Here is a 72,089-nt window from a genome sequence, read left to right as displayed (position 1 = left end):
ACAGATTCTCACACCAGTGCCCTGAGGCTTCTAGTTACGCCCCTGCTGCAGAATGAAATAACCTGGGCCGGACTGGGGAAGTAATGTGTCCCTGGTGCTTTGAAGCTGGCAGCTGCTAAATTATATATCTGAGAGCAGTGCAAAATGTGTGTGTATATTTTTATATATTGAATACTTTTTTCCTGCAGTCGCTTATTTTCTAGGCAATAAATACAAATCAACAGTGCAATGATCATGTGAAAATCACAAAAACAAAAATTTGCCACAAAATGATTGATAAAATGACTTAATGAAAGGTGCCAAGATTATCCCACATTAATACCCTGGAACTACTATTTGGGATTTAATCACAAAAGAGTGGGAGCATTAGCAGTTTCATCTCACTGACTTTACATTATGAAATCCCAACCCCAGAGAGCATCTGCTCCCAGGATAGTTTGGAAAGTCCTATTAAAGCACATTTAAATCAATGAGATGTCCTAAAAGGCACTTCACTAAATAAGCCATGCATTACATAGCACAAGTTCCACCCTTTTTTGCAAAAGAAATTTGCCAGTGTGACCCTTTATACAACATGAATACAGCTGTCCTGAAAACTCCCCCATCAACTACCTCTTTAGTGATTAAACAGAAAAATAAACCACTCCACTACAAATTTGTATATTGTGATACAAAACTTAGGAACTGAAATGTATCTGAAAATATATAAGCATAAAAACACACAGCAATGCAAATATTGATAAGATGGTTATCACTTACAATTTTGTAGGACAAATTTGGATAGCTACTGTAATTTATTTTGCATACATACAGACTGTCTGCGGTTAGAGCACATTTAAACACCAGATGGCAGTGTGAACTCAGAGACAGAGTTGATAGGATAGGAGGCTGCTGGAAATGGTAGGGTTCACTCATTTTCTGTCTCTATATCTTTACAGGGGGCTGCTATGTTAATTGCAGAACAAAGCCATGCAGTGGAAATGCAGTGCTTTTCTAGCGCATGTGCACATGTGCTTTCATGGGTTACTGGAGCTGCAGCCTCACATCAGATGTCGTTAAGCAGTGTTTCCCACTTAATCATAATTTGCCTGAGATGAGGCAAACCAAACAGTTTATTACTGCGAAGGTCAAGTTGCGCTGCAATGTTTTTGGGCCCATTGGATCTTGTACAACAGAGATGTGGAAATAATTGCTGTCACTGACCTGGATAGTCCGACCGCATACCTTCGCTGGCTTGTGCCCCCTTAGCCTGGGACAACACACTCTTTCCCCAGTTTCCCAGTCACTAGCCGAGGCTCAGTGTAGGGTATAATCAAAATGAAATTAAATAATTTATTTTTCACACACAGGCCTGGATATAGCCAGTGAAGCACACATTAACATAAAAACATGAGATATTGGGATACAAACCACCCCCTTAATCTGCCTTCCAGACAAAACAAGGTCAGTAAAGGGATTAACAATACAATAGGGGTCCCAACCACCACTATCTATTACTGGCCGAAATAAGCTCCAAGGTTTGGCCAGGGTAAATGTCTGTTGTGGTGAAACTGGGGGGGGGGGTACACCATGGGGTGGGGGTCTGATATTAAAGTAAAACAACGGCGGTCACTCCCTGGTTGCAGATCCTGGCTGTCTTCCAGAGACAATCCCCTCAGCAAGTCATGAGATGATATCCTGCTGGGGGTAGCCACAGAAGTCTTTACAAAGTCAGGGCCCATAGTCAGTAGGGAGGAGGCTGGCTGTCAGGCCTCTCCAGTGGCCCCAGAGGGTTCCGTCCCAATTGCAATGATACAGGCAAGATGGAATGATGGTTGCCTGTGTAGAAGGAATATAGAGTAATAGAGTCTGACTCAAATTGTCTAGTGTCAGCCTTGGAGTTTTTAGATTCAGGTCAATACATAATTGAATCTTGTGAGAAACAGTGAATTGTAGCCTTAATTTCCTGTTCTTAGCTGACAGGAGTGGCACCCGTTGTGGTCTTCTGTTGCTGTAGCCCATCTGCTTCAAGGTTCAACATGTTGTGCATTCAGAAATTGTATTTGAGTTACTGTTGCCTTTCTGTCATCTTAAACCAGTCTGCCCATTCTCCTCTGACTTCAACAAGGCATTTTCATCCACACATCTGCCACTAACTGGATATTTTCTCTTTTTCGGACCATTCTCTGTAAACCCTAGAGATGGTTGTGCATTAAAATCCCAGTAGATCAGCAGTTTCTGAAATACTCAGACCAACCCGTCTAGTACCAACAGCCATGCCATGTTCAAAGTCACTTAAATTCCCTTTCCTCCCCATTTTGATGCTCGGTTGGAACTTCAGAAGGTTGTCTTGACCATGTCTATGTGCCTAAATGCACTGAGTTGCTGCCATGTGATTAGCTATTTGTATTAACAAGCAATTGAACAGGTGTGCCTAATAAAGCTGGGAGGCATATGTGAATAACTGGGGGCAGGTTGGCAAATAAAAACAAAAATGCCTTTTTCTCAATCAGTTTTTATTAAATATGAACAGGGCCGGCCCTACAATGGGGCCGACTGGGGCAATTGCCCCAGGCGGCACTTCAGAAGGGGCGGCACTTTGCCGCCCCAAGCGGTTTTTTTTTGTTTTTTTTGAAGCGGAGGAGAGAGAGAGGGGCACCGAGTGATTTTCGCTTACCCGCTCGGGTCCCCTCTCTCTCTCCTCTGCGGCGAGTTTACCTGTTCGGTCTCGGTGCCGGCTTGTAATGCAGAGCGCCGGAAGTGACGCAAATTTCCGGCACTCAGCATTACAAGCCGGCACCGTGGCAGCACAGGGAGACTCGCCGCAGGACTGTTTAAGGGTAAGTACCGGGGGGTGTAGATAATGCCGCCGCCCCCCGGCGTTGGCGGGGGGCGGCATTTTAAACTTCGCCCCAGGCGGCGTTAAGTCTTCGGCCGGCCCTGAATATGAACAATAGTGTACATGTTTATTAATATTTACTAGAAAAACTTTTTTTTCTATTGGGTAGTCTTATATTCAGGCTTCCCCCCCCCCCTAAATTAATATTCACATTTTGGGGGATAGTCTTATAATCAGGGTTGTCTCATAATCAAGCAAATACAGTCTTGGAAAATATGGCAGATATATATGTACAAGTGGCCTATTTTTTAATGTAGAAACCACATAATCACGTAACATGTGGGCTGATGCCTTTAAATACCCAAGCCTATTTTCAGTTTTGGTTCTGTGAGGCGGCAGATACGGGCACCAGAAAACACAGGTGGAAACCCCAAAAGCAGGCAAATAGCAGTAACAAACAGCTGAGGATAGGAACATGTAGAGAAAACACCAATGATAGCCAAGGTCTGGTACACGGAGAGGACACGCCAAGGATAGCCGGGGGTCTGGTACACGGAGAGGACACGCCAAGGATAGCTGGGGTCTGGTACACGGAGAGGACACGTCAAGGATAGCCGGGTCTGGTACACGGAGAGGACCCGTCAAAGATAGCCAGGGTCTGGTACACGGAGAGGTCACGCCAAAGATAGCCAGGGTCTGTTACATGGATAGCAAGCAATACAAGGGTAATGGGTCTGAACGCCACAAGAACTGAGCACTGAATGTATCTCAGTGCTCAGTTTTTAAAATTCCACTAGTGGCCGCCACGCTCATAGATGTGACGGCACTCGCGCATGTTCCCCACCGACTGTGTCGGGGAACAAATAAGGTTAGTTGAGGGTGCCCAGAGGAGACCATGCAGGCAGTGGAGAAAGAAGGGACAGACGCGGCGCAGGACCTTCCTCCCGGAGTGGGTGACTGGCTGTGCCGAGAATCCCGCCATTGGTTCTGACAGGTTCGTCTATGTCCATAGTCTTTTTTGGTGGAACACTACAGGACAGGCTCTGCCACTCCGACACCCAAACACAAACACTCCAGGACACGCTCTGCCACACCGACACCCAAACACACCCACACCTCAAGTTTTTTTGCCCCTTTGTGTATCGCCCCCAGCCTGCCCCCCTTTTGGTATTGATTTATGTGATGCCGCCAGCCCGCACATGTATTTGTGCACTCCAGCGAGCCCCACATTGTATATTTATTCTACCATAAAGCTCCCCCTTTAGTATTGATCTATGTGATGCCCCTAGCCAGCACCCCCTTGTGAATGAATGCACACACACCCTTGCGTATTACCCCCAGCAGCCCCCCTGTGTCATCTTTGCCCCAAACAGCCTCCCTGTGCCACGCCCACCAACTTGCACATCTATGCCATCACACACATTTTCATTCACTCATTCATTCAGATACTCATTAATTCACTCAATCTCACATACTCATTCATACAGCCTCCCCCTGAGCGGCAGATGTCTCTGTGCCACTTGCAGACTTCCGCAGGGGCCCATAGCTCCCTCCTGTGTTGCTCGCACTCTGTGCGCACAACTTCTGCCCAGGGGAAGCAAATGCGTAGCAGGGTTGCGTGACGTATGTGACGTGACTCCACTGGATTCCTGCATTCCCTTGTCGGTACAAAAGACATTGTTTACTTACTGTGCACGGGTTAGTAATGGGTTCCCCCTTTTGCCTTGCGTTAAAGACGGCCACACATAGGCCCAGTCAGTCTGGCCCTGAGTGGGCCTATATTCAGGTAGGGGCCTGGGGCTGCAGCTCCATCAGCCCCTACGTTAATCCGGCCCTGCAAATAGGTCACTGGGTTTAAAAATATGATTCCTTTAGGCCCAAAACAGAAACAGCAATGAGAAGGCTTAAATAATTACTTCTAAGTCCTTCTTTTCCATTGTCACGGACAGAACAGTATCCCAATGCCATATGCTGCCTCTGGATTTTTATGTCCAAGTGCATTATTTTCTCTTTATCAACATTAAAATATAGCTGCCACACTCTCGAACAGTCTTCTAATTTACTTAAATCATTAGCTATTTGATTTGCTCCACCTGGAGGTCAACTCTGTTGCAGACCTTTGTATCATCTGCAAAAAGACTTAAGCTTTCTACGGGGGACAGTGTTGAATACAGTATTGAAATCTAGATAGGCTATATCAACAACTTTTACCCAGTCAAAAAAATAAAGATGGTACAGCAATGTCAGAGTTGAGCTCCAAGATAAAACATCATATACCAGTGCTCAGTATCAATAGACGACACACATCATGAAGGAGAACTATATTGATGTTTTCAACATATTGGAGGCCGATGTGACTTTTCCCACTAACACTCCCAGTTATTTATTATTATATCTATATTCCATGATTCACTCAGCAGAATTGAGTTCATTTGCATGATCAAAATTAAGAACTTAAGTCATCTCTATATGGGTTACTTATATGAACTTCCTAATAAAGAGATTATGTGATTACTTTATAGTTCAATTAAATACAACATTACAATATATGCTATATGGACAAAACCATTGGGGCACCTGACCATCACACCAAGAGGGACTTTGATGACATTGCATTCTAAACATATGGATATTAGTATGCACTTGGACCCGCTTTGGCAGTCTTCCACTCTTCTGGGAAGGCTTTTCACAAGATTTTGGAGTGTTTTTGGGGGGAAGTTTTGCACGTTCATCCAGTACGTTTGTAAGGTTAGGCACTGATGTTGGACCAGAAGGACTGGCTCACAATCTCCATTCCAGTTCATCTTAAAGGTGCTCAACAGGATTGATGTTAGGGCTCTGTGCAGGCAGTTCAAGTTCTTCCACACCAAACTTATCCAACCATGTCTTTATGGACCTTGCTTTATGCACTGGGGCACAGTCATGTTGGAATAGAAAAAGGACCTTCCCTAAACTGCTCCCACAAAGTTGGAAGCATAGCATTGTTCAAAATGTATTGATATGCATTAAGATTTCCCTTCACTGGAAGTAAGGGGCCCAACTCCTGAAAAAAAGCCCCATACCATTATCTCTCCTCCACCAAACAGTTGGCACAATGTAGTCAGGCAGGTATTCGTCAAACACACTCACTCATCAGACTGCCAAAGAAGCGTAATATGTCACTCCACAGAACACGTTTCCAATGCTTTAGACCCCAGTGGTGACGTGCTTTACATCACGTGATCCAACACCTGGCATTACACTTGGTGATGTGAAGCTTACATGCAGCTGCTCAGCCATGGAAACCCATTCCACGAAGCTCCCGCCACAACAGTTTTTTTGCTGATATCAATGCCCTGCGGAAGTCGGGAACGCTTTACCTTTGGAATCAGTAGAGTGCCAGCAACTTTTACACAGCATACGTCTGAGCACTTTATGCCTCGATGTGGTACCATGTACAGATGACCGTGCAATATCTAGCAGGGGTGAAATTTCACAAACTGACTTTGTAGAGTTGGCATCCTATCTCAGTACCATGTTTCAATTCCCTCAGCTCTTCAGAACGACCCATTTTTTTTGTTTCCCCACAAATGTTTGTAAATGCAGACTGCATGTGCTTGATTTTATACACCTGTGGCAATGGGTCTGATTGAAACCTTAGCCTGACACCCAGTGGCGTTGCTACAGGGGGGCAAGGGGGGGCAATTGCCCCCCCTAGGATATTCCTTGCCCCCCCCTGTTGCCCCCCCACCGAATTTGGAGCCACCCAGGACAGTCCCGCAATGGGACTTTAAACCCTTGACTGCTTGACCTCCATCACCACCTACCCTGGCGATCTGCCTCCCAAACTGAAGGGCATCACCGGGGTCACCCGATCCGGCAATGACGTCACCGCGCAACTTTATTAACAACTGACAATTGTCAGTTAAAGAGGTATGGGGGCATGCTGCTTAGATGCCTGTCTCAGGCATCTAAGCAGCTACAGACCCCCAACATATACCGTTGGAAAGGTAATTAGCTCACCTTTCTTTTTTTATCTGCCTTTAGAGACCCCCAAATCATTTTTTTTTACATTTTTATTTTTTTAACTTAGTATTTTTTATTCTTATTTATTATTGTTTTACAAGCTATATAGCTTGTAAAACAATAATAAATAAGAATAAAAAATACTAAGTTAAAAAAATAAAAATGTAAAAAAAAATGATTTGGGGGTCTCTAAAGGCAGATAAAAAAAGATCAAAATTGCCTAGAGACCCCCAAATTAAATTATTTAAACATAAAGTAGTTTAACTTTAAAAAAACAAAAAAAAAGTTTAAGTATTCTAGCTAAATGATCACTGTGGTAGCCAATGTTACCACAGCGATCATATAGCTATAAAAAGTCACATTCCCTTTTTAAAAATGGCCGATACTAATTTTTAATCCCACGATCTCTTTGATCATGGGGTTAAATTTAGCCAACGGTTGAGGGAAGCAAATTTTTGAAATCCTGATGAACTGCAAATATTATTAAAATCAGCCATTTAGCCTGTGTGGTACGTGAGTAACCATATCATCCCTGCAGTGCCTTGCATTTTTACTGCAAGACTTATTTTTGCTGTAAAAAGTGATTTTACCATCATTTACCATCATTTCTTTGGGATTGTAAGGGGAAAGAATGGTGTGTGCTTCTGTGAGTGAATGTATGGAAGGTATGGTGTGTGCTTCTGCGAGTGAATGGAGATATGAAAGGCGTGTGAATGATCAGTAATTAGGGTTGAAGCCTTGACGTGGCATTACTGCTCACGTAGGAAGTTAAATTATGGCACAAAAAGTACACATTTGCAAGAACTACATCCCTTGGCGCATCAAATGAGGGGCTGTATGTGTTACTAGTACAAACCTGGAGTGCGCAAGACACAAATGAACATGTCGCTATGGTTAGAAAAAACATATTTTCTAGCCTAAGCGACATATTCCATCATTATTTGTGCACTCAACTTTTGTCCTAGAAATACATGTAGCCCCTCATTTGAAGCTCCAAGGGGCGTAGTTTCTTGAAATGGATGAATTGTCTGAATGAGGGAGAGCATGAGTTAATATGTGGATGAATTGTCTGAATGAGGGAGAGCATGAGTTAATATGTGGATGAACTGTCTGAATGAGGGAGAGCATGAGTTAATATGTGGATGAATTGTCTGAATGAGGGAGAGCATGAGTTAATGTGTTTGTGTGTATCATAGATGTATAATTGTGGAAGGGCAAAGATGGCACTAGCAGGATGTTTGAGCCTTGGGGAACAGGATGGCACAGGCAGGGTGTATATGGGACAAAGATGGCAAATCTTATGTGTGTTATCTGGGTGCTGGCCAGGTTCTATGTGGGCAGTGTGGACGCCAGGGCTGGCTTTGGGGTGTGCAACCTGTGATCTATGCCTGTAATTTAGGGGGTTTTAAATATACTTTTAATGCTGTGTTTTTATGTGAATTCCAATTGATCTACACCTGCAAAGCTGGGTTTGTGTGTTATTCTGTAGATCCATATCTGGTATATCTGGTATGCTATGTTTCCATACATTATTTATGTATACCTGTCTTGTTCAGTTGATTAATACCTGCAATGCTGTTTCCATGTATTTATTTGATCTATACCTGCGATGCTACGTTTCATATATTATTATTGTATACCTGCAAATACAGGATTTGTATGTCTGATTCTGTGATTTGATATATACCTTCAGTGCTGAGATCACAAGTGAATTTCAATTGATCTATACATGCAAAGCTGGGTTTGTGTGTTAATGTGTTGATCTATACCTGCTATCGGCAGCAGGGTCTAATATTTATGTATATATTTATATATATAGTCAGCAGGGACTAATATTAATATATATATCGGCAACTGGGGCTAACATTAATATATATGGGCAGCAGGGGCTAATATATATATAGATGTTTTTTCAGTAGTATGATTAAATGGTGGTACTGGAAATTATTAATGCCCCCCCCAGTTTGACTGTGGTATCTTGTGTGCCCCCCCCCTATATATTGTTTCTAGAGTCGCCACTGCTGACACCTGAATTCAATCATTAAGAGGCATGTCCCAATAAATGTGTCCATATAGTGTATATCTACTTACTGTATTGCAATGTTTGATTGTTTTGTTCTGATCGTTCTGAGGGCACTCTGCTTTTTAATTGTAATTCTACATTATTTATCTATCGGGGGGTTAGTTAACCCACATTAAATTCCTTTGTAAGTTATTAATAAACATTATAAATATCCTCCATCCACCTCAGTCCTTAGCAAATGCCCCCAGGCTATTGATCATCCACACACAGCTTCCCTGCTACCCTACACCAACATGGCTGAAACAGCCCTACTCCTAACGCGGGAGCCTATGGCAGGAGGGGTCACGTGATGACGTCTCAAACCCCGTCTCGCCGCGTACCTCACCGTCACTGACGTAGTGGAGACTCTGTGCGCGTGCGCAGCAGGTGAAAGAAGGGATCCGGCCGGTCAGAAACCTTACCCGTCTCCGCGAGCCCCTTGACTGCCTGCATCGGGCAAGTAAGAGAGACGGCCGCGAGCAGCTTATTCTCACAATGACTTTGCCGGGCAATTATATGCGTGCTGTGCGGGGCCTGCGTGCTTACAGTGGGAAGTCCGGCAAGGCTATTAAATAACTCCCATTTATTTGTGAGCCTGTGCTTGGAATGCAGCTGTCTGCTCGGTCGTAGACTAATTTAAGGGCCCGAGCCACGGCTCGTCTCTTTAAATAGCTTAATTTACCTCACATCCTTCTTTTTAAGCTGCACTCTGCGCGCTCACCCCTGCTTAGAGGCCTAGTTTTGTGTATACTGTGATGCTGCTATTTTTAACTGTATTGGGGAGTGATTTGCAGTCACTGGAGCTCAGCTAGGCCTGTCATTTTGGCTATTTTGTTATCTAAACACGTTTCATTCCGGTAGTAAATGACGAAAATGATTGGCTATGCTGAGGAACTTAAGTTAAAATGCAAATGGTCGCTTTGCTTTACAATATGGTATGTGTGTATTTTAAGGTTGGATATGCCCATTACCAGGATACATTGTTTTATTAAACATGGCTTGTTTTTAATGGGAAGTTTGTTTGCCATAGCTACTCTGTTATAATGTTGTGTTGTCAGATTCTGTGTTTCTATGAAACATTACACTCCTATTACGTAAGACTGAGGTTGCAGTGTTGCTGTGTGAAATGAGATTTTTATGCTTCTAGGTATGTTTTTTTGTTCATCATTTAGATGATGAAATTTTATTTAAATGCTTAATTAGCTCCTTTTTTTTGTTCTTTACACAGGGATTTTGTTTTTTGACTTTGTATGCCGATCATAGCCAGGATTCCCCACCTTGCTGGCTGTAGTCACACACGAAGCTAGTGAAAGGTATGATCACGCACTCCTTTCAGTACAGAGCAAATCAGCAAATCCATTCAGCTCTATTCATTCATTATTTGCATTTTCATTGAGAAAAATGTATTCTGGAAACAGGTTTTTATTTCAAAGCACTTTTTTTTTTTCTTTTTCTGGAAAATGCCAGTTTTTGAGTTGCAGTGAGGTACATTTGCTTTGTTTCTCTTGTTAGCTAAATTAACTAAAAGCCCTGTCGTACCCAAGACACTTTGAGGTGTGTAACATAACTTTCATCTGGCTGAGAGAGAACCCATATAGCGGTGAGCTCTAATTAAGTGTTTACTTGCTTACATCAAATACTTAATATGGATAATGTTAAATTTCTTGTAAAATTCAGTAAAATGAAAGCCTGCAAGTTTCCTGTATTAGTTAAGAGTACATTTTCTTACTCTTTATTTCAGACAGTACCTGAGTGTGATTCTGCACCATTTTGCACACAGTTTTCTTTCCCATGCAGACGAATGAGGGAGAAACACTTAAAGAAGGCTGTCCCAAGGTCAGTGCAGTTGTGAGAACAGTTATGTTGGCAGGTGACGCTGCACAGGCTTGCCATTTTTGATTGGAATAGGTATTTGATTTGATAATCTTTCCTTTCCATGTAGCGAATGTAGTGATTGTCTCTGAAAGTGCCTCTGAAGAGCGATCCTTTAAGTGTACAGGTTTAGCATAGACATCAACCTCAAATGAAACAGCGATTCTGTATTAAAAAAAAAAGATTTTTGTGCCAAGTCTGAAATGTTTTGTTATCGCTATAGAAACCAATGGAATGGGTCTGCTAATTAGGCCATACTTTGAATGGTTTATTGAGAGAGGATCACTATTGAATGTTCTGGAATCCTTTTTGATACATAACTTCAAACAGAGTTAGATGAACAGCTTGTCTTACAGCATAATGAATAGAAAGAACAAATATATTCTGTAATTTTGCTCATGACTATGGTTATTGCTAGTATTACCGCTCCCATCTCCTGGCAAATTCCATCTGAGATGTAGTTGTGGCATCACAAAAAGACATTCAGCAATGTTTATGTAACGTGTGTGCAACCCGTTTCAACTACAGTTCAATCAACCCATCATACATTTGTGTTGTAATGTAATGTTGTAGCGGACTTTAAGCATTAAGCCAGTAGTTTAATTAGCAGACGTTTCTGTTGTGACATCCATTTCCATGCTTTGCTAGGTGCTGTTCCGCATAGAGGAAACATTAAACTCTGTAGCTCCTTAAGCAAACAAAAGCTTTTTAGTATTTCTCTTGAAGGCTTAATCACGTAAACATCCCTGAAGAAAATGTTATACCTCCAATTTTCTTTTGTGTCTGCAAAGGAAAATAACTTTAAAAAAAAAATGTAGTATGTGAGTATCTACTTTTGTGTATCATGTTTTTGTAAAACGTTACTTAATGAAATAGTTAATGTTGGGAAGGTTTTGGACATCCAACGTTAGTAGGAGCCTGCTTCAAATGCTGCATTTAGTTAGAGACTGGATTCAGGCCCTGGTTCTTAAGTGTAGGAGATGCTGCAGTGCACCGTTCCCTCAGTTGTACAATGTTCATGCTACAACCAACCAGAAGATGGCAAAGAAGCCTTTCTATTGAAATCAATTCCTTACATGTGGGCAGATCGCATTGTTGGACGATCAGTTTCCCCAGCGTTCCACTGCTCAATGGGCTGGTAACAAAAGTGATCTTTTTCCCTAGTGTGTTCCATCATATCTCAGCGCTCGACTGTAAGGGTAGTGGCTACGGAGGGGGGGTGCTGCTCCGGGCGTCTGTCCATATTCTGCGACAAGCTGTGGGGGAAGCAGCTATCATATGCATTAAAGGGCATATGGTAACTAGACTCTCCTTCTAAGGAACATACAGTGCATATAAAGGTGTGTACTAGAGGACTGCGGGCGGTCAGGCACTGTACCTGCGGGTCCCGCAAGGCTGCCTTCGAGCTGCTCCCTTACAGTGTCTCTTCTCTTGCTCCGCCCAGGAACACAGCGGAGTTCATGGGAAGTGACATCACTTCCCATGACTCTGCTGTGTTCATGGGCGGAGCAAGAGAAGAGACGCTGTGAGGGAGCAACTTGAAGGCAGCCTTGCAGGACTGCGCAGGAAATCTGCAGTTCAGGTAAGGAGGTGGGCAGGATTGACCACAAATGTGGCGGGAGAGGGCAGGATTGGGCACACGTGTTGCGGGAGCGGAACACCCACATTGCGGGAGCGGGTGGGATTGGACAAAAAATCAGCTGGAGCGGAATTAAAAAAAGCAGTCCCGCGCAGGGCTCTAGTGTGTACCTTTAATTTTCTGTATAATGCCATCAACCAGAAAGGCGGTGGCAAAACAGCAAATGGACCCTGCCCCAGAGCAAGTGATGTGATGGGGAGGGTTGCGATGGCTTATGGGCAAAGCAATAGTTAAGTTACAAAAGGACATGGCTTGAATGTTTACAGTTTAAAATCTGTAAAATGTTAAAAGGTCTGACGGTGAGCAAGATCTGTAAAAGTTGAGCACAGGTAAACAAAATATTTGTATCAGCATTTATTCTATGCATTGAGAGGAGATGTATGGAGCACGTTAAGCATGTCTGGGACACCATGAAGGGCATGTAGTATCTCTCAGTGGTGTATATATAAAATTGGGAATTTGCTAGAGAGTTAAACAACTGGACTTACTTCTGCCCTATGCATTACAGTGGGCTAACCAGGGAGCTTTCCATAAGCTAATGCTGCCTAATGAATAGGTAATGTGAAGACGCTTGATTGTTTGAAAGTCATGTAATAGATTAAACTGTGTATTATGCAGCCTGTCTCACTGTAAGCTTTCTTTTCAATAATTCTGTGCATATACCTAGTCATTTATTTATACAATGGTCCACCTAACCTAAAAAATGTCCTGTTTATCCATTGAGCAGCATTGTGAAATTTGCTGGCAGCGTAATGAATTATAATGCGGGGTCAACACACAAAAAAAACTTCACTAGATGCCCGTTCTTAATACCAGTGTGAATGAGGGAGTTAAAATGTTCATTTTTGTGAAAATCATTCTAAATCTCCAGCCTTTCACAGCTTATCACTGTTAGTATACTCTTTAAGGGGAGGTCTAATGAAATATGTCTTTAAATTGTATGCACAAGGCATTCTACAGTGTAAGAAATGTTTGGAACACCACTTTTATGTGACACTAGTATAGATGATAAAAGATAAGCTATAGTGGGAGTCCCCCTTTAATGTTTTCATTTATTTAGTGTGGAGATCTGAATTCATCACCAGTGGATGGTGGGTTGTATCTTGTTCAGAGAACACATGATTGTGTCTTTATATATTGTAATTAGTGGCTTTCCTGGGAGCATTGGTCATTTCCCATCCCTGGCAGATTGGAGAGCATTCAGGAATGTAATCTTGTTTGGCTGACATATTTCTCAGGAACTTAAACATGTTCCCAATAGGCTTAACCCTTTTACTGTCAGCTGTGCTCTGTGGGGCTATAGTGGTGAAGAAACTATCAATGAACTACTTATTTCAGGTTTACAATAACTGAAACAAAATGCTTGTCACCTAAAAAGACCTTCCCTGCCACAGAGCCATTTTAATTAATCCTCTAAGAGGCAGACCGGTGTGTGATGCGGCTAATGCTTCGCTCGGCCCTCTTACACTATTAACAATCCGTGTTAATATGTGATGTGCCTACAGGGAATGGATGGCCTGTGTATTACGGATCACTTGAGTCTGCATCTGCCTGTACAGTGCCGTTATGTACAAAATGTAATTCGCTTCTAGTTCAGTGTTACTTTGGACACAAGATGAATGAATGTGTGCAGACAATACTAAAAAAAAATAAAAAATAAAAAATCAGTTTTGTCACCTGGCTGGATTGTACATTTATTTCTAGTTCTTAGGTTCGGTAACCAGACTGTCTTAATACCAATACAGTCACAAGTGGGATTTGGCTTACTGAAATAAAACAAAACCTGCAATGTGTAGTTTTTGTTCTTACGTCAGCAGCAGCTTGTGATTTATTGCGGAGAGCCAGGTAGATACTCTGCTCCGAGTGAACAGAGTATGTTAACCTCTTCCGTTATTGCTGTCCAGCCATCAGTTTAATGCATACGATAGCAGTGTGGCCACTTTAAACGGACAGTCCTTCATATGCACTTTGATGCATGTGATAGGTGTGTGGCACCTTTCAATTTTCACGTTATACATTTTGCAAATGTCCTGAAGTACAGGGCTTGACAAATTTGTTGTGAATCTAAGCGCCAGCTAAAAAAGTTAGGAGCCAGGATTTTTTTTTAAACGGTTAGGAGTGATCTGATCATCATCAACCCACTTACTAAACTCACAGCATTTGACCTGAAAGCACCCTGGACTTTCAGGTCAGTGCTGTTTTTTTGGGGGATTTTTTTTATAATTTTTTTTGAGATATATATATAATTTTTTTAACGCTTTCAATGCTGATGTACCATTGGAGCACAGCATTGACTGATATTTAGTCCCCACAAGCTTGTGGGGACAAATGTTAACCCCTGCAATGCCACGAATGTGTTATACACAATTGTGGAATTGAAGGGGGTTAACGCTGCACTATCGCTCTCATGGAGCGATCAGGCAGCACGGGGGGTGTTGGGGCTGGTCTCCACACTTATGTGGAGACCAAAGAACCCTCTCTCCCTGTCCCTGAAGCTGCCTCTGGCAGCTGGGAAGCAATTGCTGGTCTATAGACCAGCCATTGCAGGGGGAGTCTCTCTGATGACTGCTGTAGGCTTCCATGCCTACAGGAATCATCAAAGGGCTTGTGGGGGGGCTCATTTTTGCTGTTGCTGGACTGCCTGGGCTTCCAGGCAGACCACCAGCAGCAGAGCCCCGTACAAAACGGGAATAAACCCCTAAAATGCCGCGATCGCGGCATTGAAGGGGTTAACGCTGCCCTGTCGCTCTCATGGAGCGATCAGGCAGCAGGGGGATGTTGTGTCAGGGCCCCACACTTGTGTGGGGACCCAATCAACACTTAACCCCCTTTCCTGAAGCTGCCTGTGGCAGCAGAAAATGCTATTGCAGGTTTTCCTGCAATCGCGTTTTCAGCTTACAGCATCACTCCGTGGGCGGGGTCTGAGTGGCTGTGCTGTCTGACCAGACACCCTAAACACCCCATCAACCACGACTGCCTCTAAATTAACCCTAAACACCCCGTCAACCACGACTGCCTCCAAATTAACCCTAAACACCCCGTCAACCACGACTGCCTCCAAATTAACCCTAAACACCCCATCAACCACAATTAACCCTAAACACCCCACTAACTATAACTGCCCCTAACTTTTAGCAGCCGAATATTAATTTTATACTCACCAGTTAGATGAGTTCTTGAGCCATTAGGATGGTATAGGAAATGGGGGGGCCCAATTGGCACTTTGGCCCCGCCCCTTTCTAGCTCCCTGTCCCTCCCTGCAGTCACTGCCGATAGGCACTGCCCCTTTCTCACTGTCCCTCCTTGCAGCTAATCGGCAGTGACTGCAGGGAGGGACTGGAAGTAGGAGCTGCTGCAACTAATCGATAATGAAATTCGTATGTTGCAGCCCTAAACAAAAGCGTATAACACTTGTAGGCACTGGTGAGCTGGAGGTGTGCTTGGCATCTGTAAGTAAAGGATCTAGGGTGTGGGAAGAGGGCGAATGAATCTAACGAATCTCGATGGATTCTCATGGACAAAATAGAATAAGCTGTCATATGTATTAAAATGCATCGGATGTCTGGAGTGTCCCTCTTAAATGTGATGCATCATATAAGACTACTTTGCATGCCTTGCACTTAATGGTGCTTCTGTATATTTACGCTTAATGAACTGTGTACGTTCGGTAATGTAGTCATTTTCTGAAGCATCTGTGAACGAGTTCTTGTTTTCCTCCATTTTATTAGTAAAGAACCAAGATAGTGTGGCACTCGCTTCTTGGATTGGCATCAAGGTACCTTTGCTTTTCTTTACTAGATCTAGTCAAGTTCGGTAGTTGAGGTTAGCAACTTTATTTTGCTGATTCGATGAACCTAAATCAGATTGCTGACTAACCAACTCGCTAGAAAATTCAGAAGGAAAACTGTTCAGAGTTAATCTTGGTGATGCCCTTAAAAATAACTGCCACTTAATTACCTTGAAAGCATGCACGATTCCATGTCCCTTTCTTTATTTCAGCATTCTAATCTAGGTCAGTGTAATAAAGTGCCAACAAGTTTGGCATAAAGTGCCAACAAGCTGCAACTTGCTTTTGTGATTTTATATTATTGTTACATGAGGAAATTGAGGTAAATCTGACCACTTTTTATGCAAAAATAAAATAAAAAAAGCACGCATCATTAAACGGAAAAGTGATTGCCGGCTACCTTACAGATAATTAAAGGACACCGCGTGTCTATGTCATTTTTATGCCGTTCTAATTCTGGGCGCAACACATTAACTATTCATAGTTTTTAGTTACTGTGTAGGAGGAACTTAAACTACTTAAAATAAAGAGAATGCTAAAAATGGGTGAGGCGATGATGTGTTTGAGAGCACAAAAGAAAAACTAGGGCAGTATCATGGGTCTTAATGGTGACCTGCTGTGTTTATAGGCTTACGTGCGGTTGACACTTCGTGGTTCGTTGGGGCAATTTGGTGGGTTGTGGCTAAGTTCTTTATTTTCGAGCAATCGACAGAAATGTTAGGCAGTAATTAATGCTAAAGAAAATAGTACTGAATAGTCCCCCAAAATATGTCTTGTTCAGGGACAGTTATGTTTTGGTGTTATTTATAACAAATAACCTCTCGTTTGTGTGGAAACCCCGTTTATTCAGTTATTCGCGATTTGAGGATTGGCGGAAGTAAATCTCTGAGATATGAGCTCGGCTAATGGGAAGTTCACAAATGTTTGCTGCCAGTGAGAGAAAACTGCTTTTAAGCAGCAGATGGTCAAAAATTCCTGAATTTCCCAGCTTGAAATGTTTTGCTACGTATCTAGCTTATATAGGTAAGCTCGTGTTACCACAGCATTTTATGAATCATGGGATCCAGAGCCACCGCGGTATTGTTCTGCGTGTATGTTATAGCTGATGTGATGATTTAATATACATAGCTGCTGGAATGTATGTTTGGGTTTTTGTTTTCTTCTGCTGGCCTGTATAGAATTTGTTTGTATTTGGGAAATTGAATGTTACACATAAATGATCACGTATGGCGGGTTGTACTGCATGGCTGCATGGTTAATAAATTGTAAAAAATTACAATATTACTGTATTGAAGCACCATGCTATGGCCAACACATTTTATAACGCATTGTTTTAGTTGACAGCGGTGTCCGGTTTCCGTTTTGCTGGGCGTTCTAAAGACTTCTCTGCCGAGAGTTTCACGTAACAATGCTTAGCAAAGGTGGCCGAATGTTTGTCAATGTGCAGATGTAAGCATAGAAAACATAGACTGCGATGGCAGAGATGAACCATTTGGCCCATCTAGGCTTCTCTTGTTTCCTGCTATAAAAAAAAAACTGAAAAAAAAACTATTTAGCTTGTCAAGAAATATGAAGCAAAGAGCTCACTGATTAAAGAAATGATGGCTTCGCTGCTGCAGAATGATCTGTATTCAATGTTTCAATCTTTAGATCCAAAATATTCAGTGTCTTGTACAATTCTGCAGACCATGTGAATTATCTTCTACCTAACATCAGCAAGCAGGGTCTGATATTGGAGTCATAATGGAGGGAATTTCACTATTATGGCCTTAATCCTACCACAGAAGTAAGGAAAGTGCCCGGTGCGTACAGTGCCGGGTCCGGCTGCACTCGGTTCATGGCACGAAGTATGTTTGAGTGGCCCACGTGCTTGAGTGTTCATCTGTGTGGCAAAAGAGATGAGTATGGTGGGAGTTATGTGGAAATCTTATGGGCACTCCAGGCACCATATCCACTTTAATGCATGTCAAAGATGTGACCCATTTACTGTTTTATGGTGCCCCCTTGCAAATGCATAGGTTGGGGAGGGGGGCTTGTCTGCAGAACCTGTCCCTTTAAATTGATTTCCTGAAGTGCACCTGAGCGGCTCAGCTGGGTAAACCATGGAGACTGTGTGTACACATTGAGTGCTTAGTGAATCACCGTATGATGATATGCCCTATTTAGAGATCCTTAAATACAGGTTGTTTATATAACACCCAGTTTATCATAAGGCTCGATAACCAATCGTGGTACTTGCTTTCTTCCAGAGATCTGTTTTCTTTAGTTACACATCTGGACTGCAACATTTAATACTGGATTCTAAAATGTAAACAAGCGATGTAACAGTTTTTGTGAAATATCGGAGTCTCCTCCTCCCGGGCCGTACGTAAAACACTTTACAGGAAGCCAATGCCTCGCTGCTTTCTCTGTTGCTAGTTAGCAGGATAGGTTATATCGGGATTAAATCCTGAGCCTGGCAGGCAAAGTAAATACGCTGTATACATGTGTTTATGTGATATACCATTTGCCATGTTTCCTCATTTAAGACTATGAATCATTTTAATCTGGAGTCTGAAATGTTTGGATATTTGCTTGGTCGGTTTTTACAAGCATTGTAGAGCTGCATCGACGCTGCTGTTTAGCAAGTTACGCTGGCCCTTTAAGGCTCCACCCCCTTCACCAGCTTTCCTGATTGACAGCTCCAGCCCTGATCACATGACCTGCCTCTATTTGAAGGTCACAAAAAAAGCAGCTTCCTTCAGAGAGGGAGAGAGAGCTAGGAGGAGGAGAGAGCAGAGAGAACGATCAATGCAAAATGGCTGCCAGTGTCTGGTTTATGCACATTTCCCTTTAAAGAAAAAAACATAGGAGCCGTGTGTTTGGAGTTCTTTTGCTGTTGTGTTTTGCATTTACGTCCTATTTTTATTTAGTGTATTTTCGTTAATGTTTTTTGTACTGGATTTACCTTGTATGCCTCAAATCGCTGGAATATAGCACAGTTGCACTTTATAAGGTCAGTACGGCTACACAACTCTGCGGCGTCTCGTGTTTCAATTAGCTTTTTTCCTGCGGTCTGCAATTCGTTTTTGTGTAGCGCAAAGGGGGATTTAGATTGTGTTATGATCCGCGCTTTTCTGTGTATGTATATGTGTGTATATGTATATATAGTGTGTGTGTGTGTGTGTATATATATATATATATATATATATATATATATATATATATATATATATATATATACTATAGCGTGTGTGTATATTCTCTGTTGTAGACAGTGTCATGTATACAGCAGATGCGGGGTTGAAAAGCACTTGTGTATTTGCTGCAGTGTAATGTTTTGACACATATGCGAGTCTAAATGAAATCGTGGAGGCATATTACCCATGTTTTATTTGTTTCCATGTACGCTTACCTAACGCACATTTTTGCATTTTATGCATTTTTGGGTCTTGCGATGCCAAGATTCTCTGCAGCTCCGTGTTCTATGTTGCATTATTAAATCAAGCTATTTTTCTATTTTCATCATTTTTCATAAATAAAAAAATCGAAGCCTCCGTTTTCTTGTCTCGGATGAAAGAAAATGACACTGTAATTCATTTAGATTTTTAAATTCTGAAATCTGCTCTGGTGAGTTTTGCGTAAATATCAACGGATTTGCATTTTCAAAACCACCGAGGCCTAACAGGAGGAGAGAGAGAGAGAGAGAGAGAGAGAAGGAAGGAAGGGGGGGGGAGGGGATGGTGGGGGTTGGGGTGTATAATTCTCTCTGAGCCGAATGCGTACAGCTACTGTATATACACGAAAACTGCTGGATCTGCAGTGTTTTGATCTGCATCTGGACTAGATATTCTCAAAAGCTAAAGGGTTCTGCAGGCTTCAAAAGAGGTGCTAATCGCTGAGAGCAGCGAGCCGTAGGATTAGACGCGTCTTCTACATACGCAGTTTACCTCCTTTCTATTTAACAGAAATATATTTGCGTGTCGTGGCCGGCCGTTTATAGACGCGTTTGCGGTTTGGAAAACCATTTGTTGGTAGGTTTGACAGAATGGTTTTTATGTGCGCCGGCAAACAGTAGGCCAATCGCCAATATCTTCTGAACCTTGAAAGAAAGGATTACCCGTTTAGTGCAATTTAAAAAGAAAATAGTGTAAGATGCTACGTTTTGGGTCCATCTGTGTTTGTTGCGAATGTTAGAGCAGCTGCCTCCTTTAATGGTATTTATCCTGTGGATTGCTGGAACGCCTACATGTTGAGGGGTTTTACCCTGCTGCGCTCCCATGAATGTTACTGCTTTCTGTCATAATGTATCTCCCAATATAATCTCTCTAGACGAACCCACGGAATCGGCGGGCAGTGATCTGATGCAACTGCTTCTGTTTTCCTACCTGTTAGTAGTGATCCATTCGCATGCGAGCAAAGATCCGCGCATACATTCCTTACTGCACGGTCAATTAAAGATTCAATGCGGGGGGTGGGACGGTCCTGGCTCTTCTCCGTTGTATAACTGTCTTGTTTGTGTTGTGCTTTCAGATGTCATAATTCATCTACATTTTAATAGCTTAGCTGCTTAGGAGTACTTTCATTGTTATTGCAATTGGAAATGCTAAATACCCAGTGCCAAGCAAATGCATAAATGTCCTTTTCCCCCTTTGTCCGTACCGTTTCCGTCATACCTTTTCTTATGCTATGCAAAGATACTTGCGTATGCACGTAGTAATTGTATTGTGGTACATACGATTCTACAGGAAAAAGCAAGCAGCTAATTTGGCTGCTTTGCCTTTTGCACTCAACACAATGATAGTTATCAATGGAGTATTATTATTATTTGTTTTATATAGCGCCATCAAATTCTGTAGCGCTGTACAATGGGTGGACAGGACATAACAAGTAGCATGTAACATAACAGATTGACTAACAGAGACAACCGGTGAGGAGGGCCCTGCTCAAACGAGGGCGTAAGCTGTGGAATCCATCCGCTTTCAAGATTTACCAGTACTTTCTCCATATGTCCTTTCACCCTTTTGGCTTATTCAGTGTGTGTTTCATTTCTTTTTGTACCCGTTGGGACGCATAATTTATATTGACTTCTCAACTAATTTCAGCCATTTTTGCTTAAACAGTTTAAATTAAGCTTCCACTTTGTGACTGTGCGCTCAACATTTCCCTCTGTTATTCCTGCTTGTAAAAAGGTTTAGTTTCTGATCCTCTAGATTGATACATTAGGTGAAGAGGGCCCTGCTCACAAGCTTACACTTTGTCTTAGTCTGTCAGTTCTACTTATGTCGTACCCTTCAAACGTCTTGTATAAAACTGACTATTTAGAAAGAATGCAGCGAAATGGACGGACTGGAATTATCCACAAAGGGTTAGTCGGTCATTTAAAGAGAATAAATCCTATGGGAAAGCGCGTTGCATTTGTTTTTTGCATCAATACGGTGCTGTGTACAGGAATGGAGCGCTGGCAAAAAGTTGGCTTTATTTCATTTTAAGATTCCTTTTATGTGCACCCCTAGAAGCTGCCACTGTAGGTAATTGTGATCTTTTAGGTGACTTTCCCTACTCGCCCCTCGGTGAGCTCATACTATATGGCAATGCTAATGAAGTCCATTCCCCCATAGACTTTTATTAGCAAGTGCAGGTGTCTGGCCACTTAACACTGTGAAATACTTTTGTTTGTCTAGTGGGGCAGAAACAACAGAAGTAGAACAAATGTCTAATACTGATGCCTGAAATCATATTACGTAAAACCTAGAATGGTAAAAATAAAAAGATACAATTCATAACAAATGCTAGTGCAAGGTCCCTTTTAAGTTGATATGTAGCACTCTACATGCAGATAATGTATCTTACCATCACTTAAGTGTTGTCCTTTTAGAGATCTACTTTAATGCTGTTAAGTTTAAATGCTATCTCATGTTTTTAGCTCAATTTATATATTAATGGCCATGATTCCACCATTTTAGTCAATAGATTCTGGAACACTGGACCTGTCTGTAAGGGCTAGTAATATCCTACTGTTGCCGGCCTCGGGGGTATTATCTGGGCCAAGTACTCTTTTGCCCTGGTTACTGTTGGTTTGGAATGCTGTGTGATGCTGTGGTAGGTAGGGCAATGTGCCCTCAAACCAAAGAGGCCTATGCAGGGCTATGGCTAGGGGTGTTATGTCATTGCGTAGCCTGTAAACAAGCAGTGACGCGGCTGGTCTTCTACTCCCTGCTGTTCCATTTGTGGGATTCCCTCATGTTTGTTATGTTAATGTTCCTTCTTGTTTGAAAGTGTTCTCTGAGCCTGAGTGCTCCATTGGCGTTTGTGTATCATTTGGACAATGCCTTGCTCTCCCCAACTCCACTTTGCTGTTCTAAATGTATTTTATTCTGAGAATGATTTGGTCATTTATAAATACTTGGAATTACGTTTTTAATTGTGCTTTTAGTCATAATTGTGGAAAATTCAGTAGATTTTATGGAACAAGTCCATCTGTGATGGGTAGGAAAATGCAGTTGCAGCACCCAACCCTGTGGGTGGGCTGTCAGCATTTCACCTCCTAAGCAGTCACCTGTTGCATTGGCTAGTAACATTTGTATGAATATATGTTCAAAATAGTTATCCGTAGTTAAGTGGAATTAATATTAAGCAAGTATGTGAATAGGACCAAAAAGGGGGTCCAGGCGCTTTCTTGGAATGTTTTGATTGCCTCTTATGGACTATATATATATATATATATTAACATATTGTGTATTTTTGCTAATTATCCTGTTTGTTTGATGGACCTTGTCTTTGGAGTTAACCATTTCTTGTTTAGGCATCTTTTTTTTTTGTTTGTTGTTTTTTTTTCTTAGTGTTTTTACAAAGCTTAAATAAGGAATTTGTAAACTTAGTAGTAATATTTGCTATATTAACAGGCAGCGCTGAACCGTGTTCTAATCCATGGTAGGCCATGGCCTTTCCCAGTAACTTAATTCAAAGATGCTAAATTTTACTTTACAATTGGGTCCTTTGTTAACCAAGGACCCAATTGTGAAGATGGTTGCTATTGGTTTTGGCTTTGCCTTGCAGAACTGGTTCTATGCACTGTTGCATATTTTTCCGTTGGTTTTGGTGAGATCGTTTTATAGGTTTTAGGACTATATAGAGGGAGTTTCACCAAAGGCATTACTAGGCTTGGTAAACAATCTGTCCTGATTTGGGCCAGTCACCCAATATAAACCCAACTAATGTTGGTTCTTGCCACCAGACCCATCTCTGGGTAACAGCTGTTGATCCAAATCAGTCTAGAGATGGTTTCATAGCAATTTAAAAATAAGTAAATAAATAAAACACCTTTTGGGCACTGCTGAAGCACTATCAAAGCCATAACGACCAAAGAAGATTGGTCTTCCAAAGAGAAGGTTAGGGACTATAGTAAATCTACTTACGAGGTCATCAGGCCATCATATATTTATTAATGACCTTGTAGAGGGATTGTATAGTAAAGTATCAGTCTTTGCAGACGATACTAAGCTCTGTAACGTGGTTAACACAATAGAGGACAGCGCACGATTACAAATGGATCTGCATAGGTTGGAGGCTTGGGCTGGGATGTGGCAGATGAGGTTCAACACAGATAAATGTAAGGTTATGCACATGGGGAAGAAAAATCCAGGCTGGGAATATGTATTAAATGGGAAAACACTGGGGACGACTGACATGGAAAAGGACTTAGGAGTTTTAGTTAACAGTAAATTTACCTGTAGCGACCAGTGTCAGGCAGCTGCTGCTAAGGCAAATAAAATCATGGGGTGCATCAAAAGGGGCATAGATGCCCACGACAAGGAAATAATTCTACCACTGTACAAGTCACTAGTCAGACCACACATGGAATACTGTGTACAGTACTGGGCACCAGTGTACAAGAAAGATATAGTGGAGCTGGAGAGGGTTCAAAGACGGGCAACCAGAGTAATAAGGGGAATGGGAGGACTACAGTACCCAGAAAGATTATCAGAATTAGGGTTATTTAGTTTGGGAAAAAAGATGGCTTAGGGGGGATTTAATAACTATGTATAAATATATAAGGGGACAGTACAGAGATCACTCCCAGGACCTATTTATACCCAGGACTGTATCTATAACAAGGGGACATCCTCTACGGTTGGAGGAAAGAAGGTTTCTGCACCAGCACAGACGGGGGTTCTTTACAGTAAGAGCGGTGAGATTATGGAACTCTCTGCCAGAGGAAGTGGTGATGGTAAACTCAATAAAAGAGTTCAAAAGGAGCCTGGACGTGTTTCTTGAAAGCAATAATATTACAAGTTATGGATATTAGATTAATAGGGACAGAACGTTGATCCAGGGATTTATTCTGATTGCCATATTTGGAGTCGGGAAGGAATATTCCCCCTGGTATGGGGCAATTGGCATCTGCTTCATAAGGGTTTTTTTGCCTTCCTCTGAATCAACACAGTAGGGACACAATATGTATATAGGTTGAACTTGATGGACTTTGGTCTTTTTTCAACCTTATGAACTATGTTACTATGCCAAAAAGCAAGGTGTACAATTTCCATGCATCTCACTTAGGATCCTAGAAATGAGCGCTGGCTCTGCACACTGCATACTCGTGTAAAGCCGTCCCATTGACTTAATTGGAAGAACTCTACTGCCACTTATTGATGGCTTGCACAACCAATCAGTGGCAAGACATTTGGGATCATGGAGGATGAAAATAGGTTTTGTACCATGGCTGTAAACTTTTTTTTTTTCTATAGTAGGGATGTCAGGACTGGCCTTTGAATTTGTTTAAAACCTGCAAGACGCGAACATGACTCCGTTCTGCATCCTTCTTTGGGTGTAGAGTCCCACACCCTTGTGTTTAAGCATTTTAGGAGCAGACTAGACAGGCCAGCCGGGGGGTCATATACCAATATTACCTTATCACATCTTACATTGTCGGCTTTCCTATGTAAACTTTTTTAGTCAATCATAATGGCTTTAATTGGATTGTGGAAGTAAAAATGAAAATGCGAAGTTGCCTCCTGGCATTTGGCGCAGTGGGCAAGATTATTTTTTGTATAATAGAATTACTTAGACTATTCTAATATAAATTCACATTCAAGTACGTGGTGTTACAATAGTATTATGTACTTTACTACACCTGCCTACGGCATCAAAGAAGCTTCTTGTCAGGTTAGCGGAGGCTCTCTTGTAAAGCATCTTCTCGATACAATTAAACTAGAATTTGTTGTGTGTGCAATCAAATTATGAGTTCTATACAATTGAAAGTTTGGTTCTGTCGCATAAGCCTCCTTGCTATGTGATAGCTGTTCAGAAGCTCTGTTTAGTGGCATACTTTCTTGTCGTTTGTGGTAAAGTATGTCTTACATTTCATCCAATAGATTCATAACTCGGTTAGCCATGAGATAAGAGGGGGGAAAAAAACAACACAATAGTCTTTACTATCTTCCTGTTATCACTATGCATTATCCAGGGCCAGCTCTTTTATTCTTCCAGGAGATGCACTTATTTGGTTGAAGGTGTAAACTGGACTTGTATAATCCATGGTGAAATCGGCAAGATGTTCATAAATGTGATTATTCAGCGCTAGAACTTCTTGCCAAGAAACCCACCAAACTTGACTTCATAATGGATCATTAGGTTAGTCAGACGAACGTTTTAATATGGTCTGGATCTGTGTTTACTGAGTGAACTTGTTTGTGTAGTAAAACAAATGGAGAATTTGGTTTTTTTTAATCTAAAGGCCCGGAAGCATGTTTCTCCTTATGAAATTACATACATTTTGATATATTCTATCACAAAACAGTCCTCATGGAGGAGATTCACTATCCCACCGCCAAGGCTAAGAACGTCCTACTATATTATTCTATATGGACATATAAGATCCATTTCCAAGAACAGTTCCTCAACTGGGAACGCTGGAGAACGTCTAGTAATAAAATGCTGTCATTTCAGGCCTTTCTCAGCCAACTGGGCATCTTAATTCCTTAGCTATAAACTCTGTTCTCATCTGGATTTGCCATGACTATGCCCTACTCCAAATCCAACAATCTCGCATTCATTTTTCAAGGCTCACTGCCTTCACTCCTAACACAGACTTTTACAAAACTTTCTGATAAGTAGCCCATTTCACATTACCAGTAGGGAAGGAAGAAGGCTGTGCTAGATTTCATATCTGCGAATGCCATCGTAGGAGAGCGTATCATCAATCAGTGTGGTTTACCACAAGAGCTTGTGTTGCACCGCACTTAAACTAAGGTTTTGGATTTTAGGAATGCTGATTTTTCTGAAACGGAAACTAAATGTAGGTGAATGTGGCGATCTGGACAAATGAAGCGGGGGCCAGGAGAAATTCTTATTTAAGAGGTGTTCTTTTTAAAAGCAGCAAAACATTGCATTAACCTTGTTAGTAAGACTAAAAGGGAAACCACTGTGGAAAGTATATATATATTTTATTATAATGGAGAAGGTAGCATTTAAGATCTATAATCAGAATGAGGAAGATCAGGGTGAATATAAAGATAAGCTTCAAAGTGCTTTATTAAACGCATAGGAAGAGGAACATTGACAGGTTAACAAAATAGGGTTGTTGTTTTTTTTGAGAAGTGAAATAAAAAAAAAAGTAAAGAATTATTAAAGTAAAAGTGGTGGGAGTTATATAAATGAGGATAAACAACTAGATGACTGCCAAAGTACCTCTGTAGTGTTGACATAGAAAGCTTACAGACAAATCATGGGATATACCCAAAGTTACTAAAAGCTTATTCAGCCAGTTGCTATGGACAGGAGTAGTTCCAGAAGATAAGTTGTCAATTTATAGTAGCACTATATAAAATATTATAGTAGACTTTATAAAATATTATGTGCAGTTCTGCAGACCCCGTCTCCAGAAGGATATTGGCATACTGGCCAGAGTCCAGAGAAGGGCTACTAAAATGGTGAATGATTTGCAGGATAGCAATGACCAGGAAAGACAGGTATAGCTTGTAGAGCACGTGATAAATGTTTTGTTTCCTAGGACTAAAAATTATCTAAAACCAAAAGGTCAGTGTTTTCAGGTGTCATAAATTTTTACTTTTTTACAGAGAGGATGATAAATGGACCAGCCGCCCATCAGAGGTGGTAGAGGCTAATACAGCGAATGAATTTAAACATGCATGGGATACACAGAGTTTCTATGGATGATTTTGTGTTAAAATGAATTTATTAAAAAAAGGGCTAATTTAGCAGGGATGATTGTCAGCACAATTCTGATGGAAACGCTTTATCTAAATTATATCAAAGGCAGGGGAAAAAAATGCAAAGTGGGGCTGCAAATGGAGGCAGGTTGTATTCCAGCTTTAACTATGTAACTGCTTTCTGATCTTGAGGCTTCTTCAAGATATCAACTATTTCGTAAATCAATTTATTGTTGTAATCTTAAAGGCACACTCCAGCCATCATATGCATTTGAAGTGAAGTATCATTTAAAAAAAATTTTGCATGCAAAAGCAGAGGCATTCATTTATGCATTTGCTGTCTTTCTCTGCCGCCCTGCTATTTGCATTTAAGAAGATTTTGAATTCAAGAATTTGAATGCATACTCAATGCCTGTAAGTTCCTGTAAGTGTGCTGTCAACGGGAGTACTTCCCTGCACGTCGCGAGAAGCTCTGAAACCAGATAATAGAGGAGACGTTACACTGCATTTCTGAAGCTGCAGTTTTCCTGTTTGTATGTTGTGCTTTGTTGTGTGTTGGACTGATTAGAACCCAGGGCCGGCTCCATCCATTGTAGTTGGCCTATGCCTTGGTTTTATTTGGATGTGAGCAAATTTGTAAAGGAGCAGACACTGAAGGGAGTTAAACCAGACCTGTGGTCACCATGTGTGATTCACTAGCTCATTAGAACCAAGGACACTGATAAGAGCATCTCAGGCTCTTTGCTCCCACTGCCACAACTGTATGGACCACTGTGGCATCAATAGACATACGGACATTGCATGGATGGTCATTCAGGGAGCCCTCTCCCTAAGGACATTTACTAGAGGTCTTTATCAAGCCATCCCTATGCTTTGCCAGGGATCGCTTGGTGTTGAGGAGGGAGCAGGTCACAGTCCATGATTGCCACAGGCTCTTCCACAGCCTGCTGAAGGATTATCTTATGGACTGACTGGGGGAGATGGCCTTCATAATCTTATTTGTGCGTGTTTATATCAGAAGCTTGTGTTAATAATAAATACACAGATTGGTGTGTGCATGGAATGGCATATGACATCATATTACGGTGGTCTGCTTCAGTACATGGGTTTGGCCGCGTTTGAGCTGTGATTGAGCTCTGTGTCCTTCATTAATTTCACACCTCAAAGGGCTGGGCTCTCTGGCCCCCACTGAAGAGATATATGTGATGTGTGCCACCTGTTCACTACATACCGTTGGGATCTAAAAGGGATGAAGAAGGCAAGTTACTCCACACAAAAGGTATATAGTTGAAAAATATGGCGTATCACGTGGGAAATAGAGAAATAACAAACCTGACCGCTAACCAACTTTTGAAAACCATGGTTCTTGATGTTTGATTAGCAGTGTTCTAACCAGACGTTTGTAAAGACATTGTAAGAATTGATAAGCACCTGAATAGAACTTGACATAACTTTTATTCTTAAATCAACCTGGGGCTTGGCTACCAAGAGCACCCAATGCCTTATGTTTTACTTCTAATTCTTTACATTTATATGCAGTTTTGAGACATAACATTTTTAAAAGAGCTCACATTTTTGTACTTGAGTAATCAATACCTTGTGTTTTGCTGGATTTCGAATTCTGCAATAGTATTCGGTCCAGATGTGTTGCCCAGTTCAATGTCCAAACAATGCTTTGTCATTCTACCTGGCACTAATAAACTTGAAGTTGTTGGTCATTTTAACTTTTTAACGTTTTTTGGGGGGATTTCCAGCTGTCGCGTTCTTTAAACGTTTGTGAACGTGCGTGCGCGGACGCTTTCATAGGTCTCTGTTCATGGGGTGACCTCGGGTGATGGTGAGCAGAGTGAGCGGGATGTGCTTTTTTCCTGCACGATCTGCTTCACGCAGACATTGAAGAGACTAGTCTGTTAGAAATCTACTCTGCACAGGCTGCCCTGCAGACAACTAGATAACATAAAATGTCTTCCAAAATCCTGCAAGTCTCTATACTGGGACACTTTTCTCAACCTATTTCTGCCGAGGTGCTTAAGAAGATTATAACAAGCTGCGTTTGCAGAAATAGTTCTCCAGGATTATGCTGGAAAGGCATCTGAAGCGGCGTATTTGTAGGAAGCCGTTGTAGGATTTCAGTCTCATACGTGGCAAGTTTGCTGTGGAGGCTGCTAAATGTTTATGGAAATGTATGCGTGAACGTCCACTGGATAATCTTATATTTTGTTTTAAATATATTAAAGACCGGAATAGATTTGGTTATTTGTCTTTGAACAAGTAGTAGAGATTGATTCTCAGAACGTGATGCTGGCCCTGTCCCTTATAAATGGCATTGTCAAGGTTTAACCCCTTAAGGACAATGGGCGGTCCCTAAACCCATTGAAAACAATGCATTTTGAGCCCGTACATGTACAGGCTTTGTCAGTAAGGGGTTAAGCAAAAATAAAAATGAGTTTCAAAGTAGTCTGTGTTGTGATACATCGTTCTGGATAGCACTCATGGTTAGAGAGAAAGTGAAGACCGGCTCCTATAAGCGATATAGATCCTGGGTTTTTAGAGGGAACCTGCTAAAATGTACAAATCCGTTTTACAATACTCACAAATACCATTTTTTTTCTACAAATGAATGGTATTTGTTAAAGGGGAACTATCGCTGTATCATTTTGTAGCACAAAGTGGTCTCCTCACCGTAGCACTCGGTGGAACGGCCCAGTCAGCAGATGCGTGCTGTTGGTTACTCTAGTGATAAGACCGCTTTTCAGACTTTGCCCCAGAATTGCCAGATTTTACTAAATTATGACGTAAAGTCATGATTTATAAAGACACGGAGGCGAGCATTATGCTTAACTCTTTTCTTTATTCCCTCAGCAGCAAAGAATATTTTTAGAACAAAAAAATAACAAGGAAAAAAGACCAATCAACATATGCATTAGGTATCCAATAAGGGCTCATCACGGATACCCCTCCTCCTATATAAGTGCTTAGAACCATCTAACTTCCTCTTTTCTTTGAACTGGAACCGAAGACATCACAACCAGGAAAACAGCCCAGACAGACAACAGCTGGTAACTGAAAAAACACATGGAATAGACGACATCCAACGATAGACCTCCAGGACGACACTTCAAGCTGAAAGAAAAAAGAAAATGAAGTAACGCAAATCAGAATGATTGATAAACCAACGATCACTCCACGAGAATAGAATAACGTATACATAACAGTACGTAATAACGCATACATATAGAATGGACGAATTCGCCATGAAAAAGAAAAACACATATGTAATACAATAAAAGAAACGCAAATATATACAGATGCGCCACGAAGAAAAACGACAAGGAACACATGGGTGGGCATACAAGTCCTTTATTGAAGTAGAAAAAACAGAAAGAAAAAAGGGAAAAAACGCGGGTGGGAATAATGCTCGCCTCCGTGTCTTTATAAATCATGACTTTACGTCATAATTTAGTAAAATCTGGCAATTTATAAAGACACGGAGGCTCCCATTATGCTAGTTCAAAGCTGCGCAATCACAGCAGAAGAAAAATGTGTCACAGGCTTAAAATAAAATTCCCGGAACGTCGATTCTCTCGACCAATCCGCCGCTTTTAGGAGATCCTCCAACCTACAACCCTGAGATGCGGCTTTGGAAGCCATAGCACCCCTAGTCGAATGAGGGCCGAAAATGGAAACATCAACGCCAGCAGAGGCCATCAGCCACTTGACCCATCGTGCCAAGGTGGGAGTAGTCACAGGTAAGTGAGGATGACGGAGAGACAAAAACAGTTCAGGATGGGACGGATTCCTGAAAAAAGACGTTCTATCCTCATACATCTTGAGACAAGCCACAGGACAAAGTTGTGGCTGGAGAGGAAAAACGGGATAGAACACAGAGGTAATAGACGTCTTAGTACGTCTAGAAATGTCGAAACGTACACCCTCAGGTGTAAAAGACCTCGCAGAAATATCCAGGGCTCGAACATCAGAAACCCGTTTACATGAAATTAAACAAAATAACATGACCAACTTAGCCGACAACTGTTTCAGCGACAAGGAAGCATTATCAGGCCAGAGAGCCAAGAAACGAAGAACTACAGAGACATCCCACAGGCCAGAGTAGCGGGGCCTGGGAGGACGAGTCAATCGCACGCCCTTCAATAATCGACAGACAACGACCTGTTTACCAATCGGTACGCCGCTAACACCAGCATGACCAGCGGAAATAGCTGATCGGTACACGTTGATGGTGCGATACGCCAAACCAGCGTCATACAACTCCGTCAGAAAACGTAACACAACCGTTACAGAAGCAGAAACGGGATCCACACCCCGTTCCAGGCACCAACGTTGCCATGCGTTCCAGGCATGATCATAGGCCCTCCGTGTTCCCGGAGCCCAAGCTCCCGCCAAGAGATGCAAAGTCGATCCCGAAACTCCCGGGACAAACCAGGGTCCCCCGAAACCCTCCAGGCCAGTAGAGGCAACTGGTCCTGAAGAAGTGGATGAGGGGACCCCTCCAGATCCACCACCAAATCCAAGCTGGACGGAAGGAGCCGTGGAAAATCCACCAACATCTCCAAAAGCGTAGGGAACCACGGCTGCGTGTTCCATAGCGGAGCAACGAGTACCAAAAGAGTGTTGCACCGGCGAAGATGGAGTAACGTGCGAGCTACAAGGCAAAACGGAGGAAAAGCATAACTCCTTCGAAATGACCAATCCTGGAGAAAAGCGTCGGACGCCAACGCTTCCGGATCTGGACGCCAACTGAAAAAGGCTGGAAGGTGGGTGTTGAGGCGAGAGGCAAACAGATCTACTTCCAGAGGCCCCCAAACATCCGCAATCTTGACGAACACGCTGTGAAGGAGACGCCAATCGCCTGGATCCCTGAGATATCTCGAATTCCAATCGGCGACAGAATTGGTTAACCCGGGAATATGCTCCGCCTGGACCGCTATATTGTGAGCCAGGCAGAACTGCCAAAACTCCGTCGCCAGATGTGAGAGATCCTGAGATCTCGTGCCACCCAGGTGATTTATGTACCTCACCGCCGACACGTTGTCCAGTCGCAGGAGTACGGAGCAATTGGAGGAATTTCGCAAAAAACTTCTGAGGGCGAAAGAACTTGCCAATAGCTCCAGACAATTTATGTGGAGCTTCTTCTCCGTCTGCGACCACTTGCCTCCCGTGGATGAATCTCCGCATCGCGCACCCCAACCCGTGAGGCAGGCATCGGACTCTATGACTAGATCCGGGGCAGTACCGAAAATCGCCCTGCCATTCCAGGCGTTGATATGGTGAAGCCACCAGGAGAGCTCCTCCTCCGCTTCGCAGTCGATCGGGATCTCCTGATCGTATGAGAGACCTTGGCGCAGAGACCGATTCTTCAAACGCTGCAACGCCCGATAATGTAGAGGTCCGGGAAAAATGGCCTGAATGGAGGCCGACAACATCCCTATGACTCGTGCCAGATGTCGAACGGTGATCACCGGACGATTCAACACTCTCCTGATCTCCTTCTTGATCGACTTCACCTTGGAGCTCGGAAGATGCATAGACCCGTGGATGGAATTGATCACAAACCCTAGGAATTCCATGGACTGAGAAGGGACGAGATCCGATTTCGTCCAATTGATCAGGAATCCCAGGTTTTGCAGAAGAGACGTAGTCCACGACAGGTGAAGCTGGAGAGAGGCTATGTCTTGAGACATAATGAGCAAATCGTCTAAGTAGATAATAAGACGTACACCTTTCTCGCGCAACTTGCCCACCACTGGTTTCAGGAGCTTCGTGAAGCACCACGGGGCGGATGAGAGGCCGAACGGCAGGCAAGTGAATTTCCACGTCTGAGAGGTCCAACGAAACTGAAGGAAATCCTGATGTTCTTGCGCTATCGGCACCGTCAGGTAGGCATCCTGTAGATCTAGCTTGACCATCCAGTCCCCTATCTGCAACAGGTCCCGCAGACAATGGATGCCTTCCATCTTGAAGTGATGGTAAGTAACGAAGGCATTCAGGGGACGAAGATTGATGACCGGTCGGACGCCGCCGCCTTTCTTGGCTACTAAGAAAAGGTTGCTCAAGAAACCTGGAGTGTTGGAAGGAATGGGGGTTATAGCACCCTTGTCGTACAACACCTGAACCTCTGCGGAGACCAAAGCCATGTCCGCATCTGAAAACCGAATCCCTCCGGGAAGTCGAGACTGAACCGGAGTAGACAGAAAATCTATTTTGTAACCCGAGACGGTTTGTAGGACCCAATGGTCCGAGGTTAGTGACCTCCAAGCATCGAAATGAAACAGCAGTCGTCCCCCCACCTGACCATCTGGAAGGAAGCGTGTTAGAAACGTACTTACCATAAGGTCGTCTGCCCTGGTAGGATCCCCTAGCTCCCCTGTTCTGCCATGGACGAGAACGTTGTGGGAAGAATGGCGTTGGCGCAGGCTTACGCTCCTGGAACTGGGACCTGGACAAACCGGAGCCTCGAGATCCGATGACTGGACCCCTAGAGTAGCGGCCTGGCAGACGGCCCCTGTGTCTACCGGCCTCTCCAAAAACCTTACCGCGGAAAACCTTACGCATATTGGACTGGGCCTTGTCCAGCGCGGTAAAAGTATGAACATAATTGCCCAAATCTTTGACGAACGAGTCGCCAAATAAAAGACCTTTTGCCTGCGGGCCAGGCTCAGACACCGCCATATTGACCAGCTTGGGCTCAATCTTTAGTAGAATGGCCTTGCGTCTTTCAGAGGCCAGAGCCGTATTAGCGTTGCCGACCAGACATATAATACGTTGTACCCAACCACGCAAAGTCATAAGGTCCACCTGGGAATCTGTGGAAATAGCATTCTCAATAGATTCAAAAAGTTTCGTGGCTGGGCCCAAAATGTCTAAAATTTTATCTTGACAGTTCCTAAGAGAGAACTCAAGCCCCTTCTTAGACTTCCAACCAGTTTTTCCCAAGAATTGGGCGATCTTCGGATCCACGTCCGGAGTAGTACACACGTCATCAGGCAAAGAGGGCCTAGGGCATTCCGCCCTCAAATTATTCCTGGCCGCCTTAGTCAGCGGTTTGCGGACTCGCGAGGCCACGTATTGAGCCACATGAGGCATGGGAGACCATTCAGCCGATCTGGGATTAGACAACTCGTCAGGGTCAAAGAGAGGTTCACCACGGGGGTCCAGAAGGGTATCCCCAGAAACCTGGGCAAAAGAGAGATCGGGTCGGTCGGCATTGTCAGGTGTCTTATAATCGTAATCAGAGAACCCACTCTGGTCGGTATCCACCGACACGTCAGAAACCTCCTCAGATGCCGACTCAGAGTCGGATGAATCAGATAAGGTCTTAGCCTTTTTCCATCTGCGCACCGATTTTGCCCGATGCTGGGCTCTTTTCCGTGGTGTAACCACAGCCTCTGAGACAGGACGTACCGTGTCCGACATACGGGTTTTGGAGGTCACATGTTTACCATGCCCAGATTTAGATGAAGCCTTACAGGAGGCCCCTGAGGGTCCCTGTTGAGGCAAATCACCAGCAGGAGCCAGGGCAGACAACTGGGAAGCCTTAATGGCAGAAGAAATCGACTGGGAGATGTTAGAAGACATCATCCCCATAACTGAATGCAGGGCCTGGGTCACAGATTTAGTCATGGTAGCATCCAGTAAGGAATGGAACTCTTCAGAGTTCATAATATCACCCTGTGGGTCATCCACTTCTCCACCAACAGCCCCTTTAGCTAGAGGAGGCTGACCAGAAGGACCAGGGAGGGGAGGTGGAAGGGAATCTCTGTCAGAAAACATAGTATATGCCCACAGAGTGACAGACACGGCAAACACACAGTAAAAAACCGATAGGAATCGGCACAGTACACCAAAAAGATGGCCGCCGGAACGAACTGGCGCCAAAACAAAGCAAACTCGGGACGGACAAAAGGTATAATGTCCGCCGAGGTATACCGGAGGAAAGGAGAGGCAGACACCTCAGAGAAACGTGGAAACGAGCCGAAACGAGCACCGCCAAGCCGGGACGAAACGGAACAAGTCCGGGGTGCACGTTGCAAGCAGGAACACAGGAAAAATGGCCGCCGCGTGTGAAAACGCGCATGCGCGCGGCCAGAGAAAGTACCAGTGACGCGGCAAATAAAATAAACGGTAAGAAACAGAAACAACGCCGCGGCAGAGCAAACGAAGAGAGAGAAAACGGGGAGGAAGGCACAACCGCCTTCCAGCTAAATGGTAGGACAAAGATATATATGCAAATATAGCTATAGGCAAACACACATCAATAGAATATAGTATACTTATCTCCTGAGGGAGCAGCAAAGAAAAGAGGAAGTTAGATGGTTCTAAGCACTTATATAGGAGGAGGGGTATCCGTGATGAGCCCTTATTGGATACCTAATGCATATGTTGATTGGTCTTTTTTCCTTGTTATTTTTTTGTTCTAAAAATATTCTTTGCTGCTGAGGGAATAAAGAAAAGAGTTAAGCATAATGGGAGCCTCCGTGTCTTTATAAATCCCTTTTACACAGAACTCCCTATGATTTTCCCGGCCCCCTAATCCATGGCAAATTATGTAAACAAACATGTCTGTTGCAAAACGCATTAACAAAAGTGCATATCCCCAGCAGTATCCGCAAGGTGCTCTGGAGATGGACTTTGTAGATTTGTGGCAGTCCTAAATAAAGGACAATCCCTAATGGATGACCAAGTGAATGCAGCGGGTTGGCTGTGTCCAGCATTTAGCCAGCAGTTTCTCAATGATAGGTCTGTTTGTTTTTTTAATTATGTAGTGGTTATCTAGACCAGAAATACCATTTTGATTATGCAGAATTAGTGCAAAGCATCTTAATAGCAGAATCACCCATTCTTCTGGAAGCCACTCTGGGGACTTCAGGCCAAGTTATATTTTATTGTGAAATATAGACCAAATTGAGTAGTGTATAAGAAATAAGTGGTATTTTTTGTCTTGTCTCTGATTTCTGTTCTAAAGTTGTTTGCATTTTTCTTCATCAGAGAGAAGGAGCAAGAAAGGGAAGAACAGTTAATGGAAGACAAGAAAAGGAAGAAAGAGGATAAAAAGAAGAAAGAAGCTGCCCAGAAGGTGTGTGTTTATTATAAATATGTTAGACTTCTCTTTTCCCCAATCTTAGTCTTTCTAAGATTGTGTCCTCCTGTGTTTAAGCTGCTTTACATCTAACCTGTTTGCTTCGTTCTAAAATCTTTGCCACGGCAATATGGTTTAACAGATAGTTTAAAAAAAAAAAAAAAACCCTATATATTAAACCACTCTCAAACCTATAACTAATATAGTAGGAGATGTCTCTATCCTGTTTAGTATCTCTAGTTGAATCTGAAAGGATATTACTTAAAAACATACAGGCAAATAAATTGTAATGCCGATGTGCAAGAAAGTTGTTCCACACCAGCAAAGAGACAAAAGAATAAACACCCGGAGGCAGAACATTTTGTAGCCAAATTGTAACTTAAGCAAATGTGTACAAAACTTACCTCTAATGGTGTAATTACATTGGATTTTTGTGTGATTGCAAAGGTATGTATTTTGTTTTTTGCATTGGTGTTTTTATTTTTTTTATTTCTTTTTTTTATATATTCCAATCCGGATGCCTTCTTTCCGCAAAAAAGTTTTGTTTTTTTTTGTGTTTTTTTTTTAGGTTAACATTTTTTTTTCCTGCGCAAGTTGCATATTATTTAGGATCAGCCATAAACAGACCCCATTTCCTAAGCTGTGCTAAGTATCTTCTGCTCCATATGGCCCTTGCATTTCAGACTGCCATAAGCTTCCTTTAGGCTCTGTATCGGTTAGTAAATCCAGCCCAAGGTCGTGTTGACCCTGTGAGTTCTAAACATACTGTCAAACTGCATTTTATAATTGAAGGAGTTAACCTGTGCATGTTATAAATGATTCTCAGAAGTCTTTTATATTGAATTTTGTGTAAAAGTACTGGCTTTTCTTTCCTGTTCTCTTTTGTAAGATTGCTTCCTCTCTCCTACCATTCTCCTCATTGGGACAAGCAATTACAGGCCTCTGTGAAAGCACTTTGGCTTCAAGGCCAACAAATTCATTGATACACAAGCCCCGTCTTTCAGGCATTTCCCTGGCAACAATTAATGGTGAATTCACATCCGCTTTGGTCTTGAGCTGTGAGCTGTTCCCCTAAGTGATTGTTACCTCTTCTTCTTCACATCCCGTCCCTTCTCAGCCTGCCATGTTAACCATGTCCTGCATCCAGTCTGCTATAAACCGCCATGGCTATAACTGTTATAAGAGCTGACGTACAAATTGCTCCTCTGCGTAGGCTGTCCGGTTTGCTATTACCCCTTTATATTGAGTTTTCTTCACAAGCCATAGGATTAAAGAGACATGCTGTCAGTCACCTGTTTTGAGTAGCTATGCAAACTTTCTTTCTTTAGTGCCCTTTCATTGTATTGAGGTTTTTAGTGTTTCAGAGAAAACAGGAACAAAAAAAGGCAATTACACTTTAGTAATCTCTACCAATCTGCCGATTCCTCTTTCCTCTTGTTTTATTTTCCGCAATAATTCCACATCTGAACTGTTTGTTGAAACTGCAGTCTAGAATCGGTGTGAAAGATTGACCTCTGTCATGTCAAGAAAAAACTTTTGTGTACAGTTTCCTTCCTTTAGGACACTTAGGGGTACATGCAGTATTACACATTACGTATGCATCAATGTTTCACGGATGTTCAGTTCTAATTTTATTGTGCATGTTAAAGATGGCTATATATTATACCTGAGCAATTAATTGTTTGTACTGAGACTGTCAAACAAAAAAGATAATGGTATACTGCTCGAAGGGAAAACGTTGAGTGTCTGAATATGTGTTGGGAGTTTGCCAGTACACTTGCCAGTACACAGACCAGCAATGCATTTTTCTTGTGCCAGGTCATCCGTGCAGCTCGGATATATTTTTTAGCACACTGAGTTAAACCACAACTAATTCCAGCACTGCATACAATGTCTCAGAAATCAACAAAAAATAATTACGTTCCCGAGCAGTCTGTGTTTCCGATAGGATCGAGATCACAGGGGCAGTCAGGACCCCCAGCAAAACTCCCAACCCCCACCTTAAATCACCATGTCAAAAAGATTGTGCCTGCACTGGAGATCTATTGAACCTGTGACACTAGAAATGCCCACCCAGCAATCTGCCATTACAACAGTGATGAGGACCTTTCCCTGACTCCACACGAACAGCTAACGTTCTACCACTTACTCAGCAGGGGCCCGGTTCACCTTTTTAAGCAACATATTTGTCTATATGCAGATTGACAACTTACAAAAACGTGTTAAGCATGTCGTATACCACTTCTACTTGGAGTAAAAAAAACAATACCTGTTTAGAAGGTAGTGGAGGTTTCTAGATCGGCCTACATTGTCTGTCCCTTTTACTTTACATATAGTATTAGTAATACATATACATATAGTAATAACTTAATTTAAATTAACGTTTAGGTCAAATAGGTAAGTATAGTGCAGACGGCTTTTAATCAAATCATTCTGTTTAATACTGTGCATAATTTTGTAACACGTCTGGATCTCTTTTGGGATATTCCAGAACAAAGTATTTGCTGCATTGTGTTACAGATGGCATTATGACTTTTTGTTTTTCCTTTCACAGGTCACAGAACAAAAAACCAAAGGTAAGATTGAACTGTATGCAGGCAGAACGTATAATCGCAGCTCAACACGTACACATTGTGTTTTTCTTTGAGCAAAAGAGTGACATTTCAGAGATGAAATACATATTACTCAATAGATGTTCACAGGATAAACTATGGTTTTACCCCTTGAAATACTGCCATAAATATACATTAAACAATAGAATATGTAGAGACGTATGCACTTTAATGCATATAATAGCTGTGTTTTGTCCATTTTGCAAATAAATGTGGGGGATTCTGCAGAATTCCCTGTATGCCCGTACCCATCCCCCACCCCCCAGGCTAGTTGATGTGTTCGATCACACCTCCCTACATCTGATGCTCTCTCTTGCCGTCGGCACTGGCTTGGCAACCGCTGTGTTGCCAGGGGGTCTGACCTCTGCACATACTTCCCTACCACTGATTCGCTGCTCCAATGTCCAATCATGGAAGAGGGTGGCTTTTTTTTTTTTTTTTTATTTATTTTTTTTTGAAGAATGCATATTAAAGTACTCAAAGTAGTTTAATATGATTTATTCTTTAGAGGAGATTTGGGGACTTTAGACTGTTCCCTCATCAGCTTCACTTAATATGTCCCCTCATGCTCGCTGCCAACCTTGACTCTGACATTTTGTTCATCCCTCATATTAAGTCTGTCTCAAAAAACTGCAGTCTCCATCCTAAAAACATTGTCCGCATTCGTCACTTCCTAACCCAAGATGCCACCGAGGTTCTTGTCCATGACCTCATTATCTCCTGCCCTGGCTATTGTAACTCTCTTTGCTCCTCTTACCCGTCTCGCCTTTCTACAATCCACCATGAATGCTGCTGCAAGATTTATCGTCTTCTCCCATCTCCTTATTGGCGACTCTCCCCTCTGTCACTCTATTTACTGGCTGCCCGTGCACTTTAGAATTAATATCAAAATCCTAAATCTTGCTTTTAAAGCCCTTCATAGTGCTTTCCCCTGCTTACATCTCATCTCTAAATACATTCCTGCTGTCCTCTCCTCTGATTTCTAGCTCTCATGCACACTTGCAAGATTTCTGCAGGGTTGTCCCTATCCTCCTGAATGCCGTCCCCTTGCCCATCTGTCTTTCCCCCTGCCTTCGGTCCTTTGGAAAATCCCACTTCTTTAAGGATGCTTACAACATTACACTTTAACACCCCCCCATATTCCTTTAGCTCTTCTTTGCTAGTCTCTCTCCTGCAGTACTTATACTAGTATAGTTGCTCCTTCCTCAACACCCTAACTCCCTTTAAGCTCCTGTTTTTTTCTGTGTGGCATTTTTATGTTATATACCACTTATGTCCTGTCAACCAATTATACAGTGCTGTGGAATATGATTGCACTAATATAAAATCATTCTGAAGTCTTGAGCGATCGACCGAGACTTCTTTTTTGAATGTATGCCTAACAGATTGCTAGATGTATAGTTGGATCAACTCACTGGTGCACTAAAATAAAAACTGATCCCTGCTGTCATGCAGAGGTTTAGACATATCAGCCAGCCTTTTCTCTCTCTCTGCCTTTCTCCGCCTTTCTCCTCCTCAACGGTAAACATAGGCAGATATAGTGAAGTTCACAAAAAAGTTCAGCAAAAAGCTACAGGTGTCAAAACTCATAGGACCAATTATTGTCATTCATCAAAGTATACATATGAATCTTGGGCCATCCGATATGTACCACTTTTCCCCTAAGCCAAATGGTTCCAGTCATCCCAACCACAGATCCCAGACAATATGGAGAGATCTAGAGGTTTCGTGGACCTAGGCTGTCACTCTGTCCATTTCTATCACTTCTGAATTTCTCCACTTAACCATAGAGTCAGATGGGATATATTGTGTTCCGTTTTTGTCCTATTGCTCTTCTGGTAGCAAGAGCTAGTTTTGGGTTTTTAGTGAGGGAGGTCGGTCTTGACAGTAAGTATAACAATGGGTCTAAGGGGGATCTAAGTCTGTCTAAGGCTTACCCAGAGTCTAACGTAGCACTGAGATCACTCTCTTACTTAGACATATAAGGAAGGTGCTAGTTACCTGCTTTAATTCAGGTTACTGTAAATGCAAACTTTCTAAGAGGGTAAGGGAGACAAACCCCCCCCCCCCATTTTGACCGTTTTGACCTTTTAATTTCAAAAAACAAATAGTCCAAGGTGGTTAAGTGGTCATCTACGTCACTGAATTGTATTGGTAATTGTCCTCGGAACATATTTTTCTTTAGCTCTCTGATACCTTTTTTTACATTTTTCTCTAAAGTGCCCGAAGTGACGAAACCAAGTTCAAGCCAAGCGACGGCCGCCAGCCTTCCTGGCAGCTCCCCCTCGCCACCAGTCAATGGTGGCAACAATGCCAAAAGGGTGGCAGTGCCGAACGGACAACCGCCCAGCACCGCCCGCTACATGCCTCGGGAGGTGCCACCGAGATTCCGCTGCCAGCAGGACCACAAAGTGTTACTGAAGCGTGGACAGCCCCCTCCGGCATCCTGTATGCTGCTGGGGGGAGGAGCAGGGACTCCCCCCTCGTCCTCTGCACCAGGGACCGGCCCAGGCAACGCACAGCCAGGGGTGGGAACGCTGCTGCCAGGGGAGAGTGGGCCTGCAACAGGTGAGGAGAGAAAAACATCCATCCACTTGGATTATGCCCTTGATAGAAAAGCTGTCTCTGCTTTTGCGTATTAAAGGCTCTTCTGCAGTGTTTCAGCGTAACATCCAGTGGGTATATCCTTATATGCATGTGTATGTAAAGACATGGCCAGAGCAATGACTGAATAATATATAGCTTACAAGGAATTTTTTGTCATTATGATTTAATTTTCCCTGTAATAAAAAAGTTTCCCTTCTCGGTCCTCAAACGTCTTGGCTATTGCTACTAATTTTCCTGTTGCAAAGTAAAAACACACTATTTATTGATCACTTAAATGAAACTGGTCAGTTAAAAGTTGTATGTTGAGGGCCTTTCAGGGGAAACCATGTTTAAACTTTCTCTCCACTGCCTTTGAAAGTGCAGAGTAAGCTTTCGGTTTAAAAAAGATGTTTTCAGTTGATATACCCCCAACTGTGGACTGAGGAACGTGGAAGCCACAATTCAGCTCCAGCAGCTTTAGATATATAATTACCACTAATCTAGAGATGTATTTGGAGATATAAATGATGCATAAAAACAAAAGCTTGCACAGTTGAAACAGGCACACAGCTCAAAGTTTTATATCTACAGTTTTGTATGATTCTGATGGTCATAGACTAAAACATACTTTAGTCACATTGTTAGAGGACATAATTGCTTACCAACAACATTTTAATTCACTAACTTAAGGTTATTAAATTGCTATTTTATCAAGTTACTATCTTGGCATAAAAACTTGTTTTAGGGATATTTGGGGTTATGTATTAAAAAAAAGAAAAGTGCGATAAATTGTGCTATTAGGTATATTATCTGTTGCTATGGTGACTGTGCCTCTTTATACATAATCCTAATAATGTGTTATCCTCTGTGGCCTTCTTTTACACCTGGAGCAAAGTAGGATATATTATGTTTTAATAGTTACAGATTTTTGGAAGCTTGTTCCTTTACTTGGGCAGTCTTAGATTTTGTGTGGTGGAACCCTCGATTTCAAAACTGATATAGAGCAACATCATTTCTATCTCATGAGTCCCAAATGATTGTTCTACGGTGTAAAGCCTACCACAGAACAGAATTGCACAATTTGCCAGAAAGGGAGAAAGCTTCTTTACAATTTCATCAAACAGTTTATCTCTGAAGCTGACCAGACATAGCACTAAATCCTCTGTTAAATAACAATTTTAACCTTGATGTCCTTTTGAAAGTTTAACCAGATTTAACTTGACATCCTATAGGATAGAATGCATTTTCAAAAGGAAATCATCTTTTTTTAAAAAGAAATTAAACACTATATCCTTGAAAACGTATTTTACACTTAGAGTGCCTTTGTGTGTTTTTAAATGTAGCTGATAAATGGTAAAAAAAAAAAAAAATCTTCTCAAGCTACCCTTCTGTTAAAATGTTTGCGTGAGGTCATGTTGTTGGAAGCCCTAAACCAATGAAGAAGTTGGACATAGCAGTGCACCCTGCTCTGCTTGTGGCAAAGCCGCACTACAACACAATGGCTCCTTTCTGTTGCTAGCAGGCAGTGTACATGTTGTTCTGGAGTAGCTTTTCAGACTGTAAGAATCTCTTTCACGTCTTGAGGCCTCTTGAAGGGGCCGTCTCTTGTAATGTCCAAGGCTCCCATCCAGACATCTGTACGCTCTTATGTAGGTCTACAAATTTGGCTTTAATTCTGCAGGGTAAAAAAACACGGGAAATACTTGGTGATGATCACTTACTTTGCCGATCACGTTCTGCTCAAAGATAGGTTTGAAGTCAAGGTTTTGTCTGTGTCCTCGATATCTGTCTATAGCTATTTACTTAGTATTTTTACTACTATTAACCAAATCCATGTTTTCTTTGTATCAAGTGTAGTATGTTTTTGTGCAATCAAATTATATTTTTAATCCATGAAAAAGGCTGTATTGGGGGGGACTAACTTTGTTTTTTGGGGGTTTTTATTTAGTCCTGTTGGCTTTTTTTGTGTGACGACTTTCACATAATAGACCCGTAACGTCTTGAGGCAGCCAGGAGGTGGTAAGAATGAGTAGCATGGCTGGATGGGGCTGACTGTCTCTTTAAAACTTTTTTCTAAGGTCATATAGTTTTGAATGGGGTGGTCGGTTAGGAGGAGACATTGGGTCTTTTTGATAGGCTAGGTGCTACAATACAGACAACTGTGATGCTGTCAGAGAAAAAACTTTAGGGACACATAGACCACACAGTTGATGGTTTTAATCTATAGTTACATTAATGATTATATTCTCTGCATGTCGTTTGTTTTCCAAGATTTTACTACTTTGATGTTTTGCAGGCAACCCTTTGTTCTATGGGTAACACTTATTCTTATTCAGTACCGACATACTAATGTACTTGTATTTAATGTTTTAGATACGTTGTCAGGAGCAGCTGCTACTTCAAATTATGCAAATTCCACTTGGGGCTCAGGAGCCCCCTCCAGCAGTGGCCCAACCGCAACCCCTTCCCACGCCTGGGACAAAGTGATTGTAGACGGGTCGGACATGGAAGAGTGGCCTTGCATAGCTGGTGTGGACGCCGAACCCCCTTCCGAAAACGCCACAGACAACAACAGTGCCTCGAACCCAGCCTCTGAGAAGGGTCCCCCGCAAGGAATTGCCACTAACCATAAAGGGAGGGGGGGCCAGGGTCAACAACAGCAGCAGCAGCCGCCGCCGCCTGGCAGTGAATGTACACAGGGTGTGTGGAAATCAGACCCCAAGGCTAAGCCCGTCCCGTCTTCCAGCCCTGCTGCAGAGGGTGTTAATAGACTGGGAAACTGGAGGAGCGTGGGTGGGCCTGAGAGAACAGGGCCTGCCTCTGGTTTCAGTAACTTTAACCCAAATACCAACCCATCAGCCTGGCCAGCCTTGGTCCAGGAAGGCAGCAGGAAAGGGAACCCGGAGCCAGATAGTGGATTCTCCAGCACACAGCTAGGGCCAACGGGTCCAACTTCTCGGGAGCAGCAGTCAAAGATGGAAAATGCGGGTGCCGGTTTCCCAGCCTCATGCAGGGAGCCGGCAACAACCCATCACACTGACGGACCAAAAAATGGAAACACTAACTCAACAAACTCAAATACTGCAAACCCCTCTGAAAACAAGGGAACAGCCTTTGGGTCTGGGGATACCTGCCGGGGCTCTGACCCCTCTGCTCAAAGCACTGGAGATAGAAAGAATGGGGGTCTGGGTTCATGGGGGCCATCAAGGGGTCCGTCTGCTTCAGGGGATACCGTCTGTGGGCATGGCAACTCCAGTAATAATGGACGAGACAGGGAGGATGCAAGGAAGGCGTCTTCATCTCACAGACCCAACGGGTCCAGAGGGGAATCTTGGGATAATAAAAGTGGTGGTGGGAATGGTTCTTGGGGCTATGGTCCACAAGGAGACCCCAGCGAAGTGAAGTGGGGTGAAGGGAACAAATCTGGGGCTGGTGGAACGTCTCAGGGAGAATGGAAGCAGCCGACTGGGCATGAGGACTTAAAGGTGGGAGAGTGGGGAGGTTCGAGCCAAGGAAATTGTAGCACTGGAGCATGGGACAATCAGAAGGGTCACTCTCTATCAGAGAACCAGGGCAGCACGCCATCAGCAGCCTGCTGGGGCCGTGCCCCCAGCTCAGCAGGAAGTGAGGCTGGGGGGCAAAGCACTGGAAGCAACCCCAAGGCTAGCGGCAGTGGAGACAGTCTGAACTCTTGCAATAGACGTTCGCACAGAACTGCCCTCCCAGATAGTCAGGTCGTCCTGCAGACACTGCTAAACAGAACTGACCTGGATCCCCGGGTTCTCTCAAACTCTGGCTGGGGCCAAACCCAGATTAAACAGGATGCAGCCTGGGAAACAGAAGAGGTGATATCTCGCCCTGAGGGCAAAGCGGACCGTGGGACTGAGGGTTGGGAGAACATGTCCCAAGCCAAGAGCTCAGGGGGCTGGGGGGATGCCCCCAGCCAAAGTAATCAAAGCAAGTCTGGCTGGGGAGAGCCCCCTACCCCAGCCCCTCCTGCCCAAGAATGGAAGGATGCCAAAGCAACTGGCTGGAGTGACTATAAAAGTAGCCCAACTGGTTGGGGGGGTGCTGGTGGAGGTGGAACTGGTGGAGGGGGAGCAATTGGCGTACGACAAGAGGAAAAGGCAGGTCCTGGGTGGAACAATGACAATGGAGGGAATACTGAACAAGGATGGGGTACTCGGCCTCCTAATTCTGGAAGTGGGTGGTCTTCTGGGAAGAATGGCTGGGGGGGAGGAGGGAATGATGAAATTGAGCCTCCCAAAGGACCTGGGGGCTGGGATGGTTCAGCAAATAAACCTTCCTCTGGCTGGGGGGAGGTAGCTCAGAATGATGGATCTTGGGGTAATGGACCTAGCCCCAATCCAGCTCCACGAAATGGCTGGGAGGAAAATAAAAGGCCCCAAAGTGGTGGAAGTTGGGGCGAGGCAGCTAGACCTCAGCTTCCATGGAATAAGCAGCAGGAAGCAACACCAGCCGCAGGATCTCCTGGTTCTTGGGGCACTCAGGCACCACCACCTCCTGGAAATGGTAGGCCTCCTCCTCCTACCCCAGGATGGAAGGGTGGTCCACAGCCTGCAGTATCCAAGGATGAGGAGGCAAGTGGGTGGGAGGAGCCATCGCCACAATCCATGGGCCGTAAAATGGACATTGATGATGGAACAGCTGCTTGGGGTGACCCTAATAGCTACAACTATAAGAACGTTAGCCTGTGGGACAAAAACTCACAAGCAAACCCTGCACAGATGCCAAGGGAACAGGGAATGCCAGGATCTTTAGCCAGCAAGGCAGCACCATCAGGTATGATAATGCTTTTGGCTTGGATGTTTTAATGTGCTGCATAGTCATTGTGTTCTGTAGAGTGCTAATGCACCTTTACATACAGCATGAATGGGGAAATGTTGAAAAATAATTGTACTGTTGGATTAATTAAAGCCAGTACATAATTATTGGACTTTCTAGCATCATAATGCAAAACACAGCTTCTACCAAAGCGATTCATCAAGGAAAATGTGTAACAACTTTTTTCTGTGGATAAAAATGTTAATAATCTATTTACCTTTTTATTTATTTTAATGTGTAGTCCATACAGAATTTTAAGTAATTGAAACGAATATATTATTTTAGGTATATAAAATGCATGGGGGGGGGGCACAATCTGCACAATCCCTCTTCATATGTTTTTTTTGCTCCTTTGTGCCCCCCCCCAACAAAAGTAAAAACAAGGAGTAAAATATTAATGGGAATGCTGCTGGTAGCAGTGTTACTTGTCGGCAACCCTCAAAAGGTTACCATTGTTCATCAGGTTCATTTTATTTTTCGTTTTGAAGAATGAATATTAAGCTGGTCACATTTCACCTGCATTCTTCTTTAGCTGTGCTGTTAGGGATAGTAAACTGTCAACTTAAACAAATCTATAGTAAATAAGCAAGCATTGAAAATTATTTTTATATAGAATTACACATCAAAAATGATCACGCATAATTTTAGCCACTGTGGGGAAAACAACCTCATGCTACACCAGGGGATGATCCTCCAAACCGAGAATTTAGGACAAAATTGGATTTTCTCTTTTCGATTGGATTTTGTAGCCGTGTCATAGTTTCACATCAGACCATACAGCAACAAATTAAATCTGCTTTTGAGCTCACCTCATATTCCCCTTTCCTGTTTATATGAAATGAACCACCTATTCCAATGTCTTAATACTATTCACTGTGTAACATTTTCACAGACTTTGAAGAGAACAGACAATACTAATATCAACACTGCTTTATGGTCGATACCTAAACGTGCATAGGTTGGGCATATGGTTTTCCTTAATGTAAGATGAGACCAAAGACGTTGGGTTTGAGTCTTTAAAGCAGGAAAAATGGGGCAGATTAGATGTGCCAGATGCTTCCTATTTGCCATCAAATTGTTTTTATGTATGCACACATCCCCTGACATCTGCTGTTGTGCGGGCATATATAGCAGCCACTCAATGTGTGTTTAAAAACGTATGTACGTGGCACCTAGGCACCCGTGTTGTGCTTGCAGTTGTTTGATATCTCAGAGTTAAGTGTTTTGTGTATTTTTGAAGAAAAGTTTAAACAGTAGACCAATTTTCACAGCCTTCTTTGCTCATATTTACCAAGGGTGCCAATATTAGAAGGGGGCACTGAACCACTACCCAGCGGTTCCTAATCCAGGGGAACTGCCTCGCAGTCAAGGAACCAATCGGCACCCAGCTTATGTCTGAGGTAGTTGTGATTCTTATCAGTGATCACATGATTGATTGTCACATGACAGTTGTCACTATGCCTCAATCTAAGACCTCCCTTTTTCCCATGATTATTTAAGAATTAAGAGGCGATATAGTTGTTAGGAAGAGATAATGTTTAACTACTTTATTAGGTTAAAAGTACTCCAAGTATATTCTGTGGAGGTGAATGCTTATAATGGCACCCTAACACCCTCAGACATAGAACATGTAGCTGACTCGGCCCATAACAGCAGCTTGACACCTGGGTGCCTGTGAACATGGTAGCACCTGGCTTGTACCCATTTACGGTAACTTCCAGCATCAATCGCTACTTTGGCTGAGGTCAAGTGAGTACCTGTGAGAGAAGGAAAGCTTGATGCTCTGGCCTAAAGGCTGAGAATGCAAGGAAGCCCAAGGTGTCTTAATGGAGCCTCCAGGTTAGGCCCGCTTGTGTGTTTACCATATGTAGTGTTATAGGTGAGGTTACACTTTTGATGCACACTTTGGTAGGCCTTCTAAGTGCACTATGAGCACTCGGACCCTTTATATTCACTGGCCTGTGGTGGGAAACAGGTTTACCAGTCAAAAACTTAATGCCTTAATGGCACCTTTTTTCTTTTTGTGCATGTGTCATTTCTAATTTTTGGAATGCCACAGTGGAGCCAGGTCCCTGAAGACTCCACATTTTGGTGGAGAGTTTGGGTTAACATTTTGACTCCTACATCCCCTTGAAAGCTTCAGGGATCTCCCTCTTTTGTGTGTGTGGGGGGGGGGGGCATAGAAGGCCTGGTGCTCCAATAAGTGAAGGAAGTGACTACAAATGCTTTGGTAGTGTAGCTTCAGAAAAGAATGTCTGGTCCCTGGTGTCCTCTGTGGCCTTGCAACGTCATCACCTCTTCTCCATATAACTTAATTGTAAAGCCAAAGGTATCGTGTTTTCACTTAATCACAGCTTGCGTCAGTAGCCACAGTGCCGTTAGTTAAGAACAACAATTGTGGCTCACAGCTTGTTTGAGCTTTTAGTTCATCAGTCATTTTGTATGTGAGTCACTATATGGAAGCAGCCCTATACTCATTTTATATTTTCAGCATCCCACTGATCCAGTGGAAGTTAGTTTTTTTTGTAGCCTCTACCCTGCTGATGGGCATTCTAATAATAAAAAAAAAGCAACTGCCTCATTGGGGGAATATACCTTCTGACAATATTGGCTAAAAATCATTCAAGCTCTTGTGTTCAACTCTATCCCTGCATGTCTGCAGCTTGAAAGTATTGCAGAGCACTGCAGAAAACATTCTGTGAACAGTTTTCTGCATATTTACCGTATTGGCTTGAATATAGGCCGCACCCTTATAGTTTGGTGCTATTTTTATTTTTTTTACATTTAATGTATGGTAGGAGGCTCCCACCCTCCTTATCTAAACTGTTTTGCAACGTTGATGTAGATGCGGCAGACGTGACCTCCACTTCCTGCACCAGTCTGCCTCATCTACAGCAACGTTGAGGATCAAGAATCAGGGCGGAACGAAAGTTTTTGCTCACATTGCTGGGGGACCGCACTACCGAAAGCGCTCTGCAGTCTTCTGATCCCGTCTTCCAGACACCCTGGAGAAGGTAAAATGCTTAACCCCAATAATCGAGCCAATACGGTAGTTTCGAGAACAACCACACACAATAGGACAAATATTTTTTATAAAATGCTTTAAAACTTTGTAGTGAGCCAGAGTGGCTTTTACGCACCATACGCCTCAGCACTCGGTGTCCCCCGCTCTGTGAAAGTCTTCCTCTTGCTGCTGCTCCTAAATGTTTCCGCTTTCCAATAATACCACTTACAGTTAACCGCGGAATATGTAGCAGGGATAAAATTTCACAAACTGACTTATTGAAAAGGTACATCCTATCTCAGTGCCGCGCCTGCATTTTTTTTGTTGTTATTATACAAATGTTTGTAAATGCAGACTGCATGGCTAGGTACTTGATTTAATACACCTGTTGCAATGGGTCTGATTAACACACTAGTATTTTATAATTAAGAGGTGATTAAATGTTTCCCAAAACTTATATGTAATATATGTGTGTAACTATATGGAAACGTAGGATTAGGTGGCACATCCCTGTATTAAGATATGTCGTCTAATCTACCAGCTTCTCAGTAAAGTAAAACTTCCTTGCGTTACATTTAAACCTCTTACTTGACTAGTTTTATATCTCTTGTTCTAATTCTCATCATGTGAAACAAGCTTTCCTCCTGTACCTATTAAAATACTTAATACAGGAATTAAGTTTCATATCTCCCATATCTGTTTCCTCAGTGGGGTGTCCAATGTGTGGCCTGTGGGCCGAGTGCTGCTCAAGGTGCGGCCCTCATGGGATCTGCTGTGGTAATGGCACCTCAAACCGTGCAAGTGGTGCACCATAGCCTGGTGCTCTGAATAGCAGGAGTGCACCAGTCAGACAGGGCAGCATGAGGGGTGAAGTTTGTGCCAGCTGGGTTTCCCTACCTTCTCTGCGTATCTGCCTCCTTTTTCGGCAGCTCCTCTTCTTCTCTTACTCATTTTGTTGGTTTCTAACTTTGGCTTTTTGTCCTTGTGTTTTCTTTCTTCATCCTCTTTTTCATGAACCAGGCTCGGAGTACTTCTGCAAAAAGGCAGAGCCGCAAGGTCAGTCTCTCCCGCCGTTCGTCCAATCAGGGAGAAAATGTGCCCAAAATCTCTGCCCTTTTGTGGAAATGCTCAGGGAGGCCTGGTACGTGGAGAAGCAGATGAAAAAAGAGGCAAGAGAAGAAGCAGAACTGTTGGAAAGGAGACAGATACTTGGAAGCAGTGGGTGGAGAAGGTGCAAAGTGTCTTGTTCAGTGTATATTGATAGGAGTCGCTCTGTACCATAATCTGTGTCTGGCTCGTTGTATAATAGGAGTCATGCTGTACCACTGTCTGACTGACTTGCTATATGATCAGAACTATGCTATGTTTTCTCTCAATGAAAAAATGGCCCATGCTCATCATACTTTGAATTGACCCACTGCAGAACTTGGACACCCCTGCTCTAAGCTATTCTATAAGTGTACATTTTTTTTAGATATACACTACAAGTTTTCAGCTTGAGGGCATTGCCACCTGTTTACACATTAGTGTGGCTGGACCGTAACCACAGCAGAGCATAGGCAAAACGCAAACCTTTGTCTTAATTACCTTAAGAGTTTGTATTGGATTAGACTTCCCTACCGTTTTGCCGCTGCCACTTCTGTATATTGTCATCCTTCATTTATGTATAGGGCACTTAAGATATTCCATCTGCTGCCTTTAGACAACTGCTGTTTTGGCCAATTGTAGATACATTTTGTTCATCAGATAAGGTGTTTACTTTTAGCGTTGTTTTATATGTCTGTATTCTAACGTTTACCCTGTGCCTACATGTGTAAGATCCGTTTCATCTGTTTTTCAAGTGTGGAGCAAAAACAAAGGTCCCCCAGCCGACAACGGGACATCAGCCTGGGGTGAGCCAACTGAACCTGCTTCAGGTTGGGGAGAAGGAGAAGAAGGTGGACCCCCAACCCCAGGATGGGGAAATGCACCACCTGTAGCTCCCAGTGCCATGAAAACTGGTGAGTAGCATGTACTGCAATAGCGCAGTGGTTTGTGCTTCTGTATGATTTTAATGGTTTTTACTGATGTGTACTTTCAAAATGTTAATCAAGAAGGAAACTTGCAGGTGAGATTGGAACATTTCAGTGTCGTTGCTAATAAACTGATTTACATTGTGCTTGTACGGCAGTTGTAAATAGGTGTAAAGGTATATTGAGCAGCAAACCAGGTCCCCTCCTTGGTAATGTGTGGATTTGTGTCACAGAATTCAGAACTGCAGTGCAGTATCTGTGTAGTCACTTGTTTTGTGGTGATCAAGTAAGGAGACATGATGCTAAATCATAATCTACAGAATAATTCTCTATTTCAACCTCCGCAGGTACAAAATCTATGCAAGACAGCTGGGGCGAAAATGAAGGACCAGTGACAGGGACGCGTCACAGCAGCTGGGACGATGAGGAGGAAGGTGGAGTGTGGAACAGTGCAGGATCTCAGGGAAGTGGCTCCTCTCACAACTCAGCAGGTTGGGGCCAAGGAGGAAAGAAACCACAGATCAAGGTGAGACCTGTACATTACACACTGTAGCTGAAAATAAACAATTACTAGACCTGCAGATATCGCCACCTTATGCACTTAACGCTTTCAAGTGAGACCCCTGTGCATATATGCAGAAAGCGCTAAAGATGTTTATAATTGCCAATCAGTGATGTGGAAACAGGACCACAGAGGGGGCCTCTGCAGTTTCTCCCAAAGGATGCATATTAAGTCACTTACAAAGTACTTTAATATGCGTAATGTGTTGGTGAGGCTGCATGGGATACTGAAGTGTTCCTTTTAATCTTTGTACTTTTTTTATTGATGGTGGAGCCCTTTGCATACCTTTGCATGATTCCTTACACAGATTTAAACATAACCGGTTTGCTTGACACTTTTTGCAGGGTTCATTAAAAGGAGGCAACAATGATTCCTGGATTAACCCATTGTCCAAGCAGTTCTCAAACATGGGATTGCTGGTGAGTCCACCCTTTTCATTTACTTATTTACTATAGTTTATGCACCTTCTACCAAACCACAGATTGCTGTGGCAGTGTTTATGATGTATGTGTGGAAGCCCATTTGACCTTGAATAGTTATGTATATTTCTTGTTTCATCCGAAGGTGAGTTCTTAAACTGATGCAATTTACTGTGATTTAACCCGTTTAGCATATTTACAGGCTTTAAACTGAAAAATATGTGCATTATATAGCTATACTAATAAAATGATGATTCATTTTCATATGCAGCAGCATTAAGCTTTCAGTTAAATGTGGGCTCCTGCAATTAACTCTGGCGACGGCTTTGGGCCTGGCTGAGTGGACACGTGGGAGTGAAAAGGTTAACACCAGATTTCTGAGTACCTGTACAATTCCCAGCAACCACCATATCAACCCCTGAAATCCACCCTAGTACTAGAATTCACTGCCACCACCAAGATTTAATATCAGGGTGTCTTAGGTTACCCCAAGCACAACAGAACTACAGTATAAAGTAATCACCTTAATAATTAGACATAAATAGCTAACCCTTTTGTAACGTGCTACCTGATACTACCTAATGTGCAGATGTCTCGGTACATCTTATGTCCCCCCCTATGTCCAGCTCTGGTTATTTTATCTACTCATTCGTTTATAGCCTAGGGCTGGTGCTCTCCTGTCTCAAAGATTCAATAAAATATAAATACTGAGCTCAACACTTTGCTTGCCTGAAGCCTGGGCAGGCCAACTCATGTCTTGCATATGCCATAAGCAGAAATGTGCTAAGGAAGCTAGCTGTGACTAGTCTTTGATCCAGGGGCATACAGGATATTACTTAATCTGTTAGCACCAGTTCTAGGACATAAATTGAATGACTAGATAACTTCCTGGATTTAGGATGACACAAAATGCATCCTTTACCTGGGTTTCTTATGTGACGGTCTAAAGGAGGCTCTGCCAGAGTGACGTGTACTGACTGGATCAATTTTATATTTCTAAAATGCATTTTTTTATTTTAGAGTGCACAGCTGTCCTTTCATACTGTTGGTTTACCTTGACAAAATTCATGGTGACTAGCAATTGCATCCGGGGTCGCGACTGCGACCGGGCCCTGGAGTTCTGCCAGCCAGGAGGGCCCGAGGGGTGCCGAGCGATCGTTTTCAGCAACCGCTCGGCGTCCTGTCTCCTCTGCTCCCTGCCGCCACCTGCCTCAGCGCTGCCCCGACTGCAGTGGTGGGAGCGTGAGAAGAGGGGATAGATAGTGTGAGAGGGTGTAGATAGTGTTATGGTTGGGGGGGGGGGCTTAACAGATTCTCGCACCGGGGCCCTGAGGCTTCTAGTTACGCCCCTGCCCGTACATCCAGAAAACACATCCCAAGAAACCCCTTGCAGCAGCAGGGACACATCGCTGGCTTTCTGCTGCCCGATCTCCTGTAACAGCTTATGGCACGAATGCCGGAAAACTGTTAGTTTTAAATGTCCGATCGCATCACTGTTAGTTTTAAATGCCCGATGCCCGATCGCATCACTTCTGACGTCACCCGGAAGTTCACCGGAGGACAGGGTATCCAATCACTCCGATGAGGCATTGATCACAGACACTGTGTTCTCTATGCAAGTCTGTGGGGACTTGCATAGAGATCAGTGTGGTCAGTGCAGGGGGATCGCAGCTCTTCTCACATGCTGAAAAACGAAACAAACAAAGTTTTTAACAATAAAAAAATTATACAATAAAAGAAAAACAAAGTGAGCTAAGTCATGTTATTGTGACATCACTGGCATTAATAACATGTTCAAGAGGTCCCTAAGAGGCCCTCTAACCATACTGCACTGATAACAGTGCAATTTAAAAAAATCTACCCAGTATAACCCTCCTGCCCCCGTTCACAACCCCTAAACCCGTTAAATCATAAGCATAAAAATTCTACGAATAATGTACACCTAATAGTATGTTCCCTATAAGTGCTGGGAAAGTATGTAAAATCTATATGAATTAGGTATTTCTGAAATCAGGACACCTGAATTGATAAACTTGGAGGGGATTTTCTGTCACTTTACCTACTTTTGTGAGGATTCAGAGGGGAAAATATATATAAAAGTTTTTACTAACTTTCACTAGTTTTTATTAAATTTCTCATCCCAAATTTTCAGCTAATTATCTAACTATGGAATCAAAAGAGAGCTCTATCTCTCCTTGTAAAAACGATATATACCCTATTTGCTCGATTATAAGACAACCCCCCAGAATCTGAATATTAATTTATGGAAAAAAAAAGCCTGAATATAAGACGACCCTGTAGGAAAAAAGTTTTACCAGTAAATGTTAATTCATGTAAACTATGTGAACAATTGTTTGTTAATAAAAGCTAGGATTGAGAAAAATATTTTGTTTTTATTTCCTTTTTTTTCAACCTGCCTCCCCAGTTATGCACATCTACCCCCAGGCTTGCCACTCTGCCCCAGAAATGCCTTATACCCCCTATATGACACTGTGCCCCATGATATGCCTTTTGACCCCCTATGTGCCACTCCAGAGTTGCCTTATACCCCTATATGCCACTCTGGCATTAAGGGGGTTAAAAGGCATATTATGGGGCAGAGTGGCATATAGGGAGGTATAAGGCATTTCAGGAGGCAGAGTGGCATTAAGGGGGTTAAAAGGCATTTCACAGAGCACTCTGCTTCCAGAAACGCCTTATGCCCCCCCATTTAACACTCCCTCCCCCTTCCTCCTCCAAACTTACCGGTGCTTCTGAGTCCCCGGTGCTTAGCGTGTAGAGCTTGAGCGGAAGTTGTCTACGCGAATCGGGTAGAGGTCTACGCGCTGCCCGGACTAAGCACCGGGGACTCAGAAGCACCGGTAAGTTGGGGGGGGGGTAACACAGGAGGATCCGGGTCCCATGCATCGCTGCGGGGGATCTGGATCTTAGTCTCATAGTCAGACCTAGTTGAGGTCTGATTATAAGATGACCCCAATTATAAGACGAGGGGTATTTTTCAGAGCATTTGCTCTGGAAAAAACCTTGTCTTATAATTGAGCAAATGCGGTAGTTTACATGAGTACACTATTCACAGGAAAAGAGAATAATCGCTGAATCGCAAAAAATTGCAAAATTGTTCTGGGCTTTGAGGTACCAAATACTCTTGGGACTGAAGGCGTTAATGCCCTGGAATACAGATTAAATGTAGCAACTCATCAAATGTGTTAACCAAACACCATGTGACCCTGAGATTTTGCCCGTTCAGCCTGAGATTGCTGCAAAGACCCTGGGACTCCGGTTCAAACCCTTTGACGTCTCATGTATGCCTACGATCCCTTGTGGGCATGAAATGTAATTTAGTTGATATGTTAATGCATATAAAACTCTGCGCCATAATTGTACTTAACCTGCTATGTGACTAAAACTGTACCTTAAGAGTGAGACCACAGAGGGTTATCTCCTCAGATAAACACCCTTTATATCAACCCTCTGATTTGGCTGGATCCATCCATAGCTGCAGAGGCTCCTGTTACTGGCAATAATCTAATGACATCAGCACAGTCTTTAACCTCTTGTTAAGGATAGAAAAATCTCCTTCTGTCATATTAGTTTTGAAGTCGCTTTGGTAGCCAGGCACCTTGATATTCTGGTGTCTTGCCCAACCTGACAGATTTTCCAGGCAGAAGGTATGAGCGTTCTCTATACAGTACAATGTGGGGTGTGAGGCCTGGCGACCTGCTGCGCTGCCACATCCGACTCTCCGTGGACTTGCAGAAATCTGCAGTTTTCAGTCAAGCAATGTCTTTTTTTAGCTTTTTGGGGCTTTTTGAGAAACTTCCTCTTAGGTCTTGTTGCCAAATGCACCGGAAATAATGTCTGCTTGCCAAAGTAAACAATGCTTTTGACTTCACGTCACTGGGCCGCCACTCCTCTGCCCTTCTCTCAAATGGAAAGTAATGCTTTGTGAAGTTGCAAGAAATTAGCATATTTTGCTTGGCTAAATTAATGATTGTCATTGCAACGTCAGTATTTTTGACTGTTTTAGGTTTAAATGGGTTTCAGATCCTGTCACTGACAATTGGCGTGTTAACTGTGTTCATTCTTGTATTTGCAGAGCCAAGTAGATGACCCCTCTGCTAGTAAGATGGACCACCCTGTTGGTGAGTACTTCACATATGCGAGGTACGTTTGGCAATGGCGTTTTACTCAGACCAGTAGTAGAATTTCTATACTTTCACCTGTGTAGGTGGGCTTCCAGAAAAGAAGTTTGAGGCAGACAAACGGGGTGTGAATCTCGGGGATTTCAATGAGATGATGCGGAAGGACCGTTCTAACTTCCGTCTGCCAAATTCCAAAGAGATGGGAGCCTCAGACAGCGGGCCTTACTTTGAGAAGGTACATAAAGCGTGTTTGCTCGCTCTGTTGCTCAATGGGCTTTGCCAGTGTCCATAACAAGCCCCCCCCCGTTTTATGTGCTATTCAGGCAATATAACAACTGGGTTGGGGCCTGCACTTACGCGAGGTAATAAAGAGTATATACATTTTACACATCATGTATGTAGGTATATGCAAGCTAACATAGAAAAAAAATAAAACACCATTGCAATGTTATATATGTAAATACTAACTAGCAATTAATAAGTACATAAGCCACATGGCTACTGTCTATGGAGTGCAAGCTATGGTGGTTAATAATTTCGAGGAGGTTTCTAAAAATGATCCAAGCTTCCTAAAGATCATTTTACAAAATGCTAAGTTACTCGGCAGTAATTGTCAAATTTATGTACTGTTAAGGGGGTTTTGTGCCAAGGCCACGTTTTGGCGAGTTCTGTGTGCACCTTGACCTGATTTGCCCGCATTTAAGACAAACCTTTCCAAATGTACCTTAGCTTATGAACTGAATGCAGTGTGGAAGGAGCACTGTCTGTCTTTTTGCCAAACTCGGTTCCACGCGGGTATGTTTGTGAATGAATTCAGAAGGCTGGATGTATTGTTTCGATATTCATTGTTAACCTGTTTGGCGTTAGTCTTCCACGAAACGGACTTGCTAGGAAGAAGTCGAGGGGCAGATTTAATACACACGCGTTTACGTTTTTGTATTTTTAATTAACTGATCTCCTGAGCCAGCTGTAATTGCTGGTGGATATGCCGTTGTATACTGAATAGAATATTTTTTCTCTGTGTCTTTCTCCTTTTCCCTTTTGCATTCTGCTGCCTCACTAACCATCACCCACTGGCTGGCTTTAGCTGACTTTGCCTTTCTCCAATCAAGACGGGTGCCTTGGGGACGAGGCTCCGTGCTCCCCCTTTTCTCCCTCCCCCAGCTACAAGCTATCTCCCTCCGGCTCCTCGATCCCCTCCATGGGCCTGGGGGCTATCGGTTCGGGCCTCAACCCCCAAACCTTCGCTGCTAGACAAGTAAGAGTCCTAGTGTCCTCCAGCTAATTCGGCTGGCATGTTAAATTTTTAGTTCTAACCACCTCTTACAGCAAATAGATGTCAGAAATAAAAAAAAAATGTCACAATAGTTTAAACACAAAGTGAGGCTCTTCCCGTAGCCTGTGTTTATTCAATTAAGGAGGTAATTCATGTTGAATAATTATCACTTAGAAACTCGATTGATAAACTGTATACAGGTGACCAGCAAGTGATTTCTATGAGTGTACCCAGTAGGGCAGCCGTCCCAGGTTGGTATGATGTTCACATGACGCATTCAGATATTGCCTGCGGATCTGCTATTCTTGGATGTTGTATAAACTCGTGTGGGAACCTGTCTATTTCATAGTAACCTTCTGATTTTTTTTTTTTGATTTTTTTTTATCGCATCTATGTGTAGGACCCAGAAGCCATTATGGCCGTTCCTCATTGCGTTAGAATACAGACAGGCTTTCCGTCCTGTCTGAAACTGTAAAGAGTCACGATGCACTGCTGTTTTTTCTTCACTGCTTTGCGTCAGAGTTATAACCCTTATACATTTCTTCATCAGATAATCTGATAATCCACCCTGTTCTTTTTGCTTTGGTTTTCTGTTTGCTTGCTTGTTTCCTGGAGATCTGAGACATGCACCGGAGGAGCATATGTTCAATAAAATAAAGATTAAAATATTACATTGAGCAGTGCAGGTATTGCAGACATTTAATGTTTCATGCAATGTGTGATGAGTCCCTGGAGCCTGAGCTGTGCTATCCCCTCCAACCTGGAGGTTGAGTAATGTTGATCTATTCTAGTGTATACTTGGATTCTATAAGCCTGATAGTTTTATCGCCACTATTTTTATGGTTTCATAGGGTGGCAATCACGGTCTATTTGGGAACAGCGGTGCACAATCACGAGGCATGCACAACCCTGTGCCATCGCTCAACTCCTCTCCCAACCTCCGGGCGCAAGTGCCTCCCCAGTTCCTTTCTCCCCAGGTAAGGCTTGTTTTGTCCTCATCTGTTCCCTTGATTTTTTTTTTATTTTTTTTTTAGTCATATGCAGCTATTTAACTAAATGTTCATCCTGAAAACGACTTGTGTGGCAGGACTTTCCCCTTAGTATATAAGGGTCATCCCCTTATTTTGTAATTAAAGTCAAAATTATTTGCATTGCTTGTGATGTCCTCCATTGTACAGTGCAGTTGAATACGATGTTGCTATATAAATCAATAAGTAATATTTTTTACCTTCACTTAGACTCTAGGGTTTGTCAGCTTCAGTGCATATCTCTGCTTATAATAAACGGTTTGCTTTGTGTAATTGCATTTTACGTTGCCAAAGTTATTGCTTGTTTGCCCGTTAGGTGTCGGCCTCCATGCTGAAGCAGTTCCCTAACAGTAACATGAACCCAGGGCTGTTTAACATGGGACCCCAACTTTCCCCTCAGCAGATTGCCATGCTGAGCCAGCTCCCCCAGATCCAGCAGTTCCAGTTGGTATGTCCATTCTGCTCGTACTGTGTGATTGTCTGGAGATCTGTTCATTAGGATGGTATGGAGGAAGTTCAAATACATTGCATGCGGTTTTCTTTAGCAAGTCAGACCATGGTTTTTAAAGTATGCCTGTAAATTCATATTTAACCTAGTATTAAATAAAGCAGTGTGTTCATGGCACAAAGTGCATAGGTGGAAGCTTATAACTATTATCAAAGTACATTTCCTGACAGACGATCTATTCTTTGAATTACACAACATGCTGGACGGTAGCATGAGGTATTTTACTGGGTTCCCCTGAAACATTTAATCTAATCCTTGAACGTCTTTATCAAATCCTTGGACATGTGACTTATTCTGTCAACATTTAGGACTTCAGTGCAATTGTTGGTATTGTAATTTTAATGCATTGTGCCACCCTCAGGCATGCCAGCTTCTCCTGCAGCAGCAGCAGCAGCAACAGCAGCAGTTGCTTCAGAACCAGAGGAAGATCTCGCAAGCAGTCCGGCAGCAGCAGGAGCAGCAGGTATTTTAATGCTTTTCCTAGTTACTACTCCTATTGTAGTGAGGCTTGCATAAATAAAAACAACTTTTCCTTTTCTAAGTTTACAGTGAAATTAAATTTTGTTAGGGTGGTGTTTTGCAGCACCTAGCCCAAAGAAAACAGAGCAGGTTCAAGTATTGATAACAATATATAAGTTTATATATAAATATTCTGATGTATTAAATGCTCCATTATCTCAACTGACTGTATTCTGACCCCGCATCTGTATATATTTGTCGTTTTTCTTAGTTTTCCTCCCAGTAACTGACATTAGGCCCAACCTCACAACTTTATAAAGCTGACTGTGCCACTGTAGTATGGTGTGATCATTTTTTATCTTTAATTTTGTTTCTCAGCAGCTTGCACGAATGGTAAGTGCCCTCCAGCAACAACAGCAGAGGCAGCCAGGAATGAAACATTCTCCTTCTCATCCTGCTGGACCCAAGAGTCACATGGATTCTGTGGGGCTTTCAGACATGCAAGGCAAGGGGCATATCCCTGGCTATGGCTCAGGTTAGTAGGAGCACAGGCCAGTCCGTGTCTGTTGTATTTATATTTAAGTTCATTATTTATTCTCAGTGGTAATATATTCTGGTTGTACATTTTGGCACATGTAAATGCATGCTATGTGTATATGTGTAAATATACTGTCTTTGTGTATTCATAAACAGTGAAGCTGATGGTTGGCACGTATGATATAGTGCAATGCTTGCCTTTGTTGAAAACATTTTTTTGTATGAAATGCAATGCTGTGTTTCTTTGCTTATTAGGCTTTGGCTCCAGTGGAATGGATTATGGGATTGTGGGTAAAGAAGCTGGTGTAGAGTCTCGTTTCAAACAATGGACATCCATGATGGATGGAATGCCCTCATCCATGTCCCAAGATGCAGGCTTGCAGAAGAATGGTGAGCAGTTATTTTGTAAGTTACAGTGACCTTTACAATGTTTCAGGGGTATGAAGGGAGGTTGATTAGCCTTGTAAATATTTAAGCTTTCTTGGTGTATCCTAGAAAAATCACTGCAGCTAAAATGTATATACAATATTTTCCAGTTTAAGCATGATTTTGTAAACAAGCCCTTCTGTCTTAGGCTCCATTCCCCCTCCTGTGAAAAACCGTGGGGGTTCACCTTACAACCAGTTTGACATGATGTCTGGGGAGCCAGTGGGAATGCACGGTGGGCCAGCTGGAGAGAGCTGGTTACCTTCCAAGTCCCCACCTACAAGCAAAATTGGAAGTAAATCAATGAATGCTAGTTGGCCTCCAGGTGAGTTCTGACTAGCACAGAAAACCCTGCTGCAAAATTATAGTGCTCATAAAATTGCATACGTGCCATCACATTGCTGTCCAAAGAAAGACAGACAAAATCGTGGTTGGTAAATGTGCCAAGAAACATTTAGTTCTGGGTTGCATCTCTGGCCGCCACCGTTTTCCTCGTGTTCAGGATCCTGGATCTCCTTATGTCCTCGCAGACAGCTTGGTCACATAAACATGAATTGCATATACACACAAATTAAAGAGCAAAACGGGTGCTGGAAACAGATTTCTTAAATTAGATGTTACATAGAAACACAGAATTTGACGTTAATCAGTCTTTAGTCCTGTCTTCAGGACAGCTTTATGCCTATCCCATCCCTGTTTAAACACTCTTGCTGTATTAGGTTCTGCCACCTCCATGCACATATGATATACTTACATCTAGTCTGCTCCAGCACTGGCTTTGCAAATGCTGCGGCTGGGGTATTTCTAAACTGTGTGCGTTATTGTGTCCGTGTCTCTGTCGTAGAATTCCAGCCTGGTGTGCCGTGGAAAGGGATTCAGAATATTGATCCAGAATCAGACCCGTATGTTACCCCCGGCAGTGTGCTGGGGGGCCCAGCCCCATCTCCCATCGTAGATACTGACCACCAGCTACTGCAGGACACCCCCACAGGTAAGTGTAAGTTCTCTTAAGTGTCAACAATTAAAGTTAAGTGAGGCTAATTTAGATTCGTGTAATGTTATGTAATGATTTTTCCTGCATATTCTGTAGGGTCCAATTCTTCCCTCAACACCTCGCTGCCTTCACCTGGTGCCTGGCCCTACAGTGCCTCTGAGAATATCCACAGCACTTCAGGTAATTGGGGCATCATTTCATGTCAGCCAAGCAGAAGAAATAGACTGACTGCTAAAACTGCATCTTCCCTGTTGTATACTTGTTCCCTGAAGTGTTTGCCTATATAGCATATACCGTGTTTGCTCGATTATAAGACGACCCCGATTATAAGACGACCCCCCAAATCTGAATATTAATTTAGGGAAAAAAGCCTGAATATAAGACGACCCTATAGGAAAAAAGTTTTACCAGTAAATGTTAATTCATCTAAACTATTTTATTTTTTTTAATAAAAGCTATGATTGAGAAAAATATTTTGGTTTTATTTCCTTCTATTTTCCAACCTGCCCCCCGTTATGCACATCTGCCCCAGAAATGCCTTATACCCCCTATATGCCACTGTGCCCCATGATATGCCTTTTAACCCTCTATATGCCACTGTGCCCCATGATATGCCTTTTGACCCCCTATGTGCCACTCTGCCTCCAGAAATGCCTTATACCCCTATATGCCACTCTGGCAATTAGAGGGTTAAAAGGCATATTATGGGGAAGAGTGGCATATAGGGAGGTTTAAGGCATTCAGGGGGAAGAGTGGCATATAGAGGGTTAAAAAGGCATTTCACAGAGCACTCTGCCTCCAGAAATGCCTTATGCCCCCCCATTTAACACTCCCCCCTCAACTTACCGGTGCTTCTGACTTCCCTGGCATGTAGCCGGGGCAGCGTGTAGATCCCACGCACTTACGCTGCAGCCGGAAGGAGGTGCGGTTAGCAGCGGGGGTTGTCTGCGTCCATCGCACAGACCTTCCCCGACTGTCAGAGATCAGTCGGGGAAGGTCTGCGCGATGGACGCAGACAACCCCCGCTGCTAGCCACGCCTCCTTCCTGCTGCAGTGGAAGTGGTCTACGCGAATCACGTAGACATCTACACACTGGGGACTCAGAAGTACCGGTAAGTGGGGTGGGGGAGACAGGAGGATCCAGGTCCCTGCAGCCGAGGGGGATCTGGATCTTAGTCGTCTCATAGTCAGACCTATTTGAGGTCTGATTATAAGACGAGGAGCATTTGCTCTGAAAAAAACGTAGTCTTATAATCGAGCAAATACGGTATATTTAATCATAAACCTGTGTTTGCACAGAATGGGTCTGCATAGAGGCCGGCTGATATTTACACCTGCAGTGACGTATCCTGAGCTTGGTCCAGGGACCTGCGAAGCCAAAGCAGATTGCCCTTGGGTGGTCAGCCCTCTGGTGTCCCGCTGCTCAATGGGCCGCGTACTCTGGCCCATTTAGCCTATGGGGACTCGGCACAGCCCGTGGACTGCATTAGAAGATGCTGCGCACCTCTAAGTCACAGAGATATGTTATATCGGCGCATTGTCTTAAAGGCAAAACACATCTTTTTAATGCAAGGAAGAATCTGACCAAGGAGTGAGTGGCTAAGTGTATAACCTTATATCTTACTAAGTAACAAGTAAATACATCTCTGTATTTAACAGTTATGACAACAACTAGAAACTATTTGGCCCATGCTGTACTGAATTAGCTGTTTTACAGCATGCAGGTTCATGTTATGTTTGAGGTTTTCGAACTGTGATTCGCCTGTCAATGGTTTCAGGATTAAGCACAAAATAAGCATACCCCCTCTTTACGGCTTTGCATTCAGTCATTGCTATGTTCTGGTTTTATTTGGTTTAATTGCTCAGTGTTCTACTTTGGGCTGATATCCTAAAGGATGTTTTTGGTATCAAGAGGAAACAGTGCTGTACTCTGGTGTAGGACTAGACTTTGTGCAATGTTTTTTGTCTGTTGTGTATTATGCCTTACCATATGACATGTGGCAGGTTCACCTACCCCAAAGTAATTGTCTGCATGTTTTGCCTGACTTTCAGCACTCTCAGCAAAGTTTGGCGACTACAAATCCACCTGGTCACCAGACCCCATAGGACACAACCCGTCGCATCATTCTAACAAAACATGGAAGAACCCGATGTCCAGGAACAGCCCTGGGCTGCCTCGCCCCCCTCCAGGGCTAACCAACAACCCCAAAGCCACCAATTCCCCCTGGAACAGCACAGCTCCCCGTTCTGTCAGGGGCTGGGGGGGACAGGACACCAGAATTGCATCTGGTAATTAAATTGAAGTGTCAAATATTTTGTGTGTCATCCATTACAAAGGGCCTATCACTGTGAGTGTTGCTGTAATGCATTTAAATCTGTGTGACCTCTTCTAGCAGGGGTAATTTGCCACTAATTGAATGAGTGAATGAATGAAATGTCTATGTATATGTCATATGGTTGGGTGACCATTTGTTTTGTGAACTGTCATAGGGTGTGGCGTGGCTCATGCTGTGTTGTGGCTAGTTAACTTGCATCTAGTATTTTACAGCCTGTTTCAGGACTCTCTCGCCATTATTACTCTCCATGTTCTCTTTGCAGCATCTACCTGGAGCGATGGTGGATCCGTGCGTCCCAGCCACTGGCTCATCCTTCTTAATCTTACACCACAGGTGCATACACACTGATTTGTATATATATCTAATCTTTTGCGGTAACATTGCTCTCATATCACAGAAAGAGCAGTCTGTTTGTGACACCACTTTATGTGAAATGTAAGCTTGAACTCTGTATACATATACTGAGTGTGAGCACCGAGGTCATATGAAAGCTCACCACTTTCCACTTGAGGCTTGTCAAACTGTACAAAGTATCTTACTAAGGTAAGAGCTTATTTTATAGTCACCCTTGTAATCTTTTACTGTAAAATATATACAGGTTTAGTTACCAAGCTACTTTTACTTTCTAAACCATCCTTTAAATATTAATATTAAGGTTGAGCTAAACTTTGGGGATATGCATAAAAAGCAATTCTAGTACCAAGTTTGAAAAAAAAAAAATGACCTTGTCGCTATAGCAGCCAATGTGGAATGGTCCAATCAAAAACATTTTGTTGGTTGCTGTGGTCAGTGGTTTTCATGCAGAATCACCTCTAGTTGGCTACCCTCAAAATGGGCCACCAGTGAATTGGCCATGCATTTAATTAGCCACTTGTTTGATTTGAGGTAGCGCAATCGCCTGCGTATCAACCGATCAAAGCAGTGTGTAATTTTTCCATCCTCCAGATTGATGGATCCACCCTGAGGACGATCTGCATGCAGCATGGTCCCCTGCTGACATTCCATCTCAACCTCACCCAGGGCACGGCCCTGATCCGATACAGCACCAAACAGGAGGCAGCCAAGGCCCAAAGCGCCCTGCACATGTGAGTTGTGGAGAGTAAAGCACTTAAGCCTTATATTCTGAATTGTTTAGTGTTGCAAACAGAATTGAACATGAAAGGGAACTTGTTTGTCATGGTGCATATATTCCTGATCCATATGTGTACAAATCACTGCACAGCTGCGGACACGTATTTCTTTCACGGTCACATTAGACTCAGACGTATAACATGTTTTGTAACGTTTTTGATGACATTGGTCCGCGTGAAGTATTTTTTTTTCCTTTGTATTACAGGTCTCAGATATATTTATGTTGTCCTTTGTCAACAAGCAGGGGCAGATATCTGAAAATGATTTAGTAAAGCACATTTATCCTGAATCTAAGACATCAAGGTCTGAGTCTTTACATCAGGAACAATGGGCAGACTAGATTGACTGAATCTTATCTCCCGTCAAATTCTGTTTCTATTTATAAATTTGCTTTTGTTAAAAGGCTTGTGTGGAAAACCATGATCTGTGCCCTAGTGGGTTCATTGGGAGCGCTTGTACTCATGCGCCTAGGGCCTTGAAAGCATGAAATCACTACCGGTTTACATACATTTTTAAGGGTGTTTAAATGTCTTTAATGTTGTAAGACCTTTAGATAGTGTGATGAATGGGGAGGTCTTTTAACCTCCTGGAGCCATGCATAGGTTCACCTATTCACTCTGCATTTTTGTGCCAAATTTAGGTGTGTTCTGGGCAACACGACTATCCTGGCGGAGTTTGCAACAGATGAAGAGGTGAGCCGTTACCTTGCACAAGCTCAGCCCCCAACTCCCTCTGCTCCGGGCGCAGGCTGGCAACCCTTGGAAGTGGGACAGAATCACCAGGCTGAACCTGTAGGGCCAGCCCTAAACCTTTTTGGAGGGACCACGGGGCTGGGACAATGGAGCAGCGGCGGTGGTGGTAGTGACCTGGCCGGAGTGTCCCTCTGGGGAACTCCCAACTACACATCTAGCTTGTGGGGGGTGCCCAGCACAGAGGATGCTCATAGGATGGGCAGCCCTGCCCCGTTACTACCCGGTGACCTTCTAGGAGGAGGGGCCGACTCAATATAAACTTTGAACTTTCAACTCTGACCTCGTGACCTTTCAGAGCAGCAGCACTAACTTGACATTTTTTGTGTTTTTTTTTTTCAAACTTGCAATAAATACTTTTTTTTAACAAAAAAAGGAAAAACAAAAAAAAAAAAAATGAATAGAGAGAATCAGGTGGGTGCAAACTAAGACTCCTGATCGCCAACGTTACAAAACAAACCCTGCGGTCTCTTTTAAAGTGGTTGGTTTAATTTTTGTTTTCTTTTTTGTGCTTGCGGATTCATTCCTCCCTCCTCCCCCATTACAGATGAGAAGAGAAGGGGGAGAGAGTGATAAGGAAATGGGGGGGGGGGATATTGAAAAACCGAAATGTGGTTGGGTAAATGTAGAAAATAGGGGAGGAAAAAATGGACAAAATACACATATCAGTCTTGAAATACTTGAATAATGAAAGCCAATGTTGAAAGACAATGTGAATTTTAAAAATATACAACTTGTCATTTTGTGCTGGGGGACAATGTCGGGCTTTATTTTTTTCACATTGCGTTTTGGAAAGGCAGAAAATTGCTGAAGTTAATGCAAGGAGATAATACAAATGCAGGAGAAAGGGTTGTTTGCACATTAACCCTTTTGCTGTCCCGGGTTGTTTCCTCATCTCTCCCTGGCAGCAAAATGGTTAAAACATGGTTGCCGCTGTACATATTCAGGGTAAATGCATCTCTGTTGTGCAGTTAATTAGACATTTCATAGCAACACAACACCTCCTGTTCTGGGGAGGTCAGGGTGACAGGCAAGGTTGGCCCACGATGACCCCACTTTTCCAAACTTATCCTGCAGAGCCTTTTTACAGCGCTGGTCTGAGTTTCAGGTTGGCTGGCTTTATGAGTATGAGTGGCCGGTGTGATGGTTTTTAACCATCTGCTAACTTCACTGCATAACAACCTGCGACGGGTGAGATTCGACTAGCTATTAAGCAGCGATTATGGCCCCTCCACACTCAGTTCCAGAACATGTTTTCATGCTTTTTAGTTTCACGCATCCTCTGGCATCGCATGCAGGTTCTATGAGCTGCTGCCCGGACCTGTGTTTGTATGACGGCAAACATTTTCATTTCTTGTAAATGGCTGGGCTTCCTATCATTTTGTGGCACTTAATAACAGGTTTGAATGTCATACTCGCTGCTTGGCTGTTTGGGACGGCTGCGTTTTAAAAACGTTTTGTTGATAACCGGCCTGGGGGGGGGGGGGGGGAGTCACAGGAGCATACAGGACTTGCATGTGCTAAGGATTTAGCTTTTTTTTTTTCCATGTTCTTTCTCTTCGCTGTTTGACGCTCATCTTGACGCAAAAATGTGTATATGATTTCCGATTAACTATGCAGCAGACCCCTGTTAAAGACACTATGCAGCAGGGGGTATTTCCTGCAGGCATAGAAAAATTAAGCGCAAATTAGAGAAAACTATTGTTTTCATCTTAACCCTTGCAATTTTTTGTGCGCCTATTATAATTTATCATCCAGAGTACTTTTCTAAAGTTTTATCACTAGAATAAGAGTCTTAATAGGTTTTATTTGTTATGTTGAACATTCATTAATCCCTGGATTTGTTACGAATCTAAGTTTGCACTTGTGCTAACCCTATTTGTGCTTGAGAAAGCCTGTTGAGAATCCCCTTTAAGATAATGTACCTTGTACGGACTGCCGTCATGGCACTTTGGATGCGTGTGCAGTTAGGATTTTATTAGTGTACAATATGCATTGTATTAAACCAAACTATAAGCTATGCCCTTTTGCAAAACGGAATGACGTGCGTCTCTGGCCGCCTCGGGCACTGCCTGTCCGCGCTTCTGTGTCAGCAGTGCAGTCTTTCAGGTACCATTTTGAAGATTCATTAGTACAAAAACTTTAAATATTTTATGTTTATAGGTAGAAAACAGAGGCTTAAATGTATTGTATTGGCACATGCACGCACATTTAGGTGAAAGATTTGGAACTGCTACCTAATGTCTCAGAACTGTTTATTATTGGCTGTTGCTGGGAGGCTAATTAACTGAAAGAATATCCTTTACGTGTCTTTCGCTAAGGAGTAGTCCTATTTACTAAAGGGGTCTATTCACTAAAGAGGAAGATTGCAGGAGTATTCGACTCCCTGACTCCACTATGTGTTAAGAAGGAAAAACCCCATTGAGTATTGTCTGCAAGAAGAACTATTGGGTAATGTGGGAGATGTCTTACAACGCTGGTCACCGGTTTAACCGTAGGGCCGGCTCGGCCCGTGTCACAGGGGGAAGCTTTTGGGCGCTTGTCCTTCCATAATCCCCACATAAGTAAATATACAATCATGAATTGAAACCGTCTACTTGGTGACCTCTTGGAAGAAGTGGCCCTCCGTGAATGATATAATAAGCCCTAATCTCCCCAGTTTGACATACCACAAGTTGAAATTTAACTTGCTTGCAGTCTTCGGTTTACTGACTAAACTGTAAAGTCTTCATGCTGATATCTGCCTTACATCTTTCAAGACCCATTAATGGCTGCTTAGAAAATTGAAGGAATAGTTAGAAGTGGAAGACCGAAAAAGGGGGCAAAATGAGCAAATACAAATCAGATTCTTGGTAAAATGGTCCTTGTTTAGCATGTAAGCGATATCCTTTCAAATGCCACAATTCCTGATATCCATGCAGACACTCTGTATACCGGGGGATTCAAATCCTAGACAACCGTATAACAGCCATCCACTTGCAGATGATGCTTTAACCCTTTGTGTTCGTGTAGCCCGAGGCTTCTTTGGGCAAATACGATAACTTCCTGCCGTCATACCCCAAAATCATTTGTGTCCCTGCTGCCTTAACCCATTTACTACCAAAGGGCCTACAGTTTATAATGTTCTCCCGTGGTAGATGAAAGATCTATTCAGTGGAAAGAATTCCTATAATAAAATCCTTCGGTTTTCCATGAAAATTTCCTGCACTATACTATACTTGTGATGTAAATGATGTGTATATGATACGCTGGCAGTTTAATGAGGTGGTTATGCCCATGTTGGTGGTAATTATTTTGTTATGCTTTGTTTTGGTGCCTACAGAATTATTTAAAGCCAGTTTGTATTTGTTCCAGGAGTTAAGTTCTGTTATTTGAAATACCCTTCTGGTATGTTGTGAGGGTTTTGGGAGTTGCAGTACAAGCGGGGGGACAATGACGATTCCCACACTGTGCTTTGGATACACTCCAGAGATGGGCATTTCTTGAACTCCAACTTCCATCATCCAGAATCCTTTGAGCACCTAAGTGAATTTTAGGACAGTTCCGGCTAGAGATCCACAGGGTTCCCGCTTCCGGTGTAGAATGAAAGGGTGTGATGATGCGGGGGTGCAGTTTTACAGGTGTATAAAAGAGGTTTTGGGGCTGTTAATAAATCCAGCGTTGTGCCATGACCTCAAGTCCGGCTGTTAATACTTTGTCTGTTTACCAAAGCAAATGATTAAACCCTTCAGCATCCAAAACTGACACATAATCAAAACAAAACGCTATACCCTATTAAAACGTTTTTCTCCAAAGCCCAATTCGGACTGCTTTTAACACCCCCGACATTGAACAGATGTGGCCCATATCTACTAAACAGTCTTGTCTCATGAGGCAATTTCTGTTACCGGAAGGGCACCCTACAGGCTTGTAAAATGAAGGTACTGCGCTGTATCTTTATGGAGGAACACGGCTTGGTCAGTACAGCTCATATCTATGTGTTTTGTGGGCTCTTAAATATCTGCTTGGAATGTTATTGAGCTATTTGGCATCCAGTGTTTGTGTTAATAATTAAACTGTGTGTGTCTCATTACTTGGTTAAAGTTTTGTAGTGTTCCAGGCAGGTTTTATTATGTTTTGGGTTTTTTTAAGTTTTTAATAATGGGTACATTTGAAAAGGATATTTGTATAATCCCAGAATGTTAAATGTTCTCATCTGCCTGTTTTTTTTTTTATAGTTTTTGTTTTTGTTTTTTTGTGGTCCCAAAACTATACAATACGTTGACATACAGCTTTTTGACAGAGGCATCTCAAACGTTTGTGGGTTTTTTGTGTCTTTGTAGTGTTATTTACAAACAGATTAGTGGTGCTTGATGATGTCTGCTCAAGTGAAATTCAGATAATTGTCAATTGGATGTTTAACAAGCCCATAAATAAAAAATAAAAAGGATACATATATATAATATATATATTCACATTTTATTTGCATGGAACTGTCAGACTGTCTTTGCAAATGAAGAATTGTGGACTGTCTGAAGACAGCGGTACTTGTATATTATCAGTGTTAACGATAAATCCATTTCAGAAAATGAGACCTGCATAACCGAAGCAGAAGCTTGAATTTAATTAAGCAGAATGCTGTATTGTGTTCAGTGCTTTTTTTAAATATATACAGTGCAGCATCCATGCTATGTGTTCTTAAATGCACGATTTTTTTTCCCACTTTCATTCCCCAGAATTCCTTTCTTTTCATTGGATGCAGGACTCTGGAAACCCCCCTCTTCCATTGTTAGCCTGTTCTATATATTTAAAAGTAACACAGATCCATAATATATTCTCCTATACGAAGAGTAGGAATTCCTAAACCTCAATTGTTGTGACTCTTTGGGATGTCTTTAAATCAGGCTTGATAAATTGGTTTCTAGCTATAGTGCTTTATTTTCTGTCCTTCCGAAGTCTATCCATTGGTGTTTCTTTGCAAGAAGTTCAAGACTTGGTGTACTTGGAACATGGACTACTTCTATATCTTTTTTTAAAATTCATGTTATGGTTTTAACAAAAAAAACATTTTCATTCCTTTATAGAAGTTAATAGGCTTCTGTAGATCCCTCTAAATTCTGGAGAAAAATGCGTTTAGTGCCTCTCGGAGATGGTTGTATAAATATGGTGTTTTCCTGCCGTATATTCTCACCACACGTTAAGGACAATGTAGCTCCTCCTGATAGAAGTACTACAGATCTGCCGAAGCGGTCCTGGAAAAGGGGGCACAACATGAATGTCGAACTATTGGGAGGGGATACCACCTGTATTCACAAAATGTTTAGGTAATGGACACCGGCTGCCAGAGCAGAAAATGCGTACATTGAAGATCATTTTTTATAACGTTTGACTATGTTGAATGGAAAGCATCAGTGGCAGGGCGTATTTTTTTATGACATCACATTTTTCCCCCCAAGGGAATTGACCGCTAACGCACGTAATCTTGATGCACTTAGCTGTAAACGAATTCCCAGGCATCCATCAGCCTTTCTACATAGCTTGCTCAATGTTTGCCCATCTCTGCCTTGTTCTGTGCCCCTGTCTTTACACCTCGCACCCTTTTATTTCTCTAGATGGAAGTCTCTTTACTATTCTGTCAAGAGTGTTTCCAGCCAATTTTATGGCTTTCTGTATAAAGTTAACATTCCAAACGGCAGGGGCTGTGATGTCTTCAAAACGCTGGTCCCAGAGTTTCCCCTGCGTTAGTCAGTACTTTAAGAATAAAGGTCAGATCTGCCAATGGGACTTGAATACATGCCTGAGAATACTGATTTACTTTGTTATTGTCATATCTTGTTTGTCGGTGTAGTGTATGGTTCTGAGATCTGATAAAGCTTGGCGAATAACCATTTGAACAATATTCTGTTTTGAGACGTGACAGTGTTGGTAGCTGCATAGGACAGGGAATGTGTTACAAGGTTAAGGGCAGATTTGCAATGGTACACAATATTTGCAGAACAATATAATGGGGTTTTAAGCCTTAACAGCCGATTAGGGTTTAGGCCACATGAG

The 72,089-nt window shown here is 42.8% G+C and overlaps 1 protein-coding gene across 1 annotated transcript; it reads left to right on the top strand.

Moving 5' to 3' along the window:
• Positions 1-35,265: 35,265 nt before the first annotated feature.
• Positions 35,266-66,320, top strand: LOC149284361 (trinucleotide repeat-containing gene 6B protein-like). Its single transcript, XM_089496787.1, has 23 exons — positions 35,266-35,417; positions 36,343-36,430; positions 38,988-39,009; positions 41,266-41,613; positions 44,005-46,434; positions 51,322-51,480; positions 51,840-52,018; positions 52,399-52,473; positions 56,570-56,615; positions 56,702-56,850; positions 57,703-57,873; positions 58,743-58,868; positions 59,236-59,367; positions 59,789-59,890; positions 60,268-60,421; positions 60,679-60,813; positions 60,998-61,174; positions 61,694-61,840; positions 61,940-62,023; positions 63,905-64,132; positions 64,442-64,512; positions 65,125-65,264; positions 65,951-66,320. Exons 1-23 carry the CDS (start codon positions 35,266-35,268, stop codon positions 66,318-66,320), a joined length of 5,685 nt encoding a protein of 1,894 aa, XP_089352913.1.
• The last annotated feature ends 5,769 nt before the right edge of the window (positions 66,321-72,089 follow it).

Source organism: Sceloporus occidentalis, unplaced genomic scaffold (assembly GCF_023333645.1).
Source record: "Sceloporus occidentalis isolate IW3139 unplaced genomic scaffold, rSceOcc1.0.p SCAF_94, whole genome shotgun sequence".
NCBI classification, from domain to species: domain Eukaryota; kingdom Metazoa; phylum Chordata; class Lepidosauria; order Squamata; family Phrynosomatidae; genus Sceloporus; species Sceloporus occidentalis.
Note: the sequence above shows the minus strand (reverse complement) of the source record. Positions and strands in the feature narration are given on the sequence as shown.

Bases quoted from the DNA above. Each gene is read 5' to 3' on its own strand.
- LOC149284361 (XM_089496787.1), top strand. From the start codon at position 35,266: ATGTCCGCCGAGGTATACCGGAGGAAAGGAGAGGCAGACACCTCAGAG. The intron at 59,368-59,788 runs GTATGTCCATTC...TGCCACCCTCAG, and splicing joins AGATCCAGCAGTTCCAGTTG to GCATGCCAGCTTCTCCTGCA. The intron at 60,814-60,997 runs GTGAGCAGTTAT...CTTCTGTCTTAG, and splicing joins TGCAGGCTTGCAGAAGAATG to GCTCCATTCCCCCTCCTGTG.